Source organism: Lathyrus oleraceus, chromosome 1 (genome assembly GCF_024323335.1).
Source record: "Lathyrus oleraceus cultivar Zhongwan6 chromosome 1, CAAS_Psat_ZW6_1.0, whole genome shotgun sequence".
Classification (NCBI taxonomy): domain Eukaryota; kingdom Viridiplantae; phylum Streptophyta; class Magnoliopsida; order Fabales; family Fabaceae; genus Lathyrus; species Lathyrus oleraceus.
Genome location: NC_066579.1, coordinates 16,204,155 through 16,276,243, shown reverse-complemented (window position 1 = coordinate 16,276,243; position 72,089 = coordinate 16,204,155). Strand labels below are relative to the sequence as shown.

At 35.2% G+C, this 72,089-nt stretch overlaps 1 long non-coding RNA gene across 2 annotated transcripts; it reads right to left on the bottom strand.

The window, feature by feature from the left end:
- Positions 1-51,974: 51,974 nt before the first annotated feature.
- Positions 51,975-69,543, bottom strand: LOC127115354 (uncharacterized). 2 transcript variants are annotated; one of them, XR_007800704.1, is made up of 3 exons: positions 69,523-69,543; positions 68,964-69,410; positions 51,975-52,488 (listed from the first exon to the last, which is right to left on the bottom strand). It is a non-coding gene; the product is annotated as an uncharacterized LOC127115354 (long non-coding RNA). The 2 variants fall into 2 exon arrangements; XR_007800703.1 differs by lacking the exon at positions 69,523-69,543 and having other exon boundaries at positions 68,964-69,490.
- Positions 69,544-72,089: the final 2,546 nt, after the last annotated feature.

Genomic DNA, 72,089 nt, shown 5'->3' with positions numbered 1-72,089 from the left:
GTGATTTCAAGTTCATATTCTTATGTGATGGTATGCTTAGGATTTTTACTAAAAATAGAGGAAATATAATTATGCTTATTATTCATAATATTATTAGACTTTTCCAAAGTGCTTTTTGTTCTTAAAAGGATCATTTATAATAAGGGTTAATAGGTATTTTCCCCTACCATATAGGAGGGTTTTGGAGGAAAAAACTTGTAAAAAAAGTTTGAATTCGCCCCCTGCCATATGAAGATTCTCCTGTTTTTCTCCCTCAAAAAATTTATCAATCAATAACCAATTAAATGTCATGTTATTTTTAAGGATTTATACCTATTTCCCCCCTTCCAAATTGGCGATTTTTGAAAAAATCCCTGTCATGTCATTATTTTTTATGATTAAATTTTTTAAGGGGGAAATACATAACAATATTCATATGGAAGGGGGCGACTTAAAAAAATATACTAGGGTTTTTTCAAAACCCGCCTATATGGAAAGTGAAAACACCTATTAACCTTTATTATAATTCATTTTTTTCTTTTGAGTCTTTCAACGTCATTAATAAAACAATAAAGGGAAAAATAACTATGTGGATATAAAACTTTATAGGGCTAAGCTTATGACCAATTAGAAAGGAGATTTATTAGGAATACTCTTAACTTTGTGGTATACCCCCCTCCCCACCTTATCTTACCAATACTAGTGTGTAGTGCATCATTTTACTTCATTTTGTATTATCATAAAATGGGCACCATACTATCTTGGTTTGGAGGCTTCTTGCCCATACTATCTTGGTTTGGAGGCTTCTTCATAGCAGGCTCCCAACGGACAAAAATCTTATGATTCGCGGATGCATTCTTCCTTCTCTTCGTAATATTTGCAACAATAGCCAAAGATTCTTATGAGCATATCTTTCTCAATTTCCCCTATTATGTTCAAACTTGGAACTGACTTGCTAACATCATCCAAGTGAACATCAACCTCACCTCTTTCAACAATATCCTCAAGACTAACAATAATAATTGGTCTTCTCAATGTAAGTTGATTGTGAAAGCCTCAATTATCAATTGCTTTAATATCATTTGGCTCTGCAAAAACAATATTAGATTCAACAATGACAAACCTTCTTGGGGTTTCATCATTGTCTGGGTTGTTTCGCATGTCAACCTTTCTAAAAATCAAACTTCCCTTACTGTTGGTCACTCTATCTATTCATCTTTCTAAATTCCCAAATATAGTCGAAATTATTTGGAATCCTCCCTCTTTAGGATGGATTAAAGTTTAACATTAATGTGGCCTCTTGGGGTAATCCTGGGTCGACCTCGTGTGGTGGTTTATATAGAAATAGGGACAAAGAGCACTTTAGGAGCTTTATTGCGTGTCTTGGTAGTACTAGTTCCTTTGTTCCTAAGCTTAATGGCATTATGTTTGCAATTGAGATGGCGCATAGTAGAGGGTGGAACAAGCTTTGGATGGAATGTGACTCTAAGATGGTAGTGTTGACTTTTGCTAATCCTTTGATGGTTCCTTGGCACCTCAGAAACAGATGGAAACATTATATTTGTAACATTTCTAATAGACCGTTGTTCATTTCTCATGTTTTCAGAGAGGGTAAACATTATGCAGATATAATTGCGAACCTTGTTTTGTCGTTTAATGGTCTCGCTTGGTGGGATAATATTCCTTTAATCGCTAGTAATGCGTTCTTTAGAGATAAATTAGGCCTTCATATTTATTACTTTTGTAATTAGAAGGTTGTTCCTTTTACTATATTTTTCTTCTTTTTCAAAAAAAAAAGAGGCACCATACCGACAAGTTTATATATTCTAAAGGCAAAAGATAATCAAATTCATGACATTTCTATAGCTAAAAAAAACCCTAAATTACTTAATTGTTCTTTGTTGGTGATAATTTATTATTTTGCATGTTTAAATAAAGTGAAGCTAAGTCTCTCATTCTAATTCTAAATTCTTACCATGAAGTATCACCAAAAAATGAATCTTTCAATATCTAAATTGTTGTTAAGTAAAAATGCATCCCTTCAAATTATAAGGGATTTCACCAAGTGGATCTCTATCATCACCCCTGACAAGGTCAACACATATTTGTAAATTCCTACATATACATTAAGATCTAGGAACCTCATTAAATATTTAGTTGTCAAGTTATAGAAAAAGCTTAAAAGTTGGAAATAAATGGATATTTCTTTTGCCGGAAGGTTGACATTTATTAATGTTATGGTTCTTACTATGTCTAACTATGTCATGAGCTATTTCCTTATCCCTAAAGGAACATGAAAAATCTCAAAAGTGTGATATATAATTTTTAGAGCATGCATAAGGGAGCTAACAAAGTAATCATTGAATTAAGAGGGAGAATACATACAAAGATGAACATTAGGATAATATGGTATTTAGATCTTTTAGGGAGTTCAATGAAATTTTACTTGCTAAACAAAGTTTGATGATTATAAAAAATTATGAAACTTTTATTGCTAGATGCATAAAGAAAAAAATATTTTCCTAACGAAGGGTTTCTCCATGCCAAAAAAAAGGAGAAACCCAAACTACTAATGGCATAACATTATCCATGGATCCTTAAAATAGGATGCTGTTGGTTTATAGGGAATGGTAATGTTAATGTTAGGGAGAATAACTGGACCCCAATCAAAATAGGTTTAAATTAATAACACATAATAAATTCCAAGTAACAGATGTTAATGAAGTTAGAGAGCTAATTGATAGAAAAATGGTGGTTGGAATTAAGACATTATAGAAATGAACTTATTCCAATAGACAATGAGGCTACTAGTCCAATTCCTCATATTAACTTAAATATTAAAGATTGAATAATGTGCATGGATAAAAGGAATGATCATTACATTCAAAATTCACATTATCGATTTATAAAATACACGGAGGAATATTTAAAAGAAAATGTATATGATCTAGATTATTTTAAAGAGTTCTAGGTGAACATGGAAAAAACTAGAGTTACTCCTAAATAACGTAACCTAATTTGAAGAATAACTCGTAATAATCTTTTTGTTAAAGATAATTTTACTAAGATAAGAGTTAATTAATTTATGAAATGCCCTAATTGCAATGGATTTATACAAAGCATTAATTGTTGCTTTAAAGATTATACTTGGGCAAGACAAGTATCGATTGCGTCCTGTATTAACATAAATTTTAACTCTTAATTAATCAGAGTTAAAAATTATAGATTGGATCATATACAAAACTAATAGTAGTGATGTATAAACCCTAGCAACTATGATTCACATCAGAGATAATATATGATTAGCTAAAAATCTAAAGCACTTGTGTTAAACATGTTTTGAATAAGATTAGAAATGAGGATAAAAAGATATTACTTAGCCTATAGCCTATACCCTGGATGAAGAGTAAGAAGGTCATACGAGTTATCAAGACATCCATCACAATAAAGACATAAAATCAAACAACAATAAACCCTAAGAGCAACAAATTGACAATAATCTAAATAACAAATACAAAAATATCAACAAAGTCGCAAACAAGCAAGAAAACAACAAAGAATTAACAACAAACACAACAATAATATTTATAGTAAAAATAATATATAAAATCGAAACAAGAGGAATTTCCAAATAGAAAATTATAAAAGACAACATTGAAAAAAAACTTATTTGTTAATGGATAGTGGGACTTAAGTGCATTATTCATATGTGAGAACGGAGACATATTTACACATATGACTTGAAAAATAAAGGTATCTAATAAATTACTCTATGTTGGTGCTCAAGACTTATGAATACTATGGATTTCATAGTGATATATATATATATATATATATATATATATATATATATATATATATATATATATATATATATATATATATATATATATATATATATATATATATATATATATATATATATATATATATATATATATATAATTAATGAGAACCTTAAATCTATTTAAGAAAAAAAATCTTCAAAGAAAACTTGAGGATGAGAACAATTGTTGTATGTGTAAAAATGTATTACAAGTAATATGTTTTTTTATTTGTTTCCATTTTAATAAGAAAAAAGATAACTAATAGAAAATAAAATAAGAAATCATGTTACTCTTATTCCTATTTTTATTTTTTTAATTGAAATTTGTATTTCTATTATTTCTTAAAAACTCAATTGAACTAAAATTCTTTCTAAATATAGAATTAAAAGATGTTGGTGCGGTCTCCATAGAGAAATGAGAAAAAAAAATATCTAAAGATAGGAAATGTAGAATGTGAGAGCACTTTGCAGTTTGCACCCCGGCCTAATCCAGTCAACATTCCTAAACTTATGTAATGTTCTCATACTTAAATAAAATAAAGATCAGAAATCATTGAAATCACACAAAATAAAATAATAAATAAAACACGTCTAACATAACAATTAAAGACTATATATATATATATATATATATATATATATATATATATATATATATATATATATATATATATATATATATATATATTATATATATATATATATATATAATATATATATATATATATATATATATATATATATATATATATATATATTCTTTAATTGTTATATTAGACGTGTTTTATTTATTATTTTACAATGTAAATATTAATTGATAAATATTTTAAGTTAAAAAATAAATATTAAATTAATAAAATTAAATTAAAATACAAATAAGATAACCAAGTGATATACATCACTTAAACAATATAATTTGAATGAAACTAAACTTAAATCTCTTCAATAAGTTCTTGGTTTTGAACATTGTAGACTTAAGAAAATATGATTGAAAGAGGAGACTCTACTACATAAGGCCAGTAAGGTTTATGAAGGAAATTTGATATCAACAAAACCTGTAGATATTTTGCACAAAAATCATGTTCACATTTTTTACATAAAAATGTCTATTTTTAGTGATAGTTTTTTTTTCTTCAAAAAGCAAAATACCACTCAAATTGATAGAATTGATATATATGAGTATAAAGTGTATTCACACCCAATACAAAACAACTATTTAAAGAAAAGATTTCCTACCAAATTAAGAAATTCATTTTTTTTAAATGATTCAGACTCTCATTTTAAAAATAACTCTTGTTTATTTATAAAATATTTATATATTTTTAGATTAAATTTATTTTTATTAAATTATATAATATAATAAATAAAAAAATATAGTCCACTCAATTCAACAACTATTAAGTCAAAAAAATTATGATAAATAGTGTTTTAAAAAATAGACTCAACTCGTCAGTTGAATCGAAAATTGAAGGGATCATCGATCTGATATGATTGTTGGTTGGAGTATGCTACTGAGTCAGTGAAAATCGGTCATAACCGACCAAAATCGATAAAAACTAACAAATCGACGGTTTTGAAATATTAACGAGTTAATTGCTTACTTTTTTTTTCCTCAAATAAAATGACACTCTTTTTTATAAACTTTTTTTAAATTAAAATATAGATTGACTTTTTTTTAAATTCATTTGAAACAATTTTTCCTCATTTGAATTAAATTTATTAGACATTTGCTAGTTATTTTGTTATTCAATTTATGTTGCAATTAGACTTTGTTCAAAATTTATTTAGTTTTTTATTTTGTTGTTGAATATAAAAAGTGAATTTTGTAAAATTATGATATTTGGAAAAACTGTAGGTGTTGTGATCTTTTTAGAGACCGAACCATTCGATTCGATTGATTTAATAACTATATAGTTTTGTTATAGAAGTCATTTTATTCAATCGATTTATTTGGTTCAATTTGGTTTAGTCATGCGGTTGGACCAATGATCAAGTGGTTCGATCAATGAACTATTGACCCAATACCCTCATCGATTTAATAGTCGGCCCGGGTTTTAAAACACTAATAAATATTACTTCATAATTTTTTAAATAAACATTTATTGCATTAATTTTATTTAAGATATAATAGCATTTTGCAATAAAACAAAAACGATTTTGTTTTTGTTTTCACCACCAGTATTTGATCCACTGGACCGACTAATCCGGTTTAGGGGTCAGTTTTGGCATCAAATGGTTTCATCCCCCTCTCAATTGCAGTTGTAGGAGATCGAACGGTAGTCCTCCCTACGAAGTCCATCGTAAATCACAATTGGATCAACTAATAATTTTTTTTCGTTTCACCACCATTATCCGGTCCACTGGACCGACTAATCCGGTTCAAGGGTCAGTTCTAACTTAAAGTGGTTCTAACCCCCTTCCAATCACAGTTACGGGAAATCAAACATTGGTTCTCCCTATCAAGTCCAATGTCAATTACCATTGGATCAACTAACGATGACCAACTAAGGATTTTATGTAAAACAATTATAGTAAAATAAATTCAATGAAAACTAATGGAGCATTAATGGAACATGAAAAATGAAATACAAATTCTATGGAAAGATACTTCCGAATTGAATTCAGAAGTATATTTTTAGACAATTTTTTTTTTTGAAAATATAAAGGTGTGATTCATTTACACATAGATTTGGTGTATTTTTAGTATGTTCGAAAATGTATTTTTAAATTTCAAAAATATTTTGAGTTTTTAACACGAGTGCTGAAATAACCCTTGGGGTTGAAAAAGTAACTCTACGTTAATTTATAGAAAATAAAATTTTATTCCATACCCTTTCATTTATCCCTCTACCCTTACAAATTATGATTTTAGACTAAAATACCTAGACTTCAAAAAAAAATCACCTTTTCCTTATTTTATTTTAGAGAAAGTGAGAGCAATTGAAAACCAAAAAACACAGGCCAAAGATATCTGATTCACAACCTACTGGAAAACACAAAGCAAAGTTATTCATTTCACTACTTTTTCACACCAGAAATCTTATAAGTAAGTTTTCTGGTTTTAATAAGAAAAATGTTACACAACGGATAACTTGACATGTAGTAATCCGGTTCACATCCATGCTAATCGAATAAATCTTAACCATGTTATCTGGTTCTTAATATTATAAACCGGAAAACATGGACCAAGGTTATCTGGTTCTTATTTTCTTCCGAAGAACTTGAACCAAGGTTATCCAGTCTATCCTCTCTACAGAGAAACAGTTTGTCGAGGATAGATCAAAATTTAGTATCAGCATTTGTAGAGAGATGACATCCAGAAACATCATTCTTTCATATGCCATGTGACGAGATGACCATTATATTGGACGATGTTTCTTGTCTTCTTTATTTACAGTGTACGGGGGTTCTAGAATCCTACACGAGGTTTCACTGATGTTGATGTTATTAATCTTACTATTAATTTGTTGGGTGTTTAGTTGGAGGAAGCAGTTGAAGAGGTCAGTAATTATAGGAGTGTTTATTATAGGTTGGATTAGTTGAAGGATGTATTTATGTGTCAGCGAGCTACTAGTGGATTTGATTGTGCTGCTAGAGCATATATGTTGTTGTTGGTAGGTTGCACCAATTTTGCCGACAAGACTTTTACTCTTGTAGAGGCAAAGTATTTATCACTATTTAGGGAGTTAGTTGTATGTACTAGATATAGTTGGGGGCATCTGCACTTGTCACACTCTAAATATTTAGGAGATGCTTCTTTTTTTTACGTGCAAGCAGCTCGACGAATATGCCTATATACTACAAGTAAAAATGTTTTATTTTAATTCTATTTTGACTTATCTTTACTTATTTATAATTATTTTAATTCATAATATTCATGTTGTGTAACAGTGTTGGATTCATGAGTATTTCCCAACTGTTGGCAATAGAGGATTGTCTAAGATTGTTGGTAGCAGTAGTCCACTTCGCAGGGTGATGCAATGGGTTTACAAGCAATTCACGCAAAAGGTTGATGAGCTTAGGCATGTGTTAGATTCATTGACACTTGTTGATGTCATTTGGAGCCCTTCTAAGGATCATAGATAACACCGTTCATTTGATGATATATGCCTGTACAAGGGTGGCTTAAAATTGAATGGCACAATTGTATTAAACTTACGTGATAAATGTATGCGTCAGTTTGGATATAGGCAATACATACTGCCTCCACCTCCTGATTCTAACACACTTGATGTGGATTTTGAATGGATCGCATATCATGTGAGCGTGATGAAAGTGATTCGTCCAACAATTTTTGCTATAACCTCATATGATGTGGACGTTGATTACTTGGATTGTTACTATATCATGTCACATCCTCGTTTGGTACCACCACCTCTAGGGGAGGTGAGACAAATCATGATTCATATATATGATGAAGGACCGTCAAATCCGAGGTTATCATTTATTTCACATGAGCTTCGTCGTTATTTACATCGTCACAAGGCTGATGAGGATGACGATAATTTTGCTGAGATATTTTGAGCACTACGTGTAGCTCAGGATGAGCCAGTACCTCAGGGGGGACCAGTACCTCGGGCTAATGAGGACAATGATGATCGATGCATTATTATCTTTGAGATTTATGTAGTATATTTACAATTCTGAGACTTATGTATTTTGATGCTTCTTTACTATTTTAAGACTTATGCAATATAATCTAAAATATAACATGAACTCAATATAACATGAAGTCAATTGTCAACATAATCCAAAATATAACAATCATATTACAATTATAATCTAACATATTATAGCACTACAGGCGTAAGGTGTTTCCAATGTTGTAACCGTCTATCAAATCCTATCATCCAAGAAGTTGCATCTGGTGTACGATACTTATTCCAATCCAATGTGATCGGTGGCATTGGAAATCCTTCATTCATGTTTACATGTTTAAAAAATTAATATCAAAAGAAAAATAAGTAAGGCATAACTTAACAAACATGAATATTTAACTACCTGAACCCAATGATTTTGGTTTACTGATGACAGTCCGTTATTGCATGAATTCGGCTGAAGAGACGGAACAAAACAAGTTAAAGAGGATAAAAAATGAAGAAGAAATACCAAAAACTAAGGAAAAAATAGCTAAGTGTGAAGAAATAGGACTTAGTTAAAAGTCATGTGAAAATGGGAGCAAAAATGTGCAACTACTAGAATAATCACGCGCAGAATCGTGTGCATGATATGGATGTATTAGTTGCATCGCGCACGCGATGTAGTTCATCACGCGCACGATGGTCCTTTTTTATGGACTTTTCTGACACGTTATGGTCCATTCTGAAGGCATTTAAGGGGATTTTCTGCACTTTTTCACGGGTTACTAAACTTGGCATAGCAAGTATGATTTTACAACATCATAGGTGATTTTGAGAGCATTTGAAGCCATTGGAGGTCAATCCTTCAATGAATCTCATATGCAATTCCTCTTAATTGTTTTTGGTATTGTATTTTGAATTATGAAATTGTTTCAATATTGTTGGGTAATATGTTGATTTGACTTTGCATGAATTCTTTTATCTATAATTCTATTCAATTGCTTCTTGTTTGTAATGCTTTTTATCTGAGATACTCTTTTAATATGATTTTGGGCACATAGGGAATACTAACCATTAGTCTATGTATTGGACCTAGGGAAATTGTCATGCTTACGCTAGTTGACTATGGATAGAAACCCCCGAGTGGTGGCTACTGAATTAACGCTCTGTTGCATTGTCTAATCATGCTTACACTAGTGGATTAGGGATAGGAAACTCTTAGTAGTTATTAGTGAGTTATATCGCAAGGGATTAGTTATAGCGGTTTTGTTAATTAGTTGTGGAATTATAGTGATAAGAGTATTCATGTAAGGCATTAAAGATCAATAATAGAGAAATATGGGATTCTATACACAACCTGGTTGTTTTCATAATTTTGTCTGAACACTTTATTTTATTTTCTCACTTGAACTTGAATCCCCCCTACTATTTTCTACGCATTGCACACTTTTTGTCTTGTTAAAAAGAAGCCCGTGTGGATTCAATATTTTATTACTGCAGCACTATTAATACACTTGCCGAGAAATAATAATTTACAAACCTAATGTAGTAAATGGACACATCAGGTTAATGTGAAGTCGTCATAGGAAAGAAAGTCAAACTAGGATAACCCAAAGAGACGAGAATGGCATTATACTGATTTTCTATCACATAACCCGTATCTGGTAATGTCATCCATTTCTCTGGTGGCTGAAGACCTAAAGATGATATCATTAAGGACTCTCTCACTTATAATAAGTGACTTCCAAATAACTTCTCATAAAGACTGCTTCTAGAACCTCTAATTTCATTATCCAAGTCAGGATGAACAATTGGCAAACCATCCTCACCATATCCATGCAATGATGCAATGACTATAAACCCACAATTTCCATCACTCTTAATATCAACAATGTCATCAATAAATGGTATGATATGATCTAGAAGTTATATAATGAAATTATTAGATGGTTTCTTCTTTGAGGTTTGGAATAACTATGAACATGACCTCTTTGAAGATTTTTGAGGGTCACGATAAACATCATATCCCACGGGTTTCTTCCCTTTCGTCTTCACTCATCCTTTGGTTTTTATTTTTTTAGGCGATGGACACATCCTTGTTGTAGAGGGGTAAGCAATTTCACACACTCTACATTTTAGTGCTCTTTTTCCTGCAACATCTTGTGACCTGAACGTTTTCCACAATGCATCAGTTGCATTGGTCATGTCCACCTCCGATCCATCCTCTGCGTCTCCCTCTTATTCACCTTTCATGCTTATCTTTCTCTAATGGATATGAATAACATCAATTGGTATTGAATCACCATTCAATGTGTATCTCCCCAACTCACAAGCACAAGGTAACCCATATACATTTCTATAAGTACACCCACACATTTGGGTGTTTGTCCCCACAATGCCAACCCTTAACTACTTTTCAGCAATATGCCTCAAAGCAACTCTTGATACCGATCCATGCAAATTCCAATAAAATGGACTAGTGTGTGCATGCTCAACTTCATAAAAACTCTTATGAAATGAAGCTCTAATATTGCCCAATTGCACCTTCAGATTGCCATTCATAGCCTCCCAACATTTGCACATATCAACTAAGTTGTTCTCCATCTTTTGACGGTGTTGAACTAATTTTGAATGGACAGCCACATTTCTTAGTAGCACTTTGTGTTACACTATCTCCTTCTTGGTATTTTCCACCCTTATCACAACCAAATATTACTTTGTCACTTCTTCCTCTCTTGCCTATTTTGGTATCTGAATGAGTTATTATAATTGTCACTTTATTTCTAATTCTAACCTCCCTAGTCCACCTTGTCGCATTTTCTCGTGTAGCAAATTTTTTTATAGTTGAGAATATCTTAGTGGTATCTACACATATCTGATTTTTATCGCATATCATCAAAGGATTATCCATACATGTTAAATATAAATGTAAAAAAAAAACATAAAAAAAATGCATAGCAAAATACTTAGAAGTAAAAGATTTGGTTTGCAAAAAAAGTATCACCGGAACCCTTAGATGCAAGTTATTGAGTTAGTAGAAAAACCTAAATCGAAAAACACAAGGAGAAGTTATCCATTAACTTTTGTGAACCGGATGACTATGCAACAAATTATCCGGTGTGGAATATATATAAACCGGAAATCATAACTTTAAATTTTTCGGTTTAGTAACTCAACATATATATGATGTCTTCACTTCAAATTATTTGGTTCACATAAATGAGGTACACAATAGTTAATTTCGAAAGACTCTGACGAATAATAAAAATTAAATGATTAAAGTAAAATTAAAAATAATAAATTAAAAATATTTACAAAATAGTTGGGATGGAGGGATAAGTGTGGAAGTATAAGATAAGATTTTCTATAAAAAAAAATACTTAAAATCCCATTTAGATTTCCACTAAAAGTCCAAAGTTTAAAATGAGCCTACTTCTTCGTCAAGTAAGATGGGCCTCAAAAGCCCAATATGTACTCATTACCAATATAATGGATAAAAAAACTTATTTGACACTCCTATAATTTAACCTCACATTTCTAAAATTCGTATGAAAATATTTTTACGTTTTTTTTAATCCTAAATAAAAAGTGATTTCGTTTACAATTTTTATTCATATTAAATAAAAACCACAGATCAAAAACTTCTTTAAATTGAAAAAGGGACACAATTAAAAAAATGTAAAAGTTATTCCACATTTTTTCAACAGCTTTTCATATTTTCACAAATAATTCCATATATTTACATAAAAATGCATAATTGTTTTTAAAGCCATGCATATTTATCACATATTGCATGAAAAATGCAAAAATCAAACTAGGAAAGTCAAAAACTCTAAAAAATAAATAGAATTCCCCTTTATTTTTCTGAATTTTTGTATAGTGGTTTAATTTAAATAAAAATGAAAAAAAAATGAAAGAAATGAAAAAAAAAATTGCAGTATATTTATGCGGAAAGATGAAAAAATTGTTTTGATTTTTTAATTTAAAAATTCAAATAACTTATTAGTATGTTTATACAAACTATATGAAATACAAGTTAAGCCGTAAAAGTGTCTAGTAGAAAGTTTTTTTAAAGAAATATAAGCCCAATATATTTGAATTTGAATAAAGTCTAGAATTTTGGTTAAAATTTAAAAACTCATTGATTTCTACCTTATATTTAAAATATTTTTAAAAATATCAATTAATTTAATGATGTGAAATCGAAATTGATCTTCAAAATGATTGTAATAAGTGGAGTTTTTTTTTTTAAATCAATCGATATCGAAGAGAATACAAGGCGCATTCAATTCATTACAACGCAAAAAGTAATCAGAGAAATTTCCTATCAATCGAAAACTAACTTAAGCACCTAAAAGGATCCATGTAAAAAGCAAGGAAATTAGAGTTGGAATAAGAAATTTCTCCTATGCAAGACCATTTCTAAGCATAGAATTTAATGTTCCAACAAATATCATCAATGTTACATGTTCCATTGTTAAAAAAATTCTGATTCCTAACCTTCCAAAGATACCAAACAACCGTCATCCAAATGGATCTCAAGTTCAAATTTCCATCTTTGTTATTACCTAACCCGCACCACTCCACAAAGATATTCCAATAGCACCCAACGTAAGAGTTAATACAACCACACTAACCACCCACCCTTTACCAATAAGACAAAGAAATTGAACACTCAAAGAGAAGATGCTTCAAGTCTTCTTCCACTTCATCACAAAGAACACAAGATCTATCTAGATTGCATAAACCTCTCTTGAATAATTGGTCATTCGTGGAAATTTTATTCCAAAAACCCGAAAGATAAAATTATCGCTGACACTTTGATCTTCCACAAGCAACCAAACGTTTTTTCTTGATCAATTAACAACAGATCTTGCACTTTATTGTCCAACATCAACTGATAAGCCTCCCCAACACAATAAAATGCAAAATTTTCAGTATTCCAACTAATATTATCCTTCGACCCCATGATAAGAGATATCACTGCTAACAGAACCTTCAAAGATCGAATGTTTTCTGAAAATGAATCCTGCAACAATAGAGGAACTCTTAGATCTCCCTAATTCCATATCCCTTCGCGCCAGAACCCCAAAGAATTCACAAAAGCATCTTTTCTTTTGCTACTAGCAAACATGTCATGAAATATTTCATCAAAAGGAGAAGAACAATACCAAGAAGCAGACCAAACAGGAATGAATTTTCCTTCTCCCAGCTTATAACCGATTGAACCTGCATAAAAGAGATCAAAGTTAGTTATTGCTGCACCACTCTTGATCATGTCCTACCACCAAGATGAATTTGATTCCCTCGATGTAATATTTTCCGACAGAACTTGATGCTCAATGGCTCCATATCTTACTTTGAGTACCTTCTTCCATAACGACTTCTTATCCTCTAGAATCCTCCACTTCCACTTAGACAAAAGTGCAAGATTAAATTCCACCAAGCTTTTGATGTCGAGACCGCTCTTCTCCTTTGAACTACACATTATTTCCCACTTCACCCAATGAATTTTCGACTTATCCTTATATCCTCCCCAAATAAACTGTTTCTCGATCTTGTCAATATATTTCAAAATATTCCCCGGGGCTTTATAGAAATAAAAAAAGAATATATAGATGTTGGACATAATAGAATTGATAAGCGTGATTCTGCCTGCCAAAGACAAAAATCTACCTCTCTAAACATCCAACTTAGATTTGAACTTGTCAACAATTGGGTACCATGTTTTGATTCTTCTAGGGTTACATCCAATAGGAATACCCAAGAAACTAAAGGAGGAATTTTCAATCTTGCAATATAGAAAATTAGATGTCGCCAAAAGAAAATGACTACTCACATTAATCCCAATAAGCCTCTTGTGGAAGTTCACCCCAACCCCGATACCAGATCAAAACCCCTTAGAATGGCTTTAATACTACAAAGATTCTTCCAACCACCTTCTCCCATAATCAAAGTATTACCGATAAATTGTATAATTTCCACTGAAGTATCCTCATCAACATGAAACTCCTTTAAATCACCCACTACAACAACCTTTTTGATCAAGCAAGACAAACCTTTCCTGACAATAACGAAAAAAAAGAGACAGAGGATCTCCCTGTCTTAATCCTCTTTCCACTTCAAAATCCTCCGTAGGGCTACCGTTTACCAATATAGATAAATGACATTTGAAAATACACGCCTCCATCCACCTCATCCAAGTTCTCCCAAAGCCCATTTTGTTCATCATAGATCGAAGGAAGACCCAATTAACACAGTCATACACTTTTTAAAAAATTGCCTCTGAAAAGAACACATTCCTTTTTATCCTTAGTAGCTTTGTCTACAATTTTGTTAGCGATTAAAACTCCGTCCAACAATTGCCTACCAGGAACAAAAGTAGACTGACAATGAGAAATGAGACCGCCAATAACCCTTTTCAACCAAGCTACCAACAACTTTGCCAAGATTTTATACAAACTTCCAACCAAACATATGGACCTATATTCACCAAGATTGACGGAATGAGCTACCTTGGAAATGAGAGTCAGAAATGAAGATGTAACAACTTTAGGAAGGTGAACATGTCGATGGAAATCCTTCACAAATGAAATTATATTTTGCTTCAAAATAAACCAACACTTCTTAATGAACACAAAATTGAAGTCATTCGGGCCCGGGCTTTTTGCTCTATCATAGCTCCAAACCTCTGCTTTGATTTTGTCCTCAGAGAAAAGGGCCTCAAAATACTCTACTTCAGCCACATACAAGGTTTTGAAAGAGAAACCTTCCAACAACAGTCAGTTCGATTCTAGTTCAACAAACTTGTCTTTGAAAGAACTTTGTACAACCTCCTTAACATCCTCAACTGAGTCCACCATACCATTTTCAGTTTTAACCATTCAAATACATTTCCTCCTAACTCTCCCCTTGATCAATTTGTGAAAAAAATTCGAATTCAGATCGCCATCCCAATTCCACTTAACCCTAGCTTTTTGGAGTAACATATTATCTTTGATGAATAAATACCTCCACATCGACTTACACGCTTTTGAACGTCTATCTACTAACTCCTTCACATAATTTTCATCACAAATGATCAATTTATTATCTACCTCATTAATAATCTCCACTTCTTCATCTACTTTGAGATCGTGCCACAAAAACATCTTTATTCCATCTTCTGAGTCTCTCCTTCAACACTTTGAATTTTTCTTTAATAATGTAATCACTCATTCCTTCTATAACAAACTCTTTCCACTCCTTTTTGACAAACTTAAGAAACTCTGAATTTTCAAACCAACAATCATTAGATTTAAAGGGTTTATGCCCCCAATTGACAGAACAAATCTTCAGCCAAATCAGACAATGATCAGAAATATCCATCTTGCCAATTAACTAATCTACCATATCCCATTTGCCTATGATTGAATCATCCAACAAAAACCTATCTAACCTGCTCATGGTTTTTCCATCTCCACTGAACCAGCTAAAACGATTACCTAATGCAGGAAAATCAATCAGATTTAATTCATTGATGAAATCTTTGAATTCCCTCTGATATGAACTTCTGCTGACTAGAATCTACCCCTTTCTTTCAGAAGAAACTAAAATCACGTTAAAGTCACCTCTCATTATCCATAAACTATCTGACAACTTCCTCTTAAGCTTGATCGATTCACTCTATATTTTCCTCTTCAAATTGATACCATGTGCAGAATAAACATTAACCACATAATAAATATCACTCTTCTAAGCCAATTTTAACCCAAGATAACCTTCCCCTTTGAAATAAGAAATAGTCCTAACATAACCCTCGTTCCACATAGTGATTATACCTCATGATTGACCTAATGAGATACTATACGACCACCCCACCTCGTGATTTCTCCACAAGCTTCCAATGATAGAAGAATCAACCTCCCTTAATTTTGACTCTTAAATGAAAAAGATATATACTTAACCTGAATTAATGATGTTGCTAATTCTATTTCTCTTGGACAAATTACCACCCCTCTGATATCCAGTGAACTAATAATCATTGTACACTGTTATAGGTCTTCTTCTTTCCATTGAATATGACTTTGTCCTTTGCTTCCATTTACGTTATCTTCTTTGAATAATCCTTCTTCTTATCTCTCGCAACCACACCAAGATTGGAAGTGGAATTCCATACCTTTTCCCCAATGTTCGATTCCATATTGTCCTAAAATTTGTAATTACATGGCCGAACATCGGAATCTGAAGTTGGTTCGCAACACAAAATGGTTCCAGGAGAATAATTATCAGTATCCTCTGAAACTTCCACAAATGGGAATTTATGAAACGAGGAAGATGAGGCATAAGGGATTCTATTCTTCAGAGAGTCAAAATAAGAGGGTTGGGAGAATTGTTCAATTGGATCCTCTGAATAACCTGACCCAACTGGAGTAATAAGGCCCAAAACTCTCTTTTTGGGCTTAGAGTTTCTCTTACCTACCGGCCCAATAACCTCAACAACACTCCTCAACTTTAGCTTCTTAATAATCACCCTTTTCCCGTTCCTAAAGATATTAACTTTATCTACCTTAAACATAAAATCAATATACAAAAGGTTCTCTACACGCATAGCTTCTGACCCATCACGATCAACCCCTCCTTCTAACACTAAAGTACTTGTTGTGACAACCTTGACCGCTATAATAGTTGCATCGAACTCTGAAACCCTATTCATAGAGTTATCCATGCTTCCCACATCATGATGATTATCCCGTCTCGAGGCGTCCATGCTCTCATTGTCCAAAGCTAACCTACCGTTGTTCACGTCTCTGGCTGGAGAGGAACTAAAATCTCTGATACTTTCACTATTTACCAACATCTAATCCAAATTCCATTTGTCTTCCTCCTCATCTTTATCAAACTTACTCCAAACGCTTTCTGACTCCGAAGAGGAACAATGAACGACACTCTTCCTAACTGAATCGTCTTCTAGAAGATGCAACGATCCATGAGAGTTTTCAGTCATCTTAATACTGAAAACCTCACCATTAATCTAAACTTTAAAATTTTCAATAAGCACCACTGCACAATTAGTCTGAACCATGATTCTAGCAACATCCATACATTCCCTCTTCAATGTGTTCTCATCCACACAAATATACTTTGCAACCGTTTTAGCTAAAAGTTCAAAAAATAAAAATTCCATGCATGGCAAGGAATGCCATAGCATATCAACCACGTGACTCTTTCTTTGTCGATATCCTCTTCCCTCCATTCTATTATCTCCGAGAACCATTGTTTCCACCAAGATTTTGTTTCCCTGATAATGTCTCTAATCTACCCAATTTCACTTTCCTCCAACAAACATAGATTGGCTCTGAAAGGAATTACCTTAATAGAGAAATAACCCTAAATCTCAAAACTGGTTTGAATGTTGTACTACATGTAACACCCCAAATAAAGAAAAAGAATTATTTAATTAAGTTGATAATATATTTATTAATTTAATTAAATAAAATTGAATTATTGGATTATTATTATTATTAATAATAATTATTGGAAAAATATATATGTTGGAATAAGGAAAGGGTTTCATTTTTGGAAAAGGTTTCACGTGAGAAACAGAGAAGCTGCAGAGAAGAGGAAGAAGGGCAAAGAGCCGAAAAGCACGGCTGAGGAACGGAGAAGCTAAGGCTTAGAGATTTGCCGGATTATATCAGGTAAGGGGGGTTTATCGTCGTTTAACGGGTATTATCGATTAACATGTAATGGGTAGTGATAAGCTGTTAATTTGACCGAATTGAGATTATGGATGCTGAAATATTATGATGAATAAGTTGAATTAAGCTGAAATTAGATCGGTAGCTGTGTGAGTTGTGAGATTCTGAACGTATCGCTTTTTACGGATTTGGAATCGGAGGTCCGGAAGTCCTCCAACGGCGGAAAATGCGGAAACTCTGCATTCTGCCTTGTGTTAGCGCAGGAACTGCTGTTTCGCCTGCGTTAACCGGTTAACCCAGGTTGTTAATCGGTTAACACTGTTATAAATTGAGAAAACGTTGAGTTTTGCCTGCGTTAACCGGTTAACCTATAGCGTTAACCGGTTAACACTGTTGCGTTTTGCCAGAAATGGTATTTTTGTCCTGCGTTAACCGGTTAACCTATAGCGTTAACCGGTTAACACTGTTGCAGTGTGGAAAAATAGTTGATTTTTATGTTGTAAATGCAATTGGTAGTTGGCCTATTGCAGTTAATTGTGATGAATAAAATTGTTGAGTTTGTGTTGTGAAATGCCGATGCAAATATGTTGAAAAGTTGATTATAAGTTGTTTTGTTGAAAATATTAAGTTGTAGGCTGATGAGCCAAAGTTGATTTTAAGTTGCTTTGTTGAAAATTACTGAGTTGTAGGCTGATGAGCCAAAGTTGATTATAAGTTGTTTTGTTGAAAGAAAAGCTGTTATGTTGCTGTTATTCTTATGTTGTTGAGTTCAAGTCGTACATGCCATAGACATTCATATGCATTAAGTCGGGGCTTTTGCTCACACCACGTTGGCCTGGATTGGCAAAAATTATGGGGCTTTTGCTCACACCACGTTGGCCTGGATTGGCAAAATTTTAAGTTGAAAGTTGAAGGCTTATGCCTTGATGCCCACTAAACTGGCAATGATTTTAAGTTGGGAGTTTTACTCCAAATGGTACCACATGCATAAAGAGTCGAGTCTCATTGAGTTGCATTTTATGTTGTTATTGAGTTGTATTTACGTTGTATTTGCGTATGATAATTGAGTTGAATGTGCCGTTACCGCATGCATGATATGATTTGGGTGATTAACGTGTAGAATTACTTAACATAACATGATGATTTATAATATTTGTTATATCGATTGAGAAACTCACCCTTACAATATTTTTCAGGTAACGAGCAGTGAGTTGAGTAGGAGCTAGTGCTTGAAGTCTAGTGTGGTTAGAGGGTCATGCTCTGATAAATGTAACATCGGGACGGGATGTTTGAATTGTCGAATAAATGTTAATTTTGATGAATTACAGATGTTGAAATATTTTATCCGCTGCGTATTGTTAAAGAAGTTTTTATGTCGAATAAAATTGAGTATGACTGCTTTTATGTTGAATTATGTGAAGAAGTTGTTATGTGACACCCTTGAGTGACAATATTTACTCTGATATGTATGATTTAATTGTTGTTGTTTTAATTAAATATTTGGGGTATTTAGAAGGGTGTTACATTAGTGGTATCAGAGCAGGTTGGTCCGTCCGGCCAGTTGTCGTGTCGTTTTGTCTAACAATTGTGTATTGTTACCAATCTAACTTTAAGTTGTGTTGTAGTGATAAGTTGAAATGGCTGGAAGGAATGACGCTGCAATGGCTGCCGCAATGCAAGCAATGGCACAAGCGGTGCAGAACTTGCCAAATGCTGGTGGGGATGCTGGATCACGTAGCTTGGCGACTTTTCAGAGAGAGAATCCGCCGGTGTTTAAGGGAAAGCATGATCCAGATGCAGCCTTGGGATGGTTGAAAGAGATTGAGAGAATCTTCCGTGTTATGGATTGCACTCCAGCTCAGAAGGTTCGGTATGGTACTCACATGCTAGCAGTCGAAGCTGATGACTGGTGGCTAGAGACTCACGAGAGATTGACCGCGGCAGGTGAAGACATTACTTGGGATGTATTCCGGAGGGAATTTCTGAGAAAGTATTACCCGGAAGATGTCCGTGGTAAGAAGGAAATTGAGTTCCTTGAGCTGAAGCAAGGAAACATGTCTGTCACTGATTATGCTGCGAAATTTGTGGAGTTGTCCAAATTTTATCCTCATTACACTGGTGCTGGTGCTGAATTTTCAAAGTGCATCAAGTTTGAAAATGGATTGCGCTCTGAAATTAAGAAGGCTGTTGGGTATCAGAAGATACGCATTTTCACTGAATTGGTTGATAGCTGCAGGATATTTGAAGAGGACAATAATGCTCATTACAAGATTGTCAGTGATCGCAGAGGCAAGCAACATCAAAACCGTGGCAAGCCGTATGATGTTCCAGCTGGAAAAGGGAGACAAAGAGCTGCTCCGGCTCAGAGAGCTAGTGGGGGAGGTGCTCCTACTGGTATAGTTTGCTTCAAGTGTGGTCAGGCTGGTCATAAGAGTAATGTATGCACTGCTGAAGTAAAGAGGTGTTTTCGCTGTGGTAAGATTGGCCATGCAATAGCTGATTGCAAGCACAAGGAAGTGATTTGTTTTAATTGCGGAGAAGAAGGGCATATTGGAAGTCAGTGTCAGAAGCCGAAGAAAGGGAATCAGTCAAGAGGCAAGGTCTTTGCTTTATCGGGTTCTGAGACTTCTGCAGATGATCGTTTGATCCGAGGTACGTGTTATATTAATGGCTTTCCTCTTGTAGCTATTATTGACACAGGTGCGACTCATTCCTTTATATCTTTGGATTGTGCTGTGAAACTTAAGTTAGAGATATCTGAGATGTTTGGTAGTATGGTAATTGATACTCCTGCGAAGGGTTCAGTGACTACTACTTCGGTTTGTTTAAATTGTCCTTTGAGTATTTTTGGTAGAGACTTTGGAATGGACCTAGTGTGTCTTCCACTAGTGCAGATTGATGTTATTCTGGGTATGAACTGGTTGGTGTTTAACCGAGTTTCTATCAATTGTTTTGATAAGACTGTGATATTTCCTGAGAGTGAGGAAGGAAAGAGTTTGTTTCTATCAGCGAGACAAGTGGATGAGGAAGTAGCTGATGGGGCAGAGTTGTTTATGCTGTTAGCGACTTTGGAGGCTAAAGATAAACTGATGATTTGCGATCTAGCTGTGGTGTGTGATTTTCCTGATGTGTTTCCGGAAGAAGTGAATGAATTGCCGCCAGAGCGTGAAGTGGAGTTCTCTATTGACTTGGTACCTGGTACTAGGCCGATATCGATGGCTCCGTACCGTATGTCTGCTGTTGAGTTAACTGAATTGAAGAGTCAGTTGGAAGATCTGTTGGATAAGAAATTTATTCGTCCGAGTGTGTCACCGTGGGGTGCACCAGTGCTATTGGTTAAGAAGAAAGAAGGTACTATGAGGTTGTGTGTGGACTACAGACAACTGAATAAAGTGACGATCAAGAATCGGTATCCTTTGCCGAGGATTGATGATTTGATGGATCAATTGGTTGGTGCGAGTGTGTTCAGCAAGATAGATTTGAGATCTGGGTATCATCAGATACGTGTGAAGACTGAGGATATTCAGAAGACTGCTTTCCGGACAAGGTATGGACATTATGAGTATTCTGTAATGCCTTTTGGTGTGACTAATGCACCTGGAGTATTTATGGAGTATATGAATAGGATTTTCCATCCGTACCTAGACAAGTTTGTTGTGGTGTTTATTGATGATATTTTGGTGTATTCGAAATCTGAAGAAGAGCATGCTGAGCATTTGGGAGTGGTTTTGGGAGTTCTACGAGAAAAGAAGTTATTTGCTAAACTGTCTAAGTGTGAATTTTGGTTAGAAGAGGTAAGTTTTCTTGGTCATGTGATTTCAAGAAGTGGTGTTGCTGTGGATCCTTCTAAGATAGAAGCGGTATCTAAGTGGGAAGCTCCGAAGTCTGTTGCTGAGATTCGAAGTTTCCTTGGTTTGGCTGGTTATTATAGGAAGTTCATTGAAGGGTTTTCTAAGTTGGCGTTACCGTTGACGATGTTGACTAGAAAGGGGCAAGCATTTGTTTGGGACTCAAAATGTGAAGAAGGGTTCCAAGAGTTAAAGAGAAGGTTAACTAGTGCTCCTATTCTGATATTACCGAGTTCATCGGAACCATTTGAAGTTTACTGTGATGCTTCATTGTTGGGTTTGGGTGGCGTGTTGATGCAGAATAAGCAGGTTATAGCTTATGCTTCAAGACAGCTGAGGGTTCATGAGAGGAACTATCCGACGCACGATTTAGAGTTGGCGGCTGTAGTGTTTGTTCTGAAGTTGTGGAGGCATTATTTGTACGGGTCAAGATTTGAGGTTTTCAGTGACCATAAAAGTTTAAAGTATTTGTTTGATCAGAAAGAGCTGAATATGAGACAGAGGAGATGGTTGGAGTTTCTGAAGGATTATGACTTTGGTTTGAATTACCATCCGGGTAAAGCAAACGTAGTGGCTGATGCATTGAGTCGGAAATCATTACATATGTCTATGCTAATGGTTAAGGAATTGGATTTAATTGAGCAGTTTAGAGACTTGAGCTTGGTGTGTGAGAGTACTCACAACAGTGTTAAATTGGGAATGTTGAAGTTAACAAGTGGTATTCTGGAGGAGATCAGAGAGGGTCAGAAATCTGATATGCTTTTGGTTGATAAGTTGACTCTAGTGAATCAAGGTCAAGGTGGCGAATTCAGAATTGATGAGAATGGTATTTTGAAATTTGGTAGTCGGGTGTGTGTTCCGGATGTTACTGAACTTAAGAAGAGTATTCTTGAAGAAGGACATCGTAGTGGGTTGAGTATTCATCCTGGAGCTACGAAGATGTATCATGATTTAAAGAAGTTATTTTGGTGGCCGGGAATGAAAAGAGATATCGCGAGTTTCGTTTATTCTTGTTTGACTTGTCAGAAGTCAAAGATTGAGCATCAGAAGCCGTCTGGGCTAATGCAACCGTTGGCAATTCCAGAGTGGAAATGGGATAGTATCAGTATGGATTTTGTTTCTGGGTTACCGAGGACAAGTAAGAATTTTGAAGCCATTTGGGTGATTGTTGATAGATTGACGAAATCGGCTCATTTTATTCCGATCAGAATGGATTATCCGTTAGAGAAATTGGCTGAGTTGTATATTGAGAAGATTGTAAGTCTGCATGGTATTCCGTCGAGTATTGTTTCGGACAGAGATCCTAGATTTACATCGAAGTTCTGGGAAGGTTTGCAGAAGGCTTTGGGAACTAAGCTGAGATTGAGTTCTGCATATCATCCGCAGACTGATGGTCAGACTGAGAGGACGATTCAGTCATTGGAGGATCTTTTGAGAGCTTGTGTTTTGGAGAAGGGAGGTACTTGGGATTGTTATTTACCTTTGATTGAGTTTACCTACAACAATAGTTTTCATTCGAGCATTGGTATGGCGCCGTTTGAAGCTTTGTATGGTAGGAGATGTCGGACACCGTTATGTTGGTATGAGTCCGGTGAGAGTGCTGTGGTTGGACCGGAGATTGTTCAACAAACTACAGAAAGGATTAAGATGATTCAGGAGAAGATGAGAATTGCTCAGAGTCGTCAGAAGAGTTATCATGATAAGAGGAGGAAATCACTTGAGTTTCAAGAGGGAGATCACGTGTTTCTTCGTGTTACTCCGATAACTGGTGTTGGTCGAGCCTTGAAGTCGAAGAAGTTGACACCGCGATTTATTGGTCCTTATCAGATTTTGGAGAGGATAGGAGAAGTAGCCTATCGTATCGCTTTACCGCCGTCACTTGCGAATTTGCATGAAGTTTTTCATGTGTCTCAGTTGAGGAGGTACGTTCATGATCCGTCGCATGTTGTCCAAGTAGATGATGTACAGGTGAGAGATAACCTGACTGTTGAAACATCACCTATGAGGATTGAGGATCGAGAGTTGGAGCAGTTGCGGGGTAAAGAGATTGCCTTGGTGAAGGTAGCTTGGGGAGGACCAGCAGGTGGCAATGTGACTTGGGAACTGGAGAGTCAGATGAAGGAGTCTTATCCAGAGTTATTTGTTTGAGGTATGTTTTCGAGGACGAAAACTCTTTTAGTGGGGGAGAGTTGTAACACCCCAAATAAAGAAAAAGAATTATTTAATTAAGTTGATAATATATTTATTAATTTAATTAAATAAAATTGAATTATTGGATTATTATTATTATTAATAATAATTATTGGAAAAATATATATGTTGGAATAAGGAAAGGGTTTCATTTTTGGAAAAGGTTTCACGTGAGAAACAGAGAAGCTGCAGAGAAGAGGAAGAAGGGCAAAGAGCCGAAAAGCACGGCTGAGGAACGGAGAAGCTAAGGCTTAGAGATTTGCCGGATTATATCAGGTAAGGGGGGTTTATCGTCGTTTAACGGGTATTATCGATTAACATGTAATGGGTAGTGATAAGCTGTTAATTTGACCGAATTGAGATTATGGATGCTGAAATATTATGATGAATAAGTTGAATTAAGCTGAAATTAGATCGGTAGCTGTGTGAGTTGTGAGATTCTGAACGTATCGCTTTTTACGGATTTGGAATCGGAGGTCCGGAAGTCCTCCAACGGCGGAAAATGCGGAAACTCTGCATTCTGCCTTGTGTTAGCGCAGGAACTGCTGTTTCGCCTGCGTTAACCGGTTAACCCAGGTTGTTAATCGGTTAACACTGTTATAAATTGAGAAAACGTTGAGTTTTGCCTGCGTTAACCGGTTAACCTATAGCGTTAACCGGTTAACACTGTTGCGTTTTGCCAGAAATGGTATTTTTGTCCTGCGTTAACCGGTTAACCTATAGCGTTAACCGGTTAACACTGTTGCAGTGTGGAAAAATAGTTGATTTTTATGTTGTAAATGCAATTGGTAGTTGGCCTATTGCAGTTAATTGTGATGAATAAAATTGTTGAGTTTGTGTTGTGAAATGCCGATGCAAATATGTTGAAAAGTTGATTATAAGTTGTTTTGTTGAAAATATTAAGTTGTAGGCTGATGAGCCAAAGTTGATTTTAAGTTGCTTTGTTGAAAATTACTGAGTTGTAGGCTGATGAGCCAAAGTTGATTATAAGTTGTTTTGTTGAAAGAAAAGCTGTTATGTTGCTGTTATTCTTATGTTGTTGAGTTCAAGTCGTACATGCCATAGACATTCATATGCATTAAGTCGGGGCTTTTGCTCACACCACGTTGGCCTGGATTGGCAAAAATTATGGGGCTTTTGCTCACACCACGTTGGCCTGGATTGGCAAAATTTTAAGTTGAAAGTTGAAGGCTTATGCCTTGATGCCCACTAAACTGGCAATGATTTTAAGTTGGGAGTTTTACTCCAAATGGTACCACATGCATAAAGAGTCGAGTCTCATTGAGTTGCATTTTATGTTGTTATTGAGTTGTATTTACGTTGTATTTGCGTATGATAATTGAGTTGAATGTGCCGTTACCGCATGCATGATATGATTTGGGTGATTAACGTGTAGAATTACTTAACATAACATGATGATTTATAATATTTGTTATATCGATTGAGAAACTCACCCTTACAATATTTTTCAGGTAACGAGCAGTGAGTTGAGTAGGAGCTAGTGCTTGAAGTCTAGTGTGGTTAGAGGGTCATGCTCTGATAAATGTAACATCGGGACGGGATGTTTGAATTGTCGAATAAATGTTAATTTTGATGAATTACAGATGTTGAAATATTTTATCCGCTGCGTATTGTTAAAGAAGTTTTTATGTCGAATAAAATTGAGTATGACTGCTTTTATGTTGAATTATGTGAAGAAGTTGTTATGTGACACCCTTGAGTGACAATATTTACTCTGATATGTATGATTTAATTGTTGTTGTTTTAATTAAATATTTGGGGTATTTAGAAGGGTGTTACACTACATACCAGGATTGATAACTACAACCACAAATTCATTTCTAAACCTTTCAAGATCATACTCGGCGGGTTGATACTTCAGATGGATTGGTACCTTATGAATACAAGGAACATATGATTGATTAACATTACTCACCACCTCCGCAAATGATCTATCCCTAACTTTAGCTTCTAAGAATCCATTCCACCTTCTCTTAAGACCATTCAAATTTTGATTGCGAGAACTATCTCCAACCCCCTGAAATCCACCCTTAAAAACTTTCTCTGCTCTGTTAAACCTTGGGACGTTGGCATGAATCTTTACATTATCGATAAAGATATTATCCAATTTGACAGCAAATAACCTAATATCCTCCACTTCCACAAATCTAGCGAAGTTGAAGCGTTTTCCAACTTTGTTTCTCTTAGGAGGGATAAGAATTTCCCTCACCTTACCAAACAAGTCGAAAAGATTGAAGATCTCTTCAGCTTTCACTCTATCTGGAATCTCAGAAAAATAAATGGACAGAATCCCTTCCACTCCTTCTTGATTGAATCCTTCTCCTAAAGGAGGAGATTCTTGTCTTTGCACCGCAATCTTTCTAAACCCTTTCCTAGAGACTCGCTTCCACTCCATTGCTAAAACTTGGTGGTAAGCATTAGTCGTTTGTTTAATGATAAATCTTAATTTCAGAAGTATGATATGCATACGAAATAAAAATAAAATTTTATAAAGACATTATAACAATTCTTTTTATAGATTTATTAATAGCAATAAAATATGGTTAAAAATATGGGTATGAAGGGAAGTATTGGGATAGAAATTGGATAATACACGGGTAAGGAGTATAAAAAAAGAGAAAGCCATATTTCGCAATGAACCAAGTTGTAAACCTGGAAAATTTCTTTTTCTTTGTCAATAGTTAAGTTAGAGCCATAGGAAATTAGGACATTGTTTATTACACATACATCTCAGAGAAATATTATAAATGCTCATAAAATACGAAAATGTATTTTTGAACACATCAAAAACATTCGCACTTCAGACAAAACTCAACTCAAACTAAAACGAAACTCAGCAAATCCAGAACTTTATTTCAGTAATTTTTACAGAAGTATGTCTCCAAAATATATTGTGTTTTCTCGAACCAAAAACATATGCAGAATGAGAAGAATAATATAAATTAACATTAATCATTGTTATGACATACCTAAAAAAATAACATTACATAGATAATCATTAACTTAAATCTAACATTACATTTCATCATTAAGTAATGGTTAAGGACGTCTCAGCATCTTTTGAATTACTTTGGTCGATCTTGCAACTTTCGCATCTACTTCGATCGGACCTTTTATTTTGTAATAGTGAAATGTACTCCACATAATATTCAAATCTTCATACATCTTCAACTCGAACTTACTAAACTATATTCTCCCTTCATTGTCAATCGAGGGTGAACAATAATAGAGCTCTACAACTCTTCGTTTGTATGAGTATCATAATAGATTCTCTAGTGTGTATTTCAGATCGATAAGATTGGTGATATCTATGAACCTAAATTTAAGAGGGGGTCTCTCTCCGTTGAAGTAGAGAAATGCGAGATATGAATATTGAGACATTATGCGTATGATTTTGCTAATAATGTGGGGGACGCCCATATTTATACAAGTTTTAGATTAATATGAACCATAGAAACCCAATCATGTCTGAAAGGATTTTCTAGAGATGCACTTCCGAATTAACCTTGTTTAGTTTAGTAAATCACGTATAAAAGGGTTTCTACATAAATACGTTTTCTAAATATCCTCTGTTGGTATTTTTTTTAATAAAATGGGGTGAGTGCGGAAGTACAATTTCGAATTAACCCCTCACTGTTAGATCAAAACCTGTTATAACAAAACCTGTTATGGAAACAATTTGAAACACAAAAATTTAGAAAAATGGAACAACCAATATATATATATACAACTAATGTTGAATATACATTAAAATGTATCAAAATGTATCTAGTTTACATTGTTGATAATATCAATCCAATATTACATACAAAAAACTTGTCACCACCTAAATGTAAAAAACGAGTCATCACCTAAATACATTGTTAGATAAAAACTAAAGTACATCAAAACATGTGTCACCATCTAAATCTATATCTATGGATGGTTTCGTCTTTGACTTTTGCTTATTTGATTTTCTTTCAATCTCAATCAACTTGGTGAATTCTTCCATCCTATCCAAAAAGTTAATCGACCAATTTTCAGCTCCTTTATGAAATGAGTTGTCCACTCTAGTTATTTATGTGGTATAGAGCATCTCGATTTCAAATAAATTTGAACAAAATGTAGTGATCTTGAAAGATACTTAATGCACCTAATGTGTCTGGCTGAATTTTGAGGGGAGAGCTATTCTGAAGTGGAAAAAATGTTTTTGAGAAGTCATATCTTGTCAGATCAATACATACCGTATTATATGCACTTGTTATAAGATGACTCGTTTTAGAGAAGTGCATCTATTTTTCCTTCGGCACCAGACTGCTAACACTAGGAATAAGAGATGCATGGATCATATCAAAATATTCTTTTTCCCATAAAACTTTGTGTATGATTACATATGCGCCTTCAACTCTTTGATAAGTTATTGGTGAACAAGTGTATAATTATCCTCTCATTTACCGAGAAAAGGTGAAATAGCATGATAACCACAACTATCTTCACCCTTAACATCTACAATCTGTTTAATGTATTTGTGCATAAAAATCATCATCTCTTCAATGTGTATGATTTTTGGTAAAGGTGGTGAAGGATATGGTTTGCTAATGCGAGCACCTTTGAGACATTCTTTTTTTGAGATTTTGAAGTTGAAGAATCCAAAAAAAGTATGTCAACATGTTCGAAATAGGACGGAGACCGCATCGTTGAATTATCACTCTGTTTTGGCTTGAGCTTCTTAGTATCACCCTTTGTTTTTACGATTTCGATGGTGGTTTCAAATTTTTGGTTTATGGATAGAAAGTCTTCCTCAGTTTCTCTTTGATGTGTAGTTTCATGTCGTCACCAACTTTTAGAAATATCTTTTGAATCACTTTCCATTTGGTATTGATAGATATATGTGATTTACCATCCTTCATCACACCATTATCATTGAACCAAATCCTTTTCCAGTGCGTGTAAACCTCATTCATTCGTATGAGTCTATCAAGTTTAATCTTCTTTGAAATTAAATAAGCATGTGGAAGACCGTACTTCTTTCTAAGTGTACAACCACACCTTAAGCTATTTGAACATATTTTCTCAGCTTACTTGGCTTCGTGATAAATAAAATTCAATTTTGCCCGAAATATATTTCCCACAACTGTGAATAAATATTGTTGTCTCTAAATTTGTGTTTTAATAATGTAATGTTGCGACCAAATGATGTGTGTATCTCGTTATGCTGATTTTAGATGATTTAGTTCACAGAGTCTCAATCTCTACATTAATCACCTTTAATATTTCCCGAAAAATTCTTCAATGTAGCATGAGCATATTCATCTTTAATGGTTGTTGTATTTCCAAAGTGTTTAACCTGATCGGTCCAAGCACAAACAATTTTCTCCTTCACCTGATCTAGACTTGTACTTTCAACATATTTCAAGAAATCTTGATATTTTTCACACACCCTCCTGAAATGTCTTATGATTTGGAATATAACTCTTTCGTAGAAGAATTTATTTTAACGTTTCAAGCATCCACTATAATTTCCAATATCACACCAACTTTGACCATTTTCACATCTCCACCCTTGATTTGTTTAGTCCATACCGCATGCTTAAGTTTACTACTCACATTTTAGTTATGTGATACCTATAAAGTAATGCATATGATTTAGGAAACACCTATGCAACTGAATTCATCAATGTGGTATAACAATTAGTGACAATGACATTTGTCATATTTTCTTGGTCCTTCAACATAGTCTGACACACTTCTAAAGCCTGAGTAACATTGTCCTCTTTTTCACTTTTTAAAAATGCAAACCCAACTGAAAAAGTCATCTTTGTAGAAGTAACACAACAATTTCCAGAAGTGGAAGCATGAACTTGTTGTTCTTATATGTTGAATCAATAATAAGCATAATGGGTAATGTTTTGAAAAAATTAACGAAATTAGGATGTGTCCAAAATATATCTCGAACGGTTTCTTCATCCTCGCACAATATCTACTTAGATATATAAAGCTTATCATCCAAAAGCTTGAATAGTTCTTGGATCTTTTATCACCTTGTTCTTTTGGGCATAAACATTGTATACTTGCTTATTATTTGAGACACTTTGATATCTTTTCCGTTTCAAAGTTCACCATGTCTAATATCATGTCAGAAAACATATCCTTTTCTTCAAAATTAAGGCGACATACAATGGGAATGGTCGTCTAACTTTTAACACAAGTCATGATTATGCATACCATAAACTACATTAAATTTCCATGTATTATTCGCCATAAGGTATCTGTTCAACTTAAAAGGACACTCAAATTTCCTCGAACCAATGTCATCCAGTTTCAACTTTCATATAGGTTTTATGTACTTGACACTTTTTCGCATCTCATTGACACAAATGTATGTCTTCTATCAGAACCATTATTTGACCTCCCGATTAGAACACTAAGCCTTAATATGAAATCCTTTGCGCGAATCCATTAGAGAATATATTCATGAATAGTAAACTCCTATTTATTTTAAAATTGTTTACCAACATCTACCTTGACATCAATCGATTTAACATCCATATACACAATAGCTTTAAGGACAGTGTCAAGGTGCATCGTATCTAAGACCAACCATAATAGAAAAAATAAAAGAAATCACCAAATTTAGCATTAGAATAATCTAAAATTACACTTTCGTATTACGTTCAAAAATAATTCGGAACTACACTTCCTTATGCAACATTCATTTTTCATCTAAAACACAAGATCCTAGCAAGTAATGAGGAAAGAAGTACATGTGTATTACCTTAAGTTACAACTTCTTTTGCTTTTTTTGATGTGAAAAAATAGAGGAATATTGTTTTCAAGTAAAAAACTTAATTGAGTATGGAAGGAGGTTATGGTATGGTTTGAAGAAGAAATGGTGGTATGATCATGAGTGAAGAATACATGCATGGTGGTGTTTTATCGAATTTCCCGCTTGATGAATCTGAAATTGTACTTTCAATATAATCACTAAGTTGTGAAATACATGCAAGGTGGTGTTTTTTTTTCCAATTTCCCACTAGACAAATCTGAAACAATACTTTCGAATTATTCATTGAGTTGTGAAATAAACGAAATCAGTGTAAAGGTCAGTCTGGAGATACAATTTCGGACTAGTTTTTGGGAGAAATGGGGCTTGTCTCACTTACAACGTGTTTTGGTGTGCATTAGGTGCATTCGAGATGTACTTTCAGAATGTTGGAAGGGAAATTTAGGGTTTCTTAAGGGTGACTCTTAACAACTAAGGGTAGGAAGATCAACTCCTAAGAAATGATTATACATATCCACATTGTCATTACACAGTTACAAGCCCGACAAAATGGAATAGATTAAAAGAGCAACTATAAGAAATGAGCTTTTAATTCGACCAAAAAAGAAGTAACAATCTTTTGAATGGTCTAAAACTTAAGGGTATTAAATGACCCAAAACACTAGATTACGTTAACTTTACACACCCCAAACCTTTCATGCACCCTATTGTTCATATTGTAAAATTCACAGTGTTTTTAACTTTGGATTATAAATCTGAGTATATTGTGAATACAAAAAACATGATATTAACATAAACATTTTACTAAATAAAATTCATCATAATATATCATCAACAATAACATAATTATAAATTTAAAACAACAAATGATCTAAACTAGTTTTTTCATCGGGTTCAACCATATAAGTCATGATTTTATCAGATGTTTTGAGATGAATCAAGCTTAGACAAATAATTTTCTGTGGTGTAATGAGAATTTGATAGACTCAAAGGAGTGAGTTCTTCTGGTATGGTGATAAGAGTCTCTAGTCGGTGGAATTGGGTGGATCTGCAAGTTTATCAAGTCAATAAAGTCAAAGAGACACAATTTTTAAGAGTGAGAGTGATACCATACATGTCATGGCGCATGTTAGGACTTATATATGACACTTGATTAAAAATGTCTCCATCTAATCTGGTGCAAGATGTAGTGGATCGTACAATGTAAATTTGTGCTATGATGTACTTGGTCGTTGCATTAAGAAACATCATTTTCAAGGAAAAGATAACCTTCAATGGTATCGACTAAATCATGGTTGTGAGTACTACACTTGACTCTAAATATCAATCTCACACCATTATCAAGAACATATCTCAATTTGAAAAAACATTTACCCTTTTGAAAACAAACAATTGTTGATCTTATACTGTCAACATAATTTCAGCCTCTTTCACAGTCCGATATGATTTTGTGTCTTATTCCTCTATTAATAATAACTCAATTAGGTCTAACAATAACTCTAAAAATTTCATTTTTGTTTTCCAACCATCTATGCCTACGAAAACACTCTTCACGAGAAAAATATCTACAAGAAAATTTAGTCAATTATCAATAAATTTGTTTGTCATAGGATAATATTAATTGATATTAAACATATCACTGCAATAGCGAAAACATTTATGTTATGGAAATTTCGTAGAATGAAAAATGTTTGCATTCTGAATATTTTCTAAAATGTGGGGAAACATAAACATTCCACAAATCTACACTGCACTAATATGAAATGTTCAAAAAATTATTTTTCAAATTATTTCCCTACAAATTTTATTTTTAAGTTAAAAAAATTTAGTTTATACCCCACATAGTTTTATTACTAAATGTAAAAATTAAAAAAAAATTAAATAAAACTGGAAAATTTTAAACATAAAAGAATTGAAGATAATTTAAAATATATCCATTTTGTGGGGTTGGGTTGAGATGGGATGTGTAGAAGTGGAGGTACGAGGGAGATACGTGTAATACTTATGCCTCTTTATAGAAAGGCTTTCTAATTCTAGGCCCAACTTGACGTAGCTTATGAACTCCGGTCCAAAAACAAATTCACACCCTCCTATTAACTTCCATACCCTATAAGCTCAAAGAATAATTCTTTCACTTTTTGATAAATGAGTTCAATTTTATGAATAACTAGTGTGCTGAGTTTTAGAATTTGAGCCAGGCTAATATCTTTTTTTGGATGAAATCTAATTTTATGTGCTGGATTTTTCCAAAGTGTAAAATGTATGGAATCCCAGTTTTTAGAACTTTAAATTGTCAGAATATATATATATTTTTTATGGATATTTATTGTGATAAACATGAAGGTAAAAATTGAATTTAGAATTGTGGAGTAAAAGAACTAGGTAAAACTTGAATTTAGAAATGTGGAGTAAAAGAACTAAGAAAGGTGTAGAAAGTAGATATTTCAATTTCCTAGATTGACCCAAAAAAAATATCTTAATATATGCTTACATGAATTATTTTTAAAAAATATTCTTGCAACGCAATTAACAAGTTTCTAAAGTCCCGTATTATGTAGATTTGTGTATGTGATTTCACTTTAAGAGTTATTATTTACAGGAGACAATTTATTATTTAAGTTTATTGAATAATCAATATAATTGGACTGTGTAACGCGTCATATATATTAATTATTGAATGAATCTAAAAAATCAATCTTTTGCTTATAAATAGGACTAAAAAGATTTTTTTTTCCGAAAATGAAAATAGTAATTGTTTGGGGAAGTGCGCAAGATCTAGAAGACGAATGCCCATTTACAAAGTAAAAGTCACCGAATGCGGAGCAAGTATACCTATTTTCCCTCGTATCACGGGTAACTCGTCACGAGAATTCCATGGTGATCTCCCAAATCAATTCAACGGCTGGCCATATCCCATATCGTTCTACACACATACAATTACCAACAACTCCCCCTATATAAAGAGGAAAACGCGTCACTTCACGAATGTTCAAATCCTCTCATTCAAACTTCACTTTTCACTCTCTTACTGACTCGAGTGTTGTAGTACTAACTTTGTAGGTTATCCCTCTCTCCACCGCATCGAAAGCCTTAAACCATCACATCAGACATCAAATATACCATGTCCGATTGAATCTAGCTCTAGAGCGGAGCATTGACACCGTCTATGGAAATCGAATTTTGGTTCCTACGATTCTCCATGATCTCACTTTCCCGATTCAACCAAATCGCCTCCGATAGAAATCCAGATCTTCTTCAATTGAAACATAGATCTCCATTTACTAATCAATTTTGTCAAATTGAGATTGAAACCCTCCTCTATCAGATCTGTTTGATGGCGGTTTCCAAAGCCACTCGTTCTGCCATCCAATGACAAGCCATTATAGCATTGAAGATGCCCGAAATCCTCCGCCTCCTTTTCAAGGAACAGACAATCGAGTCTTAACAACTGCTTATTCCATTCCACCGTCGCAAAACTCTTCCTTACATAAGGCAGATCAATGAGCGTCTCAACTTCCTTCATTCCTTGGATCAACAATGCAGTTCCACCTAGATAAACCTTCCTTTAGACCTCCGCGACCACCTAAATTGTTCGGACGAGAAACATTCTATGACTTTCAACTTTTGTAGGCTAATCTTGGCTAAATGAGAGCCAACAAACTATTGAATAATATCTACCAGATGGTTCGACAACAAAACTCTCATGCCTTGATGGAGAGGCTAACAAGGATTGAAGAATGTTTTCACAATGCCAATCTGAGTAATAACATATTACAAGAGGCAACTTCATACAAAACTTCCATTCTCGAGTCATGAAGGGATCCAAAAGAGGTCCAATAGTATCAAAGCCTCCGATGACACAAGCGTCATATTCATTCCCCTAATTTCGAAGGAGGAAGGGGTAGCCACACTCCTCATAAAGTCCTTCGTCCCAAGAGGTGGGAAATGTATGAGGAATATGCTCTCGTCCAGCCGAGGAAGAAGAACCCCTAAGATGCTCTGCTCGTAGACAATTGAATCCAAAAGTCACTGGAGGAGCCCCTGAAGCTCCAGATTTATAACAAGACTGGAGATCCATATGAACACGCCGAGTATGTAGACGACCACATGAACTATTATCACGCTGACAAAGACATTAAGTTAAAACTCTTTGCGTTTACCCTAATCGAAACAACCCTAGCCTGATACATGTCCATTTTGAACTGAAGCATAAATTCTTGGTTTGATATGCGTGAGGCTTTCACTGCCCATTTCACTTCCAAGAAGAGGCTACCAACAACCATGGTCGTGCTTAGCAGAGTCGTGCAGGGTAAGAAGGAAACCTTGTGTGGCTATATTGACCATTTCACCAAGGTGACAATAACTGTTGGAGGCTCATATGAGAGCTTCAAGTGTTGGATTTATGATAAGGGCGTCATATTGGATGTTCATTCTGAGAAATACTAGGGCACAATGAGGCCTATAATCTGAAGGGTTTGTTGATTCTGGCACAACATTATATCAACTATGAAGAGAAACTTATGGCCAACAGAGGTAGTCGGGCGTCGGGTAATGCTAAACCAAGATAGCCATCAAAATGAGGCCCCGAGCTATCCAAAGAAGAGAATAAACGAATACCCTTTTAGAAGTTTGACGAATATACTCCCTTGAACACTTCACGGGAGATGATCTTTAAGGAGTGCGGAAATACATAGTTTAAGGAGTTTGGGATAAGGAAATTATATATGTTCAAAGAGTCTGTATGGACTGATATGCCAAAATAGAGTCGTTTCCATAAGAGTCATGACAACAACACCAACATTTGCATTCAAATAAAGGATGCAATTTAAGGATTAATCAATAAGAAAGAGTTGTCAAAGTACCAAGTAAAATAAGAGAGGACAAGACTTTGTCAGATGCTTTCGTTTGTAGACACTTGCTTAATTTTATATGAGATGAGGTTGTAGCTTATATTCCATTTGGTTTCCATAATCAGATAGTCAAGTCTATCAAGCCCAAATACTTAGGTTTGCATCTTTATCCGCTTAATCACTTATGTTTAACTTGTTAGAAGATATTGGAGTTATCATCAATTAGTTATCATCATTAAAAGTTCAACAAATTTTTTTATCCATGTTAAAAGCACATCACGTGCAAAATAAGGTTCCACATTCTCCCCATTTTTGATGATGACAACACATCTCTCAGGGGAGATGAAAAAAAGAAATATCACATATATGTTTGGAGTGATTAAACTCCCCATGAGTTAAATAGAGAGTATACTATACTCCCCCTGGGAGTATACTTCTCCCCCTTTATCAAAATAAAAAATGCGGGTAAAGATGCATTACGAAAAGTAAATATGCAAACATGGGCAATTAAGAACACATGACGAAGGAAAAACATCACTCATATTATTGCTAATAATTTAAATTACGAAAGAGAAATTTGCGGAATTAAAAAGGCAAGAAAGCATAAAAACACAATTTGAAATATAAGTGAGTTCATTTATTATCATAAGTATCATCATTCTCTTGAGATTATTTTCTTCATCTCTTTCATGTCTTTTACCATGCTTTAGCAAATTTCCCAAACTTGTTTTATATTTATGTCTTTTGTTTCTTCCGTGTCTTCTTCTTCATTTGTCTAATCGTCTCATAGTTCTTTGTATTTTATTATGATCTTCATGTCTTTGAGACTTATATAGTCAATTTTATTGAAACATGATATTGATTTTCCCTTAGAGTATCAATTTCGAATTTCCTTAAGATTATTGAGATCAGTGCTCCATATGGAAGATTTGCTGAAGATTTTTCTTTTGAGTGTGACATGTGGTGAAATATTCCATCTACCTAGTTTGAGGGATAATATCATATTTAATGACATAATCTATATTGGTAATCCTTGGAAGCAAGATCCTTGTTATGAGATAGTGAATGATTCAAACTTTTAGGTTTAAAAAGTTGTTTTAAAAGGAAATATTCTTTTCTTCATGGGGTTGGTAACAAGAGTGTTCAAGGACATATTCTGTTTGAATTTTTTGTGTCCTAACGGTCTCTAGAATTTGTAGGATGTTCTTAGAAAGGGGTTTCAAACATTCTCCGAAAGTGTTCTCTGTGGACTACTATCTTTACATTTTTTATTGACGATGTCAGAGTTTTTTTTTCCCGAAAATGTTCTGGTTTTGTAGAATTCTCGTTCCAGATTTGGGAAGATTTTGACTAGTGCTTTTGTAAAGAATGTTCTCAAAGAGGTTTGGCAGATGTGAGAGTAGGGTTTATACCTGTCATAAAGGTTTCGTTCATGAACCATGGTTATGTGATATTTTTCTCTATGATAAACTTTTTATCTTCTTCCCTTTTATTCATTATTGCAATCATGATAACATCTCTTCTTGGTGGCATTCTCGGTTGTTGGGTTGAGGAAGCCATGATGACACTTATGGAAAAGGAATTCACACATGAAAATATGGAAGAAAGTATGAATGAGATTCAAGAAATATTGAGATGAAACATACCTATTTATAGTGCGCCATCTGAAAATTTGACAGTGTATTCCTAACAAGCATTTTATGTAAATTGCGCTGATTGAAAGTCAAATTGAAATCTTTTCTGATTAAGTGAACTAACTGATTAGCTAAGGGCTTTAATCATTAGTTGGCAAGATTCTCCAGGATTTTGTGAGATCTTTATTAATGTTGAGATTTGGTTTGCTTGAGCATAAGTTTGGCTTGGATTTCATATGAAATTATGCATGCCAAGCTCTTCGAATAAGTTTTTATAACATGCTAACTGATTGGTCCTTTTGGTTTAGCCTCTTTGGTGCTTGTTAGGTCTAATTCTGAATTTTTACACTTTTCTACACCCATGTCTATCATTATTTGCACCCCTTTGCTATTAAATACTAGAATAATAATCTTTAGTATTAAAAAAACAATTCATTTAGACGAGTAAAAACTAAATTCATTATTTTAAGATTTTAACAGAGTTATCCGATAATTTTCATCTTAAAATAATGTATACCTTCTTTATCAAGAAATATTGATAAATACTTCCTTAACGGGAGAATCGCCAAATATATATTATGGTGTATCATTCTATCCACACCGTTGGATGTGAAAGTCGGTATAAACAACAAAATGAACAAGTCCATTATAGACACGTCCATTCAATTGATCACCAATGATCATAAATGTTCTTGTGATCACAACGGTTGATTATCATCGTTCATCCTTGGATCAGATACTTCGGAAATATTGTGTACTTTAGAAATACACTATTGCTTTGCACAACTCAACTAAAAGTCATCAAATCCCCGAGTTGCAAATCATACCTGAAAAGCACTAGGGTTTCACCTTTGGTGCCCATATTTTATTGGGTCCAGATGCATTAGTCCTTGAAGATCTAGGGTGGTTACCTTTAGATCTTTTCAATTTATCAAAACAAAATGTTTTTAAATGTCCTATTCTGTTATAGTGTATGCACTTATAAACATACATTTATTTTCCTTATGATATATACCTTTCCTAGGTTTTCTATCCATTTTTATTTATGGAGAATCTTTTACTTGATAAGATCATGTCAAGATTTTATTTCCCTTGGGTAAACTTTCATAGGCTTTCGGGAGGGCCAGTTACTTCTTCTATAAGAAAGTCACACCGTTTACATTATCCTTAGGAATTTATAAGCTTAGGTATTTCTATATTAAATGAGTTATTAATTTATTTGAGATGTACTAGTGATTCCTTAAGACCTAGGGTATGTTCCCTTAGTTTATCATTTTCTTCCACTAATTGACCATTCATTCTAAACAATTGAGCATTAGATGGTTTGATACCTATAATAGTATCTTCCCCATAGGATGTCTTTAAGCATATTTCATCTTCTTGGAAGATGATTCTTTCACATTTCTCCTCGAGGTTGATGTCTTTCCTCCTTGAAGGTGTGAAAAACACAAGAGGGGGGGGGGGGGTTAATTGGGTTTTTAAAAACAAAAGATTTTTACCAACTCAAAAACACCACTCAAATGTTAATAACAAAGAGATAAAAACACAAGTATTTTTATCCTGGTTCGCTTGAAACTCAAAGCTACTCCACAAAGAATAACCTTCTTTGTCTTCTCAAGGATCCAACTATACCCTAGTCTCCTCAAGGAATCACAAAGAACAACTTTCTTTATCTTCCCAATGATTTGACTACACCCTAGTCTCCTTAAGGAAAATCAAACAAATAGTTTGAATAATATTTCGTGTGTTACAAGATGCTTCTACACAAGCAAATTTTACACAAATGATAAACAAATACTTAAAGAAAAAATGTGTACAAAATTGATAGCTTTTCCCAAAGAAATAAACTTGTCAAATTGTTGTAGCGCTTGCAGCTTTCTTCAAGTCTCTGAGTATCACTTATATAGCATAAGAAAAAAGACCGTTGGAGGGAAAAATGGGGATACCAAGTAGAACAACTATCCACTGTTGGAATGGTGAAAAGAGTGACACATAATATTATCCTTCACCCACAATTTCAGTGATAGGTGTGATGTATAATACGTCCTTTTCCCACAATATCAGGTAGTGGAAGGAATATTTGATTTTGTACCATGTACTATTTGATCACGTATCCATTTTGATCTTATCTTCAAATTCATTGGCTTCTGATGAAAGTTGATGAAGCATGAAATGAAGAAACACAGAGTTGGATTCAGAAACTTCAAAATCTTTAGTCAGAACCTTGACAGCGTCAACAGTCTAGCTTGAGATCTTCAGTATCTTCAGACTTTTCAATCAGAACCTTGATAACCTTAATGTCTGGCTTGAGATCTTCAGAATCTTTAACTAAGTGACAAAACTTCAAAAGCTTGTCATTCTTCAGAAGTTTGATGATCAAAGTCATGTCCAGAAGCACAAACCGAGAGAATGTTGTAGCAACAACATAGTGTCTCCTCAGAAGCTTCTCAAGAGTGAATCAACACAGAAGCCGAAAGATCATTGTAGCATCAACTTGAACCTCTTTCATAATTTCTCATGATTAGTGCAAAAGAGAAATTGGAACACAATGTTCAGAAACTGATTACGTTGGACGTCATAAACTCAGAATCAGAACTGACTGTTAAAGCTACATAATAACAAACCATTAGGGTACAAAAATTATTCTCGCACAAATACAACATTGTTATCATCAAAACTAAAGGTATAGATGCAAAACTAAATCTTGTTCTAACACTCCTATTCTTTGTTCGAGTATTGAAGAAACTTCTCCTTCTTCTTCTTTGCCGTTCTTTAAACAAGAGGGTCCTTTATTTGATTTTGAATCTTCTAAAGATCATCCAACTACAGAGTGTGTTATTTCGAAGGACTCTACTGGATTTGTATGGTATGAGTATGATGAAGTTGGTGATTCTTCGGTTTTTGCTTCTTTATCTTTGAGTAGTTTGAACTAGTTCATTCAACTTCTCTATAATTTCCTTTTTTCTTGATTTTTTCTGAAATTCATGAAGACTCACATCTTTTGATTTAAGAGTTGGATTAAAATTCCAATTATTAACTCTTAGAAATTTTTTAGTGATAAAATTTCCAACATACTTTCGAATATTCCTAAACTTTGAAAAACATTTGAGAGAAAAATCTTTATCTTCTTCGCCGCGTATGTTCATCTTCTCTTGTTATATACTTGGAAACTCCATATATCATTTAAAGAGTATCCCACATTTCCTTGGCGGGTTGACAATAATGTACATAATGGAATTTATTATCATCTAGAGACTTTGTTATAAAGCTCTTAGTTTTAAAATCTAATTCAAACTTTCTATTTTCCTCTTTGGTCCATATGGAATCGGGTTTATCTACTACTTCATCATTTAGTCGATGAGTAGGGATAAACACATATTTGATTATTGTTTCCTACAATTCATGATTTGTAGTTTGAAGAAAAATTATAAACCTAGCTTGCAAAATATTAAATCTACTATCCTTAAAATGTGGTGGTATGTTTAGAAAAGATTTTGTCAGAAGTCATCTTCCTCCTAAGACGATTAGTCCTTAAACATGAGTTAGGCTCTGATGCCACTTGTTAAACATATAACTTCACACACAGGAGGGGGGGGGGGGGGGGGGATGAATCATGTGGTTAAGAAAAACTTGGTTTTAAAAAACTTTTCAAAATGTCATCAGAGTTTAAAAACATTTTGGAAACGTTTAAGTATTTAAGCAGCGGAAAATAAATTGCAGCATGTAAATTGCAAAAAAATAAAGAGTTAAGGGAAAGAAATGACACCAATAGTAATATAGGTTTGTCCAAACAAGAAAATGACATACTCCTCTCTCTCTCTCCAAGAATTAATATTAAGAGTATCTAATAAACTTTGAGAGCTTTTAGTAGGTAATACTCACGAACCCCCTTATACAAGGAAAGTTGTTGACTTCCAACCAAAATAATAAAACTTAGAATTAGTAGTTTGAATCTTCTCTTCAAAATCATGGATTGGAGCAACTAGTACTCTTTCCACAAACGGTAGATCGAAGAGGTTAGTCTTCTTTCCACAAAGATCTTGGAGTGATTAGTCTTCAAGCTTCTAAACAATCTTTGTAAGCTTTTACCACGAGCTAAGCTCACGAACCTTAAACCTTTCTTTTACACGGGCTAAAAAATAACTTGGAAGATCTTAATACCGGACTAATCTCAAAACTTATACAAGCTTATACCATGGGCTAAGCTTTAACCTAACCTTGGTTTTACCACAGGCTAACCAAGAACCTAAAAGATTTTACCTCGGGCTAATCTCAAACCTATCAAGCTTTTAATCACGGGATCAACTTGAACCTAAATAAGGGTTTGACCACACAATATCCAAACCAAAAGCTTTTATAGGGTTAACTTCTAAACCAAATAAATCCTAAATAGATAATATTCAGCCAAGGTGTATATAAAATATTCTCTTGGTGAATTATACAATTCTACCCTTCCAAAATTATAGTTTATCCTCACTCACAAAAACGCATAAGCACTTAGGCTAAAATATTAGTTAGAGAAAGTAAAAGAAGCTATATATATATATATATATATATATATATATATATATATATATATATATATATATATATATATATATATATATATATATATATATATATATATATATATATATATATATATATATATATATATATATATATATATATATATATATATATATAAAGAGAGAGAGAGATGTGTCAAAACAGGATTCTTGATGGTTTGAAATTAGGGAAGAAACCTCTATTTTTAGGCTAGAGGTTGACTTAAACGGTAATTGATTTTAATTCCTTTTAAGAAATCTAATCGATTAGAACCTAATGCTAATTGATTAGAAACACCAAAGTTAATCGACTACTAGCTCAAAATAGGAAAGAAAATATATGTAGCCATTATACATCATTAAGATGTTATCGTAATCGCTTAGAGCCTAATTTTGAACTGATCTAATGGATTAGCTAAGTGCCCCAATCGATTAGAAAAGGCAAAACCTTGCCCATAGCAATTTTGACTGCTCTCATTTCATCTGACACAACTTCAAGATATGTTTGAAGATATTTTCTGGATAAAATTTTTTAGTGTGTATGTGTGTGTTTGTGTTTTAGTCATATACTTTTACGAGAATGCCCTTTTGCTTTGCACAATATTCACTCAGACCAGGGAATGGCTTCCTTGCACTTCAAGCCTTTGTCAGATGATTTCTTTTGTAGACACTTGCTTGAGTTCATCTGAGACGAGACTTAAGCTTATATTTCATTTGGTTGCCATAATCAAATAGTCAAATTTATCAAACACTATTACTTAGTTTTGCATATTTATCCGCTTAATCACTTATGCTTGACTTGTTAGAAGGCATTCTAGTTATCATTAATTAGTTGTCATCATCAAAAGTTCAACAAAATTTGTTGTCCTTTGTTAAAAGCATATCACCTGTAAAATCAGGTTCCTCAATAATGGATATTATTTCCATCTTTGATGTATCCAAAGTTTTAATTGATGGTGAAAACTCTTGTGACATCATATTCTCGGATCTCTACGAAACAATGGGGTCAAAGAAGGAGAACTTGTGGCCTTACGAGAGATCCGATCTATGGGCCTTCAAATACATTTTAACATGTCCTTTAAGATACATCAAGTTGATGGTCAACATAGGCAAATGGAAGGATACTAAGACCATTGACTCCTAACTTTTGGTAGTCCTTTATAGGAGTGTCTACAACTGCATCCTGGTTCGGCCCTTCGCAATAATGTTAGACGTAGTGGCTTCCCCATCCATATAAAGATGAAATACCACATGTATGATGAGTCGGTGATGCTAAGAGTTGACCTTTATGGGGAAAAACGAATGTACAAGACCATGAGACATGACCATAAGAAAGGAAAGGTTAAGCTATGGAAATTAACATGGCCTCCTTGATCGGGAAAATGACAGACATGGCTATCCAATCCCCGACGAGTAAGGTTGGTTCCCTCGACCAAGCGAGTGGAAGTGGCTAATCTGGACAAAGCCGAGAAGAATATCTATGTGGCCAATAAGCAGTGGCATTGCCACTTGTTTATGTAAAATTCAACTTCTTTTTGTAAAACAAAATGATCACACTATATTATAATTGTTTAACTAAAGAAATGAGGAACTCTTCTAACTAAACTATCTCTTTCCTTTGGGATTATGAAAGATAACGATGAGTCTGGGGTACGACTAGAGAGTTAAAAGCCCCATCACAAAGATTCAGTGGTGTTGTAACAAGCGCCATAAGCGTATGACTAAAGTAATCAAAACCCCCAATATTCCAACACACACATACAAAGAAAACAATCATAAAAAGGCGAAACAAATGTCTGACTCCTCTTGGTAGCTAGCAAGTGCAGAGGCTGCGGTGGGTCCCCTAATGCGTCGACCTAAAACTATGTTCTAACTTGGGGTAATGGGAATGGACACCGAACCTTGGTCAGGTATGGTCCCCAGAGACATCCAATAAACTTCAAGCAAAACTTGGAGAGAAAGCTAAGTCGTAAAGAAATGAATCCGAGGCCCAAAACAACAAATCATGTAAAATATGAATATATATATATAAGGAACTGAAGTATATACGTACATTGCATGACAAAAATGTCAAAGTTACATGTATTCCATATACAAGAAATTACTAAGCTAGTCGTCCAAGGAAACCACATTCTTATCCTTGATGGCTTAATTAACCCGAACCAGATTCATGGAAATTAGCCCGATCGGATCAAAATACTCCACCTGCTTCAAAGCACTCTTAAAGCACCCTTGACCAGAGGAACAACCAGGAAAATGCGATTATTGAAATCCCGCATGATTTCAAAATAAGCTTCAAAGTACCAGATATGTTGCCTCAAGGAGAGAGAAATATAATCGCTCGCATAATTGAAGTTGTTTTGAAGCTTAAATAGATAGAAAAATAACGTCATTGTCGACTTACCTCCTTTATACTTGCACCAATGTTGAAGTACTTTAATGAATGTCTAACTCACTAGATGCAATTGTGAAGGGGATATCAATACATGATTTAATATGTCTACTTCTGATTCGTTAAAAGGAAGATGATATCCTATGATGGAGAGCAAGTATTCCCAGAACAAGATAGTAAATCCACCATATTGGTTGCAGTTCCTCTTGTTCGTAAAAGCTTGATCAAAAACACCTTTGCGAGCAAAAGCATAGAAAATCCCTAGAATGTTAGGATCCACCCAATCTCTTGAAATATCTCTACCAACCTTCTAGGTTGAAGTTGATATTATCACCACAATTAATATTTTGTAAATAGAGTTAATGTAAATACAGTGAAGGAACAAAATGTTCGAGCAATCACTATTTTGAAATCCCAAATAAAGGGGTGCAAGAGTGAAGAAAATGTGAACCTCGAGCTTAGAAGAATGACCAATCCAACATGAAAAACTAATGTTGACAAACAATATCATTTTAGTTTGATTCAATGTCAAAACAAAACACTCCCAAGGAAGAAGGACAAAGGAAACAAAGTAACTCCATTTGTAGATAACTAACATAAAAAAGGCAAAGTGACATTTCAAATATCCCTTATATTCCCTTCACACACCATGGACTATATAACCCACCCCTCACTTCCAACAATTGATATCTTCTCATAAACTATTCAAAAACACTTAAACACTTTATAGAAAGAGAACCATAATTACTAAGTAGCGAATAAAGACATGTCAGTCACTAATATTACGACTTTTAAAAGAGGCATTTAATGTGCCAATTCCCGAGAATGATGACATTTTATATAAGACATCTACGACCACGAATATCGTGTCAGAGTAAATGGTTTGTGACGAAAACCCTCGCCTTGAAAATTAGAGACAATGGCTTGTAGTACAATTGTTCTAGACCGTTCGCAAGACCCAAAAGACGGAGGCCCATTTATGAAGTAACAAAGTCACAAAATACGAAACAGGTTGTACTTGCTAAAAAAAGTACAGATGTGCAACACCCCTATGCTGGTAAGGGTGGCTAAAGGCTTAAGAGTTTGAAGTGGTTAGGGCAAGCTCAAGGTTGTGAGTAACCCTATTTTGAGGCATTTTCTGCGATGTGAGAGCAAGGTCACAAGAGTGACAAACTTTGTATTTTGGGGTATTTTGCGGTGAAGTCATGATGTCCCTTCAACCCTAAGGTTGAGATATTTATAGAGGCCCATGTGCTTGGATCTAGAGAATATTGAGAAGTAGTAACATGTCCACCTTGACTAAGAAATCAATTGCCAACCTACTTCTTAGGGAATCATGGACATGACTACTTTCCATATGTGGTTATGAACTACGCACACGTCACCTTCCACGTTTCCCCTTAAAGCGAGTCGTATATTGAGTGAGGATCATTGCCTAGATGACGTATTCCAAGGCCAGGGCCGGTCCAACGCATTTTGAGGTCTAAGGCGAAATTCCTTAACAATATTTTTAAATGATATTTAACTAAAATTAATATATATATATATATATATATATATATATATATATATATATATATATATATATATATATATATATATATATATATATTATATATATATATATATATATATTAATATATATATATATATATATATATATATATATATATATAGAGAGAGAGAGAGAGAGAGAAAAAAAAAATAGAAGTATGTAAATAGGAGAACCAATTGAACCTACTTGTACCTTCTTGCTTTCTGACCTTGATGAGCGCTGAGAATTGTACTTTTATCACATTTCAATTAATCCAACATAGATCAACTTAAAGTTAGGTTTAAATCTACACACTAATTAATCATATCACATGAAAACATCCAACACATTATATGTCTGGTATATGAATCCTTTGTTATGAAAGATAGAATCTTTAAATGATGTCGACTTTATACTAAATTTGAATAAATATTTTATCTTAGGAATGTGATATTGCAGCAATATTCCTAACCTTAATAACTAGAGATTTGGAGAAATTTCATTTTTCTTGTTTTGACCAAAACAAAAAAGAAAGGACAAGCAAGAGAGTGGGTTGTGTTCTCTTCAAGCAAGGCACTGAAGAGCAACTATATCCACAAAATTTTACATAAATTAATTTGAACTTGCATTTGGTTTTGTAAAATCTAATTGCTTATGCAAATATAATATTTTTTGTTTTTATTATTGTAAAAAAATTAATTTTAATCGAAAAAGTTTTCTTTTTAATGTTGTTTTTATCCATTTTTTTATTTTAATTTATGAAAAATTAATTTATATTATAATTTTATTTGAAACTAGTTATCCCGCCCGGACCGAATAACCGGAAGAGATAAATATCTATATTCAATTATATGAGGTTTATTTAAAGTTAGAATAAAATTTTGCATGAATTGATCAAATACATAAATTATTATATTATAAAAGGATACATCGTTTTAAATTAATTTAAAGTAGTTGAGTTTTCAAAAATTCTAAATTCTAAATTTATCATAGTATAATTTTGGAAAAAATATGAATTATATTTTATTATGATTAATATTTCCTATAATCATTTATTTTGATTTTTGTGTAATGAAATTTTAGATTTTGTTTTAAATAAATTTTAAAAAATTATGGAATTTGATTGACTTCACAGAATTATGTAGCTGAGAAAAATCATTTTTAAATAGAATATGATTATGTATTCGAGAGAAGTTATGTAAGAAATGATAAAATTTTACAAAATTATGTAGTTAAAAGAATTTATTTTTAAAATGACATATTGTATGTACTTAGAGAAGTTAAATAAAAAATGGTAAGATTTCACAAAATTACGTAGTTAACAAAAAATATTTTTAAATTGACATACTTACGTCCTGAGAGAAATTATGTATGAAATGATAAAAATATGAAAATTGTGGACAAAGAGAATCAAACCCAAATAACATTGCCTCTTAGACCATATTCTAAACCACTCGGAAACCATGTTTCATTGAACTTAATTAGAAACTCATGTTAATTATATAAATTTAGAGACCTATTTTTTTATGATACTGGACCTATTTTAAGAGCCCAAAAAATGAGGCCTAAGGCGATGGCCTCACTCGTCTTAGGCTTGGACCGGCCCTGTCCGAGGCATGCACTTGATGAAGACGGACACCTTATTATACCCCTTTTCCCTTCTTCACAGATAATCCATAACGAGAATGCAATACTTATCTTCCAAATCAATCCAACAACTGATTGTATCCCACGCCATTCCACACACATGCAACTACCCATCATTCCCATATATAAAGAGAAAAACGCGACACTTCACATGTATCTAAATCATCATTCATTCAAAATTTACTTTTCGCCTTACCGTGAGTTTTTATACCCCTTTTCCCTTGCATCACAAGTAACCCATAACGAAAATGCAATACTTATCTTCCAAATCAATCCAACAACTGACGGTATCCCACACACATGCAACTACCCACCATCCCCCTATATAAAGAGAAAAACACCATTACACACATGCAACTACCCATCATTCCCCCTTTATAAAGAGAAAAACACAGGACACTTCACATGTATCTAAATCATCATTTATTCAAAATTTACTTTTGACTTTCTTATTAACTTCAACATTTGAATGCTATTCTTAATATATATATATATATATATATATATATATATATATATATATATATATATATATATATATATATATATATATATATATATATATATATATATATATATATATATATATATATATATATATATATCAGAGCTATATTTGTAGATTTTCTTAGTCTGCTTTGGAAAAGCTCAATACTTATTAGGACTATCGCGCATGGATGGCGAATTGTGTTTTTGGCCTACATAACAGCAAATTTAAACAAATAAGACCAATACTTATGGGTCTTCAGTACAAATAATATATGATATATTTAAAGTACTACACTAGATAATTCATTGAATTTATGAGTTAGGATCGTTGAGATACGGTTAGACTAGAATAGAAAACACACAGTATAATACTAGTACAACCATACTCCTACTACAAAAACACCTTGATCCTCTGAAATATGATTGAGCAAATCGATTCGAATCGTAACGAGTAAGAATATAATGATTGCTAATAACGTGTTTAAACACGTAGAAGCTATAGTTGGCATGTTCATTGAATTAACCCAAATTATCCCTCTCATGCTACTACTATTTCAGCACGCGTATTACAGTTGGTATTATATCAAAACCAACTTCAGATTCAGATTCTCTCTGTTTAACATTATATATTTTTAATATTATTTTAGAAACTTAGCGGAAAAAAATCTAGAATAATGCTTAATAATATTAGTAGGAGGAACATAATAGAAGCTGTAAAGGGGTGGATTTTGTACTCGGTTATGCGTTGTCTTCATTGCAAAGAATATTCTTCACATTATTAGAAAAAAAATGAGCGTTTTCAAATGAATTGAAATGGATAATATTATATAGTATTGGGGTATTAAAGTTATCCATTTTCGAGAACGCGTATGTTTAGATCTTGCGTGGGACACTGTACAGCAAAATATTCTTTTATCATTATTTGTTCTTCACCCAAATCATAGTTATCAATAATTCATCAATATATCGATAAGGTTTTTCTTGAATAATAATTCCATTTCAGACTCACATTAATTATTCATTCCAATGGACAACGAACGCTTAGATAACTTTAGGAGACAAATTTTATATCGACAATAAACTTTAAGTGACACTTTTTGTTTAACTATTAGTAGTGAGAAGGTATCATCATGAATATTATGTTGGTGACAAATCACAAAGGTTTACTGTTTTTCCAAAGACTTTAGATACAATGCTAAACTCAACCAACCAATTGAAGTTTGATCCTATTAACTTGAAGAAATTTTTTGTTCCCTTCTATGTGTCGATTTTTGTTGGGGTTTGCATGGTATCTCATCTGAGACGGCAAAGCCTTATAAACAACAATAAAATGACTTATAAGTCCAAAACAACAAACAGTTGTTAACTAATAAAATAAAATAAAACTATATGTATAATTTATCTTTTTGTAAAAGTTCATGCTTCGGTTTTAGCGAATAGTAAGAAAAAGGAGTCGATAATTAGAAAAAAAAATATTGTTGCTTCAATTTATATAAGTATGTTTATATTTTAAATTATATTCGACTTAGAACTAAAAAATGGTGAAATAATGAGGTAATTTTATGTGAATGTGGATTTGTGTTCAGATAGAATGAAGAAGAAATTGACGGACTGATGGTGCATAAGAAAAAAGAAGATGAAGATGTGCATAAGAAAAAAGAAGATGGAGATTATGAAGATGGAAGAGAGAAGAGATAAAGTTGTAACTAATATTATAAATTAAAATGATTACAATGAGAAATAATGAAAATTAAAACTAAACTTTAGTTTAAATACAAGTTTTAAATCTTAAATGTAATTCAAATACAAACCAAATTAATTTTAAATGAAACTGAAATGAAATACAAATAACACCATCATTTAATTCATATTTAATTAATCAAAATCAACGATATCAATTTCATCCCTCAACTGGATAAAGTGTTCACTCTTGATTGTTTTGGTTAGCACATTTATCAGTTGTTTCTGAGTACTACAATCAGCAACTTTAAGCACTCTATTTTGAACATGGTTGCGTAGAAAATAGACCTTTGTGTCAATGTGCTTGCTCCTTCCATGCAACACGGGATTCTTGGCAAGGTTTATAGATGATTTTTTTCTCAATCATCAACTTCACATGCTTTCTTACCTTAACCTTCAAATCCTGTAATAAGTTCAAAATCCACACAACTTGACAAGCAGACAAAGCACCTGCAATGTACTCAACATCACAAGTTGACAATGCAACCATTGATTGCTTCTTGGAGCACCAAGAAATGAGACCTCTTAGATACGTAAATAAATATCCAGAAGTACTTCTTCTATTCACTCTTTGTCCACACCAATCAGAGTCTGAATAACATATTAGCTCTGAATCAGATTCAACATCAGAAGAGAACAAAAATTCATACTTCAAAGTCCCATTAATATACCTCAGTATCCTGGCAACAACTTGGTAATTTGACCACTTTGGTTTGTTCATAAACCTACTCACCATTCCAACTGCATATTAAATGTTAGGTATGGTATTTCAAAGATATCTCAATGAACCCACCAACTGTTTAAAAGTTATAGCATCTACATCATTACCCTTAATATCAGAATCCAACTTATGATTTGTCTCAACACATATGGTTGTAGACTTGCAATTTATCAACTCAAATCTCTTCAGAAGCTCAAGTTCATACTCCAGCTGATGTAAGATTATATCCTTGTTAGAGTACATAATCTTCATCCTTAGAAAATATGTCATACTCCCTATATCAGTCATCTCAAACTCATTCATCAACACCTTCTTGAACTTAACTATCCCATATGAATAACTCCATGTTAGTAATATGTCATCAACATAGAGACACACCATAATTATATTGCTATCAGATATATGCTGAACATAAACACCATACTCCATCTCACATTTTCTACATTTTATGAATCCTTGAATCTAATGAATCAATTTTCAGATTCCAGACTCTAGGAGCTTGTTTAAGTTCATACAAGGCTTTATGCAACTTGAACACCATTCCTTCTTGATTCTTTTTTTTTTACAAATCCATGAGGTTGTGATACATAAACTTTATCTTGTAAAGGACCATTCAAAAATGCATATTTCACATATTAATGCATCACAAACCAATTCCTATTAGCAGGTATAACAATCACCTCAAAGTAATTTAATCCAAATTTCTATAGAAATTCTCTAGTTACTAACCTTGCTTTGTGTTTGCCAATTGACTAGTCTGGCTTTAGTTTCACCTTGTAAACCCATCTCACAATGATGAATTTCTTGTTATTTGGAAGCCCAGTCAACTCCCAAGTATTGTTTCTTTATATAGCCTCAAGTTCTTCATTCATGTACTTCAACCACACTTTCTTCTTGAGAGCTTCTTCATTATTGACTGGTCCAGAGTCTACCAACATGGCACACTATATGACTTCCCCTTCAGAGTCTACCTCTGTATCTTGCAACATGTCTGTCATACCCCGATTTTGATCCTGAATTTTTTCATTTTTGTTATTTTATTTTTATTTAGCACTTGGTCTAAAGTTCATTTGCATACATTCATTCCCAAATCCATATTTTGTGATAAACATTGGTTATTATCTAACTTTTTGGTCATGGTGCTTTGTGACTACAAAATGGATTTTAGTTATTTGACTTTTTTAATTTTTTAATTTTAATTTAATTTTAAAGTAAATCTAATTCCAAATTTCAAATTAATCTTAATTGTTTTTTTTACTAATGATTCAAACTCTAATTGATTTTTATTTTCGAATAAATGTTAGAATTGATATCAAAGTAATTTTAACAAATTATAGACTAATTTGATTTTAATTGGTTTTATTTGGTTTTGGATTTTAAATTGACATTTAGATGAGTTTTAGACTATTTCAAAATAATCCCTATCCATTTCTACAACCACAAATTCATTTCATTCTAACATTCATTACACCATTCAAATGTCCAAATAATCATTTCATTCATTAACAATCCAATTACTTTAGAATAACCATGTCAAAAAAATAATAACCAAGCATGATCCCATAAACATGTCCATATGCATTGCATTACATGAGATTTGGCATTGTGTGAATCATTTTACATAAGCTAAATACTATTACAACTTATTACATCCTAATGACTAATACATTACAATAATTGGTTGGAATTAAAAGGATATATAAAAAAAATTCCACAACAGGAATAAAAGCAAAATGACTTCTTCACTATAACAGATATTTTTTTTAATCTCCAAAGCACTCATAATGACCTTACAATCAACCTTCAATATTGATCCAATATTCAATAATTGATAACCGGTTTTTTCCAACTGAGTTTCTAACAGAATTCATATTCAATTCAACCAATAGCCTCTCCAACCTGAACCAATCTGCAATCCGGTCATTTCACATACCTCAAACCTGCAGGATTTGGTTTCCAAGCAAACAAAACAAATTCTACATCAGTTCAATAATAATATTAAGCCAGATCATGTAACAATGGTAGCGGTTCTAAACAGGCCTCAAACCTACAGCTTGTATTCATTCCGGTCTTGTAACACAAGGGCAATTGCTATTTAGACAAATGATAGAAGTCTACGCAAATAAATTCAAGGATTAAGCACTATTCTTGTATGGACCATCTCTTTGGAAGAGCTGGTCTCATTGACAAAGCAAAGGAGTTTGGGAAGTACAGGATTATATATGTACGGTTACCGTCATGCTAAGACCCACCGGAGTAATTTCAAGACGATTAAATTCTTAAACTGACTATTGTGCTTCAGCCTCATCAAGATACAAGCCAAGCACCTGTTATTAAAATCAACCGGCGGCCAATGCAATTTTGTGCAGAATTCCAAACTTGACAAACCTGCAGCAGAAAGAAATGAAGGTTAAGCCTGTCAATCTAATGGAGTAATCTTATGCAGGTAGGAATACATAATCAATGGAGGAAAGAGCTGTTGGTATTATGCAGGCAACACCTGTTACAACTAGAGAGAAAGGGTGAATCGGTGGGGGAGAATTTGAAAAGAAAACCCTAAAGCTTGGAGGCGGCCGCGATCTCAAAGGAATAAAAAGTTAATTCCAAAATCAAAGCCGAATCGGGATAAAAGAGGCGAGGGGAGAAGATTCGAGATTTACCTGAGTCATTTTCGTCGCCGGAAGTAAGTCTTCATTTGGGGATTTTCCTTTTTACCTTTGATCTTAGCTCGCCTTTGAATGTGAGATTGTGATTTGAGGGAGCGATGAGGAAGGAGAATCGTAGCGAGTGAGGGCGAGTTTGGTTGAGGACGATGAGAGAGTTTTTTTTTCTTCCTTACTGTGTTTCATTTTTTCTTTCAGTTTCTTTTTTTTTCTTTATTTTAAATAAAACAAATGATTTAATCCATAAAAAATACATTTAGTTTTCCTAATTTCCAATTCATTTCTCTTTTGGAAACCGGCTGGGTTTTAATTTTGTGGGCCCCCCATCATTTATTTGGTAGTGCAACAGACCTTCTTTTATATTTATTTTTATTTTTTTGAATTCTAATTTTTAATCTATTTTGGTTTATATATCTAAATTAGTATTAGATTAATAAGTAACCACAAATGGTCTAGTGGATAGGGGGTTTCTATGGTCGTTAGTGTAGTGGGTTCAATACCCGTATTGAGCATTTTATTTCTTTCAACATTTGCATTTTATTTTCTTTTAGCATTTTATTTTATTGTTTATGTTTTTATTATACTCATGGTTGATCTACTTTCTTTTAATTTCATCATACATTCGAAACCATTTGAAAACTATAAAAATCATATTTTTCTCGATTTAATATCGAGCCCATTTTCATACCCTTGTAAGTCGATTGCTTTTTGAGCATCGCCATCAACCTCACATAGCTTACTCTTGGGCTTTCTTACAATGAGTCGGTTCTCTTGCACTTACACTCATGCATTATTTGTTGATTGGGTCCGATTTAATTATTTCATGATTTTTTAATCCCCATTTGACAAAATGTACCCCACTCCCCCGATGTGTAATAATTTTGTACTGTTTTATTTGTTTGACTGTCTAGTTAGATACTAACACAAGAATAAAACCAACCATTTCCAAAAGATCAAAAATAATGACTCGATCCAACGTCGAGTATTGTCTCAATAAACAAATCAATCCAGTTTTCCCTTCTGTTCTATTCCATTTCTTTCAAACTTTCACCAAACGCTTGATTCAACGTCAAGCCACTTTTTTTTCTAATAAAAACTCAAAAAATATTAATTCCTATCCAAACACTTTTCAATAAGATGGAAGTGGAACGTGGTGTATACCGCGCACTCCTGAGACTAGGATTCGAGATGTATATCTCGCCAATCCTAGCTCTCGCCATCATTCAAGTTTATCCACTTTGTTTTCTTTCAAACACTCATTCAAATTTCTCTTAAACGTCCATCAATACTTGATCTATGGTCAAGTCATTTTCACAACAAAACTCAAAATACCTAATTCTTATTTAACACTCTTTCAATAAAGATGGAAATGGAACATGGTGTATACCATGCACTCCTGAGGTTAAGATTCGAGACGTATGCCTCGCCAATCTTAACTCTCGCCATCGCCTAAAATTGTCAATGCGGTTTCTTCAAACCCTTTCACAATCAAATTCCAAAATACTTAATTCCTATCTTAATCTTTTTCAATAAAGATGGAAATGGAACATGGTGTATACCATGCACTCCTGAGGCTAGGATTCGAGATGTATATCTCGCTCATCCAAGTTCTCGCCATCACTCAAAATACATCCAACCAATCAAACTCTTTTCTCGCCGCTGTGCGACTAATCAAGAACCTTTTTCATAAACGAAAGATATATTGTCTTAAGTGATACAAAACAATGTTTCGGCCACGATTGTTGAGTAGAGATAATGACGCTTTTCCGAATGTAGATTTATAAATCTGTTCGATGTGTGGTACGCGTCCACTCCTCATCTGTTTTGGGTAAAACGATGTTTTCATCGATTAATACAATATAGCTTTCGCTAAAATCGACCAACAAACAAACATTTTTCTACCCAGAACTACGTAAGCCTTGATTTCTCTTTTGAGATACGTAGGAGCAGGATTTGTAAATCTTGTCAGGCCCACTAATAAAAAACTTAGGTTTAGTCCTTCGTTAAAAAATCCAAAAACATTTCTCCTCTCTTCTATTCTTTCTTTCCCACCTAATAAATTCGAAAAGCCTAATATTTCAACTAACACTAACGCACACAACTGACCTAATGGTTCCCGTTGAGTACAACGGACGTGAGGGGTGCTAATACCTTCCCCTTGCGTAATCGACTTCCGAACCCGGATATTGGTTGCGATGACCATATCTTATCCTTTTCTTTTGTCTTGGGTTTTATCGATATTTCCCCTTTCCTTTTTAGGAATAAATAAAGTTCGGTGGCGACTCTGTTCAGTCCATCATTGCGAGCGTGCGATCGCGCTTCGCTTTGAAGTCGTATCCCCATTTTTTCGAGGTGCGACAGATGGCGACTCTGCTGGGGAAAACAAATCCCTAAGTGAGTCAAGCCTAGTTAGGACGTTTGTGTGCCTTTGTTTGTTTAATTGTGTGGCTTTTCCTTATTTATTGCTTTTTTACTATCTTTATTATTATATTGATATATCTGTTGAATATTGGTTCTATTGCGATTGTTGGTACTTGGGTATTTGATTGCAAACCATGTGGGAAAGACTCTACACCCGAGTCTAGAGTGAAAAAACATAAGATAGGATGATGGTTGAGTAGTACAGACTCCCGAGGTGTATACTTCGTAAGAGTCGGTACGAGAACCTCACTTAGAGTAGATCCTTTTGCGAATATTGTCGCCCGAGGTGTATACCTCGTAAGCTTCGATGTTTCAAAGGGGTCCATGACTCTAAGGACCTTTTAGAACATTAAACCTTTGGCCAACTAGAAATGATGGTTGCGTAGTATGGATTCCCGAGGTGGATACCTCGTAAGGATCGATACGAGAACCTCGCTCAGAATAGATTCTCCAGATGGAGTTGATGACCGGAAAGTATTTTCCGTAAGCGTCAAACAGTCTTTTGAATCCATGACTCTGAGTATCCTGTCTAGAACCCAGTCGATGGTTGCGTAGTACGGACTCGCGAGGTGTATACTTCGTAAGAGTCGGTACGAGAACCTCACCCAGAATAGATTCCTTCGATGGAGTTGACGATCGGGAAGTATTTCCCGTAAGCGTCAAACATTCTTGTGAATCAATGACTCTGGGGATCCTTTGTAACAAAAGCCCTAGGTCATACCCGGTGAGAACCCCATTTTGGAAAAGCAATCAAATTTATCCATACCTCGGACCTTTGAACCTAAAAAAAATAAAAAAATAAAAATAAAACATTGCATCCATTCATTCATTGCATATGCATAAAAAGCAAAACTCTTAGTTGTTTCGCATTATTTCAGGAGTCCAAGACTTGTTAGCAAGATGAATCCTGAGAGAAGAGGCACTTTTCAGTTCAAATACAAGAACGTGGACCTTACCAACCTGCAGAAGTTGAGTGCCAAAATAACACCATTCAAACTCAACAGCTTTGTACAAAACTATGGAAGAATTCTGGACATCCTGAATGAGAAGATGGACATGATGACCGCAGTGACTATTGCTCAGTTCTATGATCCACCTCTACGTTGTTTCACATTTTCTGACTTCCAGTTGGCTCCTACTTTGGAGGAGGTTGAGAGGATCATAGGCCGGAATTTGAAGGATCACAATCCATTTCCTAAGCTTGATGAAGATATTCCTCCCAAGAGAATAGCTTCAGCTTTGGGTCTGAAAGTTTCTGAAGTCGTGGATAATTGGGATGTGAAAGGACCTTTCAGTGATTTTTCTAGGAAGTTCTTGGAAGATCAGGCCAAGAAGATGGAAAAAGAAGGGGATTGGGAATCCTTCTATGCTGTGTTAGCCGTGTTGATATATGGGATAGTCCTCTTCCCAAATATTGACCATTTCGTGGACCACCTGGCGGTGAGAATTTTCCTCTCTGGTAACCCTGTACCGTTCCTCTTGGCAGATCTCTATTACACTCTCCATGATCGTCATGAGAGGAAGGGAGGAATTGTCTTATGTTGCGCGCAGTTGTTGCACGCCTGGTTTAGATCCCACATGCCCGAGGAGGGTCCTTTTGTCTCAAAGGAACTCAAGCCCTTCCAGAAGTTAGCTTCCCTCACTTCCAGTCATGTTAAGTGGTATATCAGGGATTGGGAAACCGAGAATGTGATTGTCAGCATTGGAGACTTCCCCAATGTGCCTTTGGTAGGAACCAAGGGTTGCATCAACTATAACCCCGTGCTATCTCTACGGCAGCATGGGTACCCTATGAATGGCCCTCCAGAAGCTAAAGCTCTAGAGCCTTTCATCTTACATGGTGTTGAAGCGGATCATCCAATGGTGAAAAAGATCAAGAGGTCTTGGCAAGCAGTTATCAGGAAAGGTAAGGAGTTGGGTAAGAGAAATGTCATTGCCCGAGAGCCTTACACTTGTTGGGTTAGAGAAAGGGTTCAGATGATTAAACTCCCTTATCCATTTGATCCTTCTATCTATCCATTGGTTCCTGAGCCAGAGACCATATTACCTGAAGATGTGGAGAAGCTCAATGCCCGTATCAAGGAGTTGGAGTTGGAAAATGCTGATTTGAGAATCAAGCTTGGCCGAGTCTCGATAGAGAATGGGAACTTGAAAGACGATCAACAAAAGAAGGACAAGGAGCTTGAAGTCTCCAACAAAAGAGCCAGAGAGTCTGAAGTAAGGAGAGAAAAGTTTGGACAAGCGCTCTTTAGCACTAAATCTGTGTTCAAATCAAAGGAAGAAGAGTTGGATAGAGCTTTATTCCGGATTCAAAAACTCAACAAGACTCTAGAGCTGCCCTTTGAGATGAAAAGGGAAGCACGGTTGATTTCTGAGATTCGTACTCGTGAATTGGAGAATACCATTCAGAAGTACAGGGATGCTCTGGAACGTGAGAAGCTGAAGACTGAAGAGTCAGAAAGAGTTTGCACACGGTTGAAACATCATTTGGATCGAGCCGATGCTAGAATCCAGGCGCTTGAAGGTGGGGATCAGGATGCCGCCTATATGGTGTTGCTAAATGAATGCAGATATTGGAGAAACCTCTATAGGGACATAGAGGTGACCAAGGCTGAAGACGTGCGCATTATCCAAGATCTCCAAGGGCTTTACACTGAGTGGAAAGGCAAATTTCTGAAGCTGTCCGGATTTGCGAGTTCCATCATGCGTGAGCTACCTGAGAAGCTGCAAAAGGCGGATTGGTGCATGTGTCCAGAGAACACCCTGCACCAAGTCTTTAATTTCATTAAGTTTTGTAAGGCAATGTTAGAAGGGTTAACTACTGACCTTGCTACGGTTCGGAAAGCCCATAAACCATGAGCACCTTGTTTGTATTTGAACTTGGATATGAGATTAATGAAAAATCGCTTTTGAGATTCATTTTATTGTGTTTCATTTCCTTATTATTTTAAATATTTGCGAACAAGTGTTGTGACATTTTGAAATGAATGATTGAAACTAACCAAGAGTTTTGCAAACAAAATGCATCCATACATGCATTCATGCATTTTCAAAACTAGAGTCTCATTCTGTCCTTTCTTCCTCCAGTTTCACGCTGAATTTTCAACACCAATATAATACTCGTGCCCGAGCTCGTCAAAGAATGGCAGATCAAGAGCATGAATTGGAGCGAGTGAGCTCAGAGCTCGAAGACCTGCGTGGCAACATGGGTCAGGTCATGGAGATATTATAGGTCATCCGGGCAAAATTAGACACCCAAACAACGGTTGTTTCAGAAATCGCCGGTCCAACGATTGAACCCCAACCTGCAAGGACGGTACCAACAACCTGGCCAACCTATGGTTTACCTCCCGGTTTCACGCCTACAGTTGAAGGTGCACCTGGTTTTGCACCATCCGCTCAGCAGACGGCCCCTCTACCGACCATAAACGAAAATCATCCTGTGGTCCACACGTTCGCACCTCCTCTCGTTCGTGCACACGTGCAACCCTACTTTGAGGATCAACAACACGCTCCAGACTTTTCAGATGAAGATGAGGAAAGGCAGGAGGACCTAAGAGCGATGAAGGAGAACTACCAGCTGCTTGAGAAGAGATTGAGGGCTATGGAAGGCGACCAAGTTTTTGGTGCCACCGCTAAGGAGATGTGCTTAGTGTCCGGTCTTGTGATTCCTGCGAAGTTCAAGACCCCAGATTTCGATAAGTATGAGGGCCACTCGTGTCCTAAGAGTCACCTTATTATGTACTATCGAAAAATGGCTGCGCATGTAGAGGATGACAAGCTTATGATACATTGCTTCCAGGACAGCTTGAGGGGTGCTCCCTCCAAGTGGTACTTAAGCCTTGATCAAAGCAGGATTCGTTGTTTCCAGGACTTGTCTGATGCCTTCATCCAACATTACAAGTATAATATGGATATGGCCCCAGATAGGAGACAACTGCTCAGCATGTCCCAAAAAGATAAGGAGTCTTTTAAGGAATACGCGCAAAGATGGAGGGAAGTGGCCTCGCAAGTCGAACCACCTCTGGCCGAGAAGGAGTTAGCAGATTGGTTCATGGATACAGTCAAACCTGTGTTTTATGAAAGAATGGTGAGTAGTGTATCTGCGAGCTTCTCTGACCTGGTCGCCGTGGGCATAAAGGTCGAGCTAGGACTGAAGAATGGAAAGATGGTGACTACCTCTGAAACATCTGGTAGTAATGCCAAAAAGTTCCCTGGAGGGTTTCAAAGAAAGAAGGAGGGTGATACGAATGCAGTATCAACCAGTCAAAGAAGGAGTCATTCATGGAAGAAGCAACACCAATTTGCTCAACAACAACCGATTTATCCAGTACAATACGTTCAACAACCGTATGTGGCAGCAGTCACACCAAATTTTAACCAACCACAAGCTCATGTTTATCAACCCGCTCAACAATCGCCGATATACCAGCAGGCGCCAGCGCCACCTGCTTATCAACAACCGAGGGCGCAGGCTCCTCGTTCGCAAAATCCCCAAAATCAAAATAGGGTACAGAGAAGTAGACTTCCGTTTGCTTCAATCCCTATGACATACACTGAATTGTACCCATCATTGCTACAGAAAGGGTTAGTGACGCCCAGATCTTTGGGTCCTCCACCTAATCCTTTACCTCCGTGGTACAATCCAGATGCCCATTGTCCTTTCCATGGGGATGCCCCTGGACATGATTTAGAAGGATGTTATGCTTTAAAGCATATTGTGCGAGACCTGGTTGAGAAGAAGATTCTTTCATTTCGAGACGTCGAACCCAATGTCAAGAACAACCCTTTGCCAGCACATGGTGATGTTAATGCCGTCGAAGAGGCTTCTGATGTGTGTGTAATCAAAAACGTGGAAGATGTTAAAACTCCGTTGCTAGCGCTTCATGCAGGATTGGTGAGGGCTAGATTGATTGACGCATGTCACGATAGCTGTGAAGAATGTGCCATTCAGCCAAAAGGATGTAAAGTGGTACGAAATGACATTCAGAATTTGATGAATCAAGGTGTTTTACAAATTTCTGGTCCAGCAATAAATGAGGAAGTTTCGGTCATTGAACCTGTTTTTAACATACCAGAACCGTTTGAGGTGACTTATCACAGGAGAGACGTTGTTCATCCGTCACCCGTGGTAGTTTGCATGCCTACCCCATTTCCTTTTGAGAGCACCAAGGCGGTACCCTGGAAGTACGACATAACAGTGGTGGATGGAGTGGTAGATGGAAAGCCCAAAATTGCTGAAAGTAAGGATGTTTTGGAGAATGTTGACACTGACATCACCAATATCGCAGGGACAAGCAGGATGACCCGTAGTGGTCGGATTTATACTCCCAATTTTAATGTGAACCCTCAAGAGCCAACAAGGGGAGCTGCAAATGTAAATCCTACCCCAGAACATGGAGGGGCACAGTCGGCTGTGCAAACAGATGAAGCAAGTGAGTTCCTAAGGATAATAAAGAAATCTGACTACAAGATAGTTGATCAGTTACATCAAACACCATCAAAAATATCTATCTTGTCCTTGCTTCTGAATTCCGAAGCTCATAGGGAGGCTCTACTAAAAGTGCTTGCTCAGGCTCACGTTACCCAAGATATAACGGTCGGCCAATTCGATGGAGTGGTCGCCAATATCACAGCCTGCAATACTCTAAGTTTCAGCAATGAAGAGCTACCCAAAGAGGGGAAGAATCACAACCGCGCTTTGCACGTATCCATAAAGTGCCAAGAAGATGCTCTGGCTAGAGTTTTAGTTGACACTGGATCGTCCCTCAATGTTCTACCAAAGAGGGCACTTTCTAAATTATCTTATCAAGGTTCAGAGTTGAAACCTAGTGCGCTTGTGGTGAAAGCATTTGATGGTTCACGAAGGACAGTAGTTGGGGAGGTAGAGTTACCGATACAGATTAGACCGCATGTATTCCCCATCAATTTCCAAGTCATGGATATAAATCCAGCTTATAGCTGCCTTTTGGGACGCCCATGGATACATGCTGCTGGGGCAGTAACTTCGACTCTGCATCAAAAGATGAAGTTCGTTGTCGATAACAAACTCGTTATTGTCTCAGGTGAAGAGGACTTTATCATCAGTCAACTCTCCTCTTTCCGTTATATTGAGGCTGATGAGGATGCCTTAGAAACCCCCTTTCAAGCCCTAGAAATATCCAATGCCACACTTGAAGAGGTTAAGGATCCTGTTGAGAAAGCTAGTTTGTCATTCGCTTCTTTGAAGAGTGCAAAATCAGCAGTTGAAAGTGGAGGCCCTGCAGGTTGGGGGCAAGTCATCAACGTCAATGAGAAAAATGACCGTTTTGGTTTGGGGTATAAGTCTTTTGCTAATGAAGGAGCCATGGTCCCTGCAAAGGACCGTGTGCGGAGCATACAAGAAGTTTTCCTGAGCAAAGGATTTATCCATGGAGAACAAGTTGGTGCAGTGGAAGATGACACTGAAGATGGAGAAACATCAAATCTGATATACCGGTGTGAAGCAGCCCTGACAAACTGGGAAGCGGTTGAGATTCCAGAAGTTTTTCCTGTGTCAAAGTAATTGTTGTTTTCCTTTGTGTGTTTTTTGAAAACCCTTAGCTCTGCCTAAGGCTAATGGATCATTTGTAGGGCCCCTTTTGAATTTCGAAAAAATCATTATGACAAATAAAGAGCATTTTGTTCAAATTCTTGTCGTTCATTTATCTGTTTTTTTTTAAAAAATGGCAATCCTTTCAAAAACTACAAAAATATTTTTTTTACTTCTTTTGCATTTTATTTCCATTTTTTCTAAAAAAAACCCATCATTAAAAAACATGCAGAATAATCAATAAACCAGTTGAATTCGATGACCCCGCTACTTCCTATAATTTTGAACTCCCCATCTACCAAGCGGAAGAGGAGAGTGAGGAAGATGGTGATTTCCCAGAAGAACTGGAAAGGATGCTCGAGCACGAGTCAAAGGCCCTTCAGCCACATCAAGAACCAGTGGAAACAATCAACCTTGGCACTGAAGAGGACAAGAAAGAGGTCAAAGTTGGGACTACACTTGAGGCAAGCATCAAGGAAAGATTGATCAAGTTGCTACATGAATATGTAGATGTATTTGCTTGGTCATATCAGGATATGCCAGGTTTAGATAGTGACATTGTTGTCCACAAGTTACCACTACAGCCAGATTGTCCGCCAGTGAAGCAGAAGCTCCGAAGAGCAAGACCCGACATGGCTCTAAAGATTTGTGACGAGGTGAAACGTCAATTTGATGCCGGTTTTCTAGCAGTTGCAAAGTACCCTCAATGGGTAGCTAACATAGTACCTGTACCCAAAAAGGATGGCAAGGTCAGGATGTGTGTTGATTATAGGGATCTAAACAAAGCTAGTCCAAAGGACGATTTCCCCCTGCCACATATTGACACTCTGGTAGACAACACTGCTAAGTTCGCAGTCTTCTCCTTTATGGACGGATTCTCGGGTTATAATCAAATCAAGATGGATCCAGAAGACATGGAAAAGACCACATTCATCACCCCTTGGGGAACATTTTGCTACAAGGTAATGCCATTCGGTCTCAAAAATGCTGGGGCAACTTACCAAAGAGCAATGGTCACTCTTTTCCATGACATGATGCACAAGGAAATTGAGGTTTATGTGGATGATATGATTGCAAAATCCCAAGGTGAAGAGGATCACATAGACCATTTGCAAAAGCTATTTGAGCGTCTTCGGAAATTTCGACTACGGCTGAATCCTGCTAAATGCACCTTCGGTGTCCGATCCGGAAAGTTGCTTGGTTTCATTGTCAGCCAACGAGGAATCGAGGTGGACCCTGACAAGGTCCGAGCTATACAAGAGATGCCTGCTCCACGCACCGAGTGAGAGGTTAGAGGCTTCCTGGGACGTTTGAATTATATCTCAAGGTTTATCTCACATATGATGGCCACATGTGAGCCTATCTTCAAATTGCTTCGAAAAGATCAAGCAGTTGAATGGAATTCTGACTGCCAAATGGCTTTTGAGAGAATCGGACAATACCTGCAAGAGCCCCCTATTCTAATTCCACCTGTCCAGGGGAGACCACTCTTTATGTACTTAACTGTGCTTGAAAAGTCAATGGGATGTGTGCTGGGACAACATGACGAAACCGGTCGAAAGGAGCATGCCATCTATTATCTAAGTAAGAGGTTTACCGATTGTGAATCCCGATACTCACTCTTGGAGAAAACTTGTTGTGCGTTAGCATGGGCCGCTCGTCGTCTAAGACAATACATGATTTGCCACACTACTTTGTTGATCTCAAAAATGGATCCAATAAAGTACATCTTTGAAAAGCCTGCTTTGACTGGAAGACTCGCCCGTTGGCAGATGTTACTATCTGAGTATGACATCCAATATGTGTCTCAGAAAGCCATCAAAGGAAGTGTGTTGTCCGATTACTTGGCAAACCAACCCGTTAAAGATTACCAGTCGTTGAAGTTTGATTTCCCTGATGAAGACATTATGGTAGTAAAAGATTGTGAAATCCCAGGACTTGATGAAGGACCTGAACCCGGATCTCGGTGGAAGCTCATGTTTGATGGTTCCTCCAATTACATGGGGCATGGCGTAGGAGCTGTCCTGTTGAATCCAAATGGTGGATACACTCCCTTCACAGCAAGGTTGTGTTTTGATTGCACGAACAATATAGCAGAATGTGAGGCGTGCATCCTAGGCATTGAAGCAGCAATTGATCTCCGAATCAAAATCCTCGAAGTATGTGGAGACTCAGCCTTGGTGATATACCAAGTCAAGGGCGAATGGGAAACCCGTGATACCAAGTTGATCCCATATCGTGCCTATGTCATGGAATTAATAAAATACTTTGACGAAATCACTTTCCGTCATATCCCGAGAACTGAGAATCAAATTGCTGATGCTTTGGCTATGTTGGCTTCAATGTACCAAGTTAGATTCCATAATGAAGCACCTCTCATTCAGATCGAGCGGAAAGTCGAGCCTGCCTACTGTCAGTCAGTTGAAGAAGAAGCCGATGGTAAACCCTGGTTTCATGACATCAAATGCTTTTTGCAAAATCAAGAATATCCAACAGATGCAACAACCCTTGACAAGAAAACATTGAGGAAGTTAGCATCCAAATTCTTCTTAAGCAATGGTGTGTTGTACAAGAGGAATCACGACATGATTCTGCTCAGATGCGTGGATGGACGTGAAGCGGACCTGTTGATCAAGGAGATTCATGAAGGATCCTTTGGAACTCATGCCAATGGGCATGCCATGGCCAAGAAGATTTTGAGAGCTGGTTATTACTGGCTGACCATGGAATCCGACTGTTTCAATTATGCTAGAAAATGTCATAAATGCCAAATATATGCCGACAAGGTACACGTGCCTCCGACCCTACTGAATGTTTTGACGTCACCTTGGCCTTTCTCAATGTGGGGCATCGACATGATTGGCGCCATCGAGCCTAAAGCTTCCAATGGTCACCGCTTCATCCTGGTTGCCATTGATTACTTTACCAAATGGGTAGAAGCCGCCTCTTATGCTAATGTGACAAAGCAAGTGGTTGCACGGTTTCTCAAGAAAGAGATCATTTGCCGTTATGGAATTCCAAGTCGGATCATCACAGATAATGGGACTAATCTGAACAATAAGACCATGAAAGAATTATGCGAGAGTTTCAAGATTGAGCATCATAACTCTTCACCATATCGTCCAAAGATGAATGGCGCTGTTGAAGCCGCTAATAAAAACATCAAGAATGCAAAAAATGGTAAAAACCTATAAGGATTGGCACGAGATGTTACCTTTCGCACTGCATGGATACCGGACTTCCGTCCGTACTTCAACAGGGGCAACCCCGTTCTCTTTGGTATATGGGATGGAGGCAGTTCTCCCAATTGAAGTAGAGATACCTTCAATGAGAATCTTGATGGAGACCAAGCTAGAAGAGGCTGAGTGGATTCAAAATAGATTTGATCAGTTGAACCTCATAGATGAGAAGCGATTGACTTCTTTGTGCCATGGACAATTATACCAGAAACGGCTTAAAAGGGCTTTTGACAAGAAAGTACGTGTTCGGGAATTCAGAGAAGGAGACCTCGTGCTTAAAAAGATCTTGCCAATACACAAGGACTCACGCGGGAAGTGGACTCCCAATTATGAAGGCCCATATGTTGTAAAGAAAGCTTTCTCCGGAGGTGCCTTGATTCTCACAACTATGGATGATGAAGAGCTCTCACACCCCGTGAACTCTGATGCAGTTAAAAAATACTATGCCTAATAAAAAACTCGCTAAGTTGGAAACCTGAAAAGGCGACTTAGGCAAAAAAAGAGCGTCCCGGTGGGTTGAAAACCCGAAAGGGCGATCCAGGAAAAAGTTAGGGGCATAAAGGCATAAACTGCATCAGTTGTTACTGATTAACACCGAAGAATTTGAGGTGGAAGATTAATCCAGTCACTCCCCTTAGGAGCAAGGTTTTTGGGGGATCATATCTATTAAGGATGTTAGTGGTCACTGAATTCAATGTAAACCTTTCCTTATTGCCATTTTCAAAAAAATGTAACACTCTATGGAGCTACGCCATTTGTGTGCTACCATTCTTGAATAAAATACAAGTTTTCCCAATCATTGTTAATTTGTGTTCATCTATGCTTTTCTTTGTTATGCAAAATGTCCTTTATTTGTTAATAATGAAGTTTTGAAACTTGGAAAAAGAATTTGAAATTTAGAACAAATTTACTTTGATACATGTGAAAATCGAAGGAAAATCATTTGTTTCCCCAAAAGCCTCGAGGTTGCGTAAATATTCCTAGAGCACCAACAAAAGTCCCCACGGAGTACAACTTATGAATCCTCTAGAAGGATGGACCTTTGGTTATCTATAACTGTCAATCATGATAGTTTCTCCTCTAGATGCGCCTGTTAACTGTACGGGTACGAGTTATTGGTATTGAGGAATCAGAATCTCTGTAAACAGTCCCTACAAACTCCCAGTCTGCCCAGTGTCAGCATTCTCATAATCATGATCATTCATATATCATGCTTAAAAGGAAATTCAAATCATGCATAGCCGAAAGGTATTTCGTGCTCATTGTGCATTGACCTAGGTCTCGTTGTTGATCCTATGTCCTTGGACCTCTAATTCCAGTTTGTCTTTGGTATCCTTAAACCAACATCCGGTTTTCATGGTCATTTTCAAGTCCAATTGTTATTGGCAAAAATCCGTTAAAAGTTGGTTGTAGTCCATTGCTTACGTTCAGAGTCTAATTGTGGCTATTCCGGGGTCAGGTCATACTTGAACCTGCTCTGAAGAGTTTTTTCCAATCTTTTGTTCAATACTATTCAGGTCATATGTGAACCTGTTGTTGAGCTTTTATTCCGGGGTCAGGTCATACTTGAACCTGCTCTGAAGTTTTTCCTTTTGTTCAATACCATTCAGGTCATGTATGAACCTGTTGTTGAACCCTTATTCCGGTGTCAGGTCATACTTGAACCTGCTCTGAAGAGTCTTTCCTTTTGTTCAATACTATTCAGGTCATATATGAACCTATTGTTGAGCCTTATTCCGGTGTCAGGTCATACATGAACCTGTACTGAAGAGTCTTTCCTTTTGTTCAATACTATTCAGGTCATATATGAACCTGTTATTGAGCTTTTATTCCGGGGTCAGGTCATACTTGAACCTGCTCTGAAGAGTCTTTCCTTTTGTTCAATGCTATTCAGGTCATGTATGAACCTGTTGTTGAGCCTTATTCCGGTGTCAGGTCATACATGAACCTATACTGAAGATTTTTTTTCTGTTTGTTCAATACTATTCAGGTCATGTATGAACCTGTTGTTGAACCCTTATTCCGGTATCAGGTCATACTTGAACCTGCTCTGAAGATTTTTTCACTATGTTTGTTCAATACCATTCAGGTCATATATGAACCTGTTGTTGAGCTTTATTCCGGTGTCAGTTCATATATGAACCTACTCTGAAGAGTTATTCTCCATGATTATTCCCCAGCATTGTCAGGTCATATATGAACCTGTTTGTTGTGTCTGAACCGGTTGTGCATTTTCTTTCTTATTCAGGTCTGGTAAGTCATATGTGAACTTACTCCCGAAATCTCTTGTACTCTGAATGCTGCTTATCAAATTCCACTTCGATTACTCCCCAGTGTGTGTTTGACTCTCCGGCATGACTTGTCTTCCCCAGCGAGTTTTTTTTTTTTTACCATTTGTCTGTCTTCCTGTGGATCATCAACATTCCCCACAGATTGGTCTGTCTAGTAGCATCTCCTGTCAAGGGTCCACCATATCCTTAGCAGATAAAAATTACAAAAAAAAGAATCCTGCATCCATGCATATCATATCATATCATATCATATCATATCATATCACATCATGTCATAGGGATTCAGGATCAAAATCCGGGTTTTCTTAGTATTTAACCATCTCCCACTATGATCATATGAAGAGTGTCCTGCTTCATATTCTCTAGTTGAAGATACTTAAATAGGGGCAACTGTCATACCCCAATTTTGATCCTGAATTTTTTCATTTTTGTTATTTTATTTTTATTTAGCACTTGGTCTAAAGTTCATTTGCATACATTCATTCCCAAATCCATATTTTGTGATAAACATTGGTTATTATCTAACTTTTTGGTCATGGTGCTTTGTGATTACAAAATGGATTTTAGTTATTTGACTTTTTTAATTTTTCAATTTTAATTTAATTTCAAAGTAAATCTAATTCCAAATTTCAAATTAATCTTAATTGTTTTTTTACTAATGATTCAAACTCTAATTGATTTTTATTTTCGAATAAATGTTAGAATTGATATCAAAGTAATTTTAACAAATTATAGACTAATTTGATTTTAATTGGTTTTATTTGGTTTTGGATTTTAAATTGACATTTAGATGAGTTTTAGACTATTTCAAAATAATCCCTATCCATGTCTACAACCACAAATTCATTTCATTCTAACATTCATTACACCATTCAAATGTCCAAATAATCATTTCATTCATTAACAATCCAATTACTTTAGAATAACCATGTCAAAAAAATAATAACCAAGCATGATCCCATAAACATGTCCATATGCATTGCATTACATGAGATTTGGCATTGTGTGAATCATTTTACATAAGCTAAATACTATTACAACTTATTACATCCTAATGACTAATACATTACAATAATTGGTTGGAATTAAAAGGATATATAAAAAAAATTCCACAACAGGAATAAAAGCAAAATGACTTCTTCACTATAACAGATTTTTTTTTAATCTCCAAAGCACTCATAATGACCTTACAATCAACCTTCAATATTGATCCAATATTCAATAATTGATAACCGGTTTTTTCCAACTGAGTTTCTAACAGAATTCAGTTTCAATTCAACCAATAGCCTCTCCAACCTGAACCAATTTGCAATCCGGTCATTTCACATACCTCAAACCTGCAGGATTTGGTTTCCAAGCAAACAAAACAAATTGTGCATCAGTTCAATAATAATATTAAGCCAGATCATGTAACAATGGTAGCGGTTCTAAACAGGCCTCAAACCTACAGCTTGTATTCATTCCGGTCTTGTAACACAAGGGCAATTGCTATTTAGACAAATGATAGAAGTCTACGCAAATAAATTCAAGGATTAAGCACTATTCTTGTATGGACCATCTCTTTGGAAGAGCTGGTCTCATTGACAAAGCAAAGGAGTTTGGAAGTACAGGATTATATATGTACGGTTACCGTCATGCTAAGACCCACCGGAGTCATTTCAAGACGATTAAATTCTTAAACTGACTATTGTGCTTCAGCCTCATCAAGATACAAGCCAAGCACCTGTTATTAAAATCAACCGGCGGCCAATGCAATTTTGTGCAGAATTCCAAACTTGACAAACCTGCAGCAGAAAGAAATGAAGGTTAAGCCTGTCAATCTAATGGAGTAATCTTATGCAGGTAGGAATACAGAATCAATGGAGGAAAGAGTTGTTGGTATTATGCAGGCAACACCTGTTACAACTAGAGAGAAAGGGTGAATCGGTGGGGGAGAATTTGAAAAGAAAACCCTAAAGCTTGGAGGCGGCCGCGATCTCAAAGGAATAAAAAGTTAATTCCAAAATCAAAGCCGAATCGGGATAAAAGAGGCGAGGGGAGAAGATTCGAGATTTACCTGAGTCATTTTCGTCGCCGGAAGTAAGTCTTCATTTGGGGATTTTCCTTTTTACCTTTGATCTTAGCTCGCCTTTGAATGTGAGATTGTGATTTGAGGGAGCGATGAGGAAGGAGAATCGTAGCGAGTGAGGGCGAGTTTGGTTGAGGACGACGAGAGAGTTTTTTTTTCTTCCTTACTGTGTTTCATTTTTTCTTTCAGTTTCTTTTTTTTTCTTTATTTTAAATAAAACAAATGATTTAATCCATAAAAAATACATTTAGTTTTCCTAATTTCCAATTCATTTCTCTTTTGGAAACCGGCTGGGTTTTAATTTTGTGGTCCCCTCATCATTTATTTGGTAGTGCAACAGACCTTCTTTTATATTTATTTTTATTTTTTTGAATTCTAATTTTTAATCTATTTTGGTTTATATATCTAAATTAGTATTATATTAATAAGTAACCACAAATGGTCTAGTGGATAAGGGGTTTCAATGGTCTTTAGTGTAGTGGGTTCAATACCCGTATTGAGCATTTTATTTCTTTCAGCATTTGCATTTTATTTTCTTTTAGCATTTTATTTTATTGTTTATGTTTTTATTATACTCATGGTTGATCTACTTTCTTTTAATTTCATCATACATTCGAAACCATTTGAAAACTACAACAATCATATTTTTCTCGATTTAATATCGAGCCCATTTTCATACCCTTGTAAGTCGATTGCTTTTTGAGCATCGCCATCAACCTCACATAGCTTACTCTTGGGCTTTCTTACAATGAGCCGGTTCTCTTGCACTTACACTCATGCATTATTTGTTGATTGGGTCCGATTTAATTATTTCATGATTTTTTAATCCCCATTTGACAAAATGTACCCCACTCCCCCGATGTGTAATAATTTTGTACTGTTTTATTTGTTTGACTGTCTAGTTAGATACTAACACAAGAATAAAACCAACCATTTCCAAAAGATCAAAAATAATGACTCGATCCAACGTCGAGTATTGTCTCAATAAACAAATCAATCCAGTTTTCCCTTCTGTTCTATTCCATTTCTTTCAAACTTTCACCAAACGCTTGATTCAACGTCAAGCCACTTTTTTTTCTAATAAAAACTCAAAAAATATTAATTCCTATCCAAACACTTTTCAATAAGATGGAAGTGGAACGTGGTGTATACCGCGCACTCCTGAGACTAGGATTCGAGATGTATATCTCGCCAATCCTAGCTCTCGCCATCATTCAAGTTTATCCACTTTGTTTTCTTTCAAACACTCATTCAAATTTCTCTTAAACGTCCATCAATACTTGATCTATGGTCAAGTCATTTTCACAACAAAACTCAAAATACCTAATTCTTATTTAACACTCTTTCAATAAAGATGGAAATGGAACATGGTGTATACCATGCACTCCTGAGGTTAAGATTCGAGACGTATGCCTCGCCAATCTTAACTCTCGCCATCGCCTAAAATTGTCAATGCGGTTTCTTCAAACCCTTTCACAATCAAATTCCAAAATACTTAATTCCTATCTTAATCTTTTTCAATAAAGATGGAAATGGAACATGGTGTATACCATGCACTCCTGAGGCTAGGATTCGAGATGTATATCTCGCTCATCCAAGTTCTCGCCATCACTCAAAATACATCCAACCAATCAAACTCTTTTCTCGCCGCTGTGCGACTAATCAAGAACCTTTTTCATAAACGAAAGATATATTGTCTTAAGTGATACAAAACAATGTTTCGGCCACGATTGTTGAGTAGAGATAATGACGCTTTTCCGAATGTAGATTTATAAATCTGTTCGATGTGTGGTACGCGTCCACTCCTCATCTGTTTTGGGTAAAACGATGTTTTCATCGATTAATACAATATAGCTTTCGCTAAAATCGACCAACAAACAAACATTTTTCTACCCAGAACTACGTAAGCCTTGATTTCTCTTTTGAGATACGTAGGAGCAGGATTTGTAAATCTTGTCAGGCCCACTAATAAAAAACTTAGGTTTAGTCCTTCGTTAAAAAATCCAAAAACATTTCTCCTCTCTTCTATTCTTTCTTTCCCACCTAATAAATTTGAAAAGCCTAATATTTCAACTAACACTAACGCACACAACTGACCTAATGGTTCCCGTTGAGTACAACGGACGTGAGGGGTGCTAATACATTCCCCTTGCGTAATCGACTCCCGAACCCGGATATTGGTTGCGATGACCATATCTTATCCTTTTCTTTTGTCTTGGGTTTTATCGATATTTCCCCTTTCCTTTTTAGGAATAAATAAAGTTCGGTGGCGACTCTGTTCAGTCCATCATTGCGAGCGTGCGATCGCGCTTCGCTTTGAAGTCGTATCCCCATTTTTTCGAGGTGCGACAATGTCAAACTCTATAAATTTTCTTGGTATTTGTCTGATTATTTG